The 66,727-nt window shown below is 57.4% G+C and overlaps 5 protein-coding genes, 1 long non-coding RNA gene and 1 other non-coding gene across 12 annotated transcripts; 5 read left to right on the forward strand and 2 right to left on the reverse strand.

Annotated features, from left to right (window-relative positions):
* Positions 1 to 20,382: 20,382 nt before the first annotated feature.
* On the reverse strand, positions 20,383 to 22,711 carry LOC119041891 (uncharacterized). Its single transcript, XR_005081124.2, has 3 exons — positions 22,630 to 22,711; positions 22,097 to 22,225; positions 20,383 to 21,932 (listed from the first exon to the last, which is right to left on the reverse strand). It is a non-coding gene; the product is annotated as an uncharacterized LOC119041891 (long non-coding RNA).
* A 158-nt stretch (positions 22,712 to 22,869) lies between these two features.
* On the forward strand, positions 22,870 to 31,083 carry SLC29A2 (solute carrier family 29 member 2). Of its 2 annotated transcripts, none has more exons than XM_037135344.2 (12): positions 22,870 to 22,954; positions 23,199 to 23,280; positions 24,690 to 24,850; positions 25,077 to 25,216; positions 25,622 to 25,756; positions 26,347 to 26,444; positions 26,673 to 26,757; positions 27,316 to 27,452; positions 27,948 to 28,053; positions 28,143 to 28,228; positions 28,955 to 29,154; positions 29,713 to 31,083. In XM_037135344.2, the coding sequence occupies exons 1-12, from the start codon at positions 22,926 to 22,928 to the stop codon at positions 29,822 to 29,824; spliced, it is 1,371 nt and encodes a 456-aa protein (XP_036991239.2). In that variant the 5' UTR covers positions 22,870 to 22,925; the 3' UTR covers positions 29,825 to 31,083. The 2 variants fall into 2 exon arrangements, with proteins under 2 accessions (XP_036991239.2, XP_036991240.2); XM_037135345.2 differs by having other exon boundaries at positions 29,717 to 31,083.
* Positions 31,084 to 33,775: 2,692 nt separating this feature from the next.
* TRNAS-GCU (transfer RNA serine (anticodon GCU)) lies at positions 33,776 to 33,857 on the reverse strand. The gene has a single exon. It is a non-coding gene; the product is annotated as a tRNA-Ser (tRNA).
* A 462-nt stretch (positions 33,858 to 34,319) lies between these two features.
* Positions 34,320 to 36,572, forward strand: B4GAT1 (beta-1,4-glucuronyltransferase 1). The gene is made up of 2 exons (XM_037135428.2): positions 34,320 to 35,480; positions 35,722 to 36,572. Exons 1-2 carry the CDS (start codon positions 34,425 to 34,427, stop codon positions 35,911 to 35,913), a joined length of 1,248 nt encoding a protein of 415 aa, XP_036991323.1. The 5' UTR covers positions 34,320 to 34,424; the 3' UTR covers positions 35,914 to 36,572.
* Positions 36,573 to 36,860: 288 nt separating this feature from the next.
* Positions 36,861 to 44,035, forward strand: BRMS1 (BRMS1 transcriptional repressor and anoikis regulator). 5 transcript variants are annotated; one of them, XM_037135280.2, is made up of 10 exons: positions 36,861 to 37,000; positions 39,808 to 39,953; positions 40,034 to 40,151; positions 40,334 to 40,461; positions 40,635 to 40,714; positions 40,795 to 40,891; positions 41,392 to 41,484; positions 42,605 to 42,669; positions 43,114 to 43,153; positions 43,535 to 44,035. In XM_037135280.2, the coding sequence occupies exons 2-10, from the start codon at positions 39,815 to 39,817 to the stop codon at positions 43,540 to 43,542; spliced, it is 768 nt and encodes a 255-aa protein (XP_036991175.2). In that variant the 5' UTR covers positions 36,861 to 37,000; positions 39,808 to 39,814; the 3' UTR covers positions 43,543 to 44,035. The 5 variants fall into 5 exon arrangements, with proteins under 5 accessions (XP_036991175.2, XP_036991178.2, XP_036991177.1 ...); XM_037135283.2 differs by having other exon boundaries at positions 42,631 to 42,669; XM_037135282.2 differs by having other exon boundaries at positions 40,061 to 40,151.
* Positions 44,036 to 44,364: 329 nt separating this feature from the next.
* RIN1 (Ras and Rab interactor 1) lies at positions 44,365 to 51,666 on the forward strand. Its single transcript, XM_037135278.2, has 10 exons — positions 44,365 to 45,093; positions 45,207 to 45,387; positions 45,469 to 45,583; positions 45,676 to 45,748; positions 45,836 to 45,927; positions 46,089 to 46,829; positions 47,108 to 47,413; positions 47,710 to 47,841; positions 47,986 to 48,137; positions 49,034 to 51,666. The coding sequence occupies exons 1-10, from the start codon at positions 44,987 to 44,989 to the stop codon at positions 49,520 to 49,522; spliced, it is 2,388 nt and encodes a 795-aa protein (XP_036991173.2). The 5' UTR covers positions 44,365 to 44,986; the 3' UTR covers positions 49,523 to 51,666.
* Positions 51,667 to 60,779: 9,113 nt separating this feature from the next.
* Positions 60,780 to 63,383, forward strand: CD248 (CD248 molecule). The gene has a single exon (XM_037135279.2). The coding sequence runs from the start codon at positions 60,786 to 60,788 to the stop codon at positions 63,105 to 63,107; it is 2,322 nt and encodes a 773-aa protein (XP_036991174.2). The 5' UTR covers positions 60,780 to 60,785; the 3' UTR covers positions 63,108 to 63,383.
* The last annotated feature ends 3,344 nt before the right edge of the window (positions 63,384 to 66,727 follow it).

Below are 66,727 nucleotides of genomic sequence, written 5' to 3' on the forward strand. Positions count from 1 at the left end.
ACCAGCGCCGACGACGCTGTGGTCTGCGGCGATTTCTGGTTTTCCTGTCAACCGACTCCTCCTCCCTGGCGGGGGAAACTGAGGCAGGGTACGGGGACACGACAAGGACTCGAGTGTGCATCTAGGTGTCCCTCCCTCCCCCCCAAAGAGAGCGGCTCCCCCCCCCTTGCCAGCTGGTGTCTCCCCGCGCGGGCCGGGGGCGGGGGCGGGGGCGGGCCCGGGGAATCCCAGCTCCTTATTTGGGTAGGAATCCTCCGGAGCTGGCGACGCGGCGCCGGGCGGAGCCTGCTGCCTCCGCACCGCTCCGCGGGGCTCCCCGCGCGCCCTCGGTGGGGAGGGTGGGGCGCGGCGGCACAGCCAGGGGGCCGGACCCTCCGAGGCCCTCGCACCCACGGGACCCGGCAGGCTGTCCGCCGCCCCGCGCAGACCCTCCTCATCTCTGCGCCGGGGGTCCTCCCAGTCCCGCCGCCGTCCGCCGTCCACACCCGCTCCACGGCCGCACGGGTGTCTCCGTGTGGCGGGCGCCGGGCGGGGGTCAGTCTCAGCCTCGGGCGACCTCTACGCCCCCCTCCCCGAACATCCCTCTTCTCTCCCGAATCTCCTTCCTGCGACAGTTTTGTCGCCCTCGCCCTGCCTCCCTCTCCTGTCTCTTTCCAGCACAGACAGACGATTTCTCCCTCCGGGGGCGAGGGATCCCCCCGCCCCCAGCCCCAGGATTCCCTACAAGGAGAAGGAAGCGGGAAGCGGGCTCGGGGACATTTGACCTGAAATCTCATTTGGGCGGCGGGGGGCTGTGTGAAATCACTTGAGGGGCTGGAAATGAGGTCACTTAAAAAAGGGGGAGAGAGGTTGGCCTGATGGCAGAAAGACGGCAGAACTCTGACACCAAGAAATGAAATTTGGGGCCAAGGAAATCCTCACTCGTCATGGAAAAGGGTGGTGGCGAGAGAGGCAGAGTGACAGGAGGAGAGGCCGAGAAGGGTGTCCGGGCCGGGGCGCCAGGGTGACAGGTGTCGGGGCCACACTGTTCAGTGTCACAGCCGAGATGGAGGGACAGGGGCGCGTGTGTCTGTGGCCCCATCTATCTGGGTGACAGAGGACTAGCTTCACGTTCGTCTCTACCTGACCCCTCCCTCGGGCCTCCGTTGGGACGAGCCCTTGCTCTTTGGACGCCCTTCCTGCGGGGGAATCCAGGGCAGCGTCCCCGTTCTTTTCACCCACTGGTGAAGCTTTCGTCCTGTCCGGGAGACACGCGTAGTGCCCCTCTCCGTGGTCAAGTGTTTATTCGAGGGTCCCGCGGATCTTCAGCAAGCAGGCCGGATCCGCAGCGAGAGTGAAGCGCTGGGCGCTGTCCGTGGTCCTGAAAAGACCTCCAGGGACGTGGTCTAGGCGGTGGTCTGCCTGGGACATCAAAGCAGAGCCGGCCAGGCCTCAGAGTCAGGCTCCGGTTGGATGTTCCCTCTGAGGGTGAATATGGGGGAGGGGGCTTCAGGGATGAAGTGCGGGGGGGGGGGGGAGCACTGGACTCCAGGGAAGAGCCCTTGGATTTTTCCAGGCGCATAGACGGGGTAGAAAGGGAGCCACTCTGGAAGGGAAGAAGGGTCTAGAAAGGGACAAAAGAGCAGGTAGAAAGAGGCTCATCCTTGCTCGCCCACTCCGATTCAAGTTGAGAAGCTCTGTGTGCCCCCACGTCTCCTCTCCCTGGGCCAGCTCCCACTCCCCTTGCCTCCCACCTCCGCCGAGCTATTTTTAACAGTGCAGAACCAAAAATAGCCTGGCAGCAGCTTCAGGCCGTGGGAGAGGAGCTATTTATATCACCAGTGATGGTTCCAAAATAGCAAGCAGGAGGAGGGGGGCGGCTGGCACACTAGAGAGCTCCTGGCCGCTGCTAAAAATACTGGCAGTGTGAGTCATCCTGGCCTGGCTGAGTCACCCCACTCTTCCCCCGCCCCCCACAAGCGGCAGGCAGCAGCAGTAGCAGCAGAACAGGCTGAGTTGGAAGCCTGAAATGGGGGAGGCATCAGAGGCCGCAAACTATAGGAAAGTGGTCAAGGGAATGAATTGAGAGAGGGGCTTTGGGGGGAGTGTGTAGAAGAAATGAGGGGAGCAGGAGCCACCCAGCCAAATCCACTGAGTGAACCTGCAGCCTTCCCAGCTATGTGCTGTTCGGGCCACCGAGGGAGGGAGCCAGGCTGGGAGGGCGTGCCCGCCCCTGTGTCTGCTTGGCCATGCCCCGGGCTGTACGTCTCTGCGCATCTGTCTGCACGGTCTGTCTGTGCAGCCGTGTGTCTGTGTCCCAGTGTATCTATGCCTGTCTTTGCTTTTAAAAATGTCTATGGCTTCTTGTAGTATATGCGGTTCTATGCCTGTGCCTGTGTGTTTCTATATGTTTACAGTTTTCTGTGTGCCTTCCTGCCCATGGGAGTGTTTGTGCCCACATCTGGGTGCACCCTGGGCCTTTCTCAGCGTTCCATGCTGTGTGCAGATTGGCGTGCACCCCCAGCCTCAGTGCACCTTCTGGTGCCCTCCCCTCAGCTGTCACTCCTTGGGCTTTTGCATCGTCTATCCCTAACTAACCTCCCTCCACCCAGGCCCCTTCCCCTCCTCTTTCCAGCCCTTGGCCCCCAACCATTTGCGAAGTGCTTTCTGTTGCATTCAATCTCTAGTAAGAGGATGGAGGAACGGAACCCCATATGACCTCTCCCTTTTCCCTTGAATCATCCTGAATCTTCCCTGGCCTGCAAGAGTAAGTGGTTTTCCATCACTCCATATTTGGGGAGCTGAGGGAAGAGAAGGACTTTCTTTAGTTCTAAAAAAATTCCTGGTGTGGGCACAGGCATGCGCGGCACACACACACACACACACACACACACACACACACACACACAGCTGAGGGAGAGAATGAGAGAAAAATATCAAGGTCCCTTCTTTACCAAGAGGAGCTCGCATCTGTTGCCATAGCAACCCGCCCACTCCTTCCCTGAAAAATCACCAAGAAGAGGTGATGGCATCGAAGAGAGATTGGCTGATTTCTTTATTATTTTTTTCCGAAAAAGGGCTTTTTTTTTTATAGCAAGAACAGGCCATGAGACCCCCTTGCCGCCTTCTTGCCATAGCTTTATTGGGATGTGGAGGGATATCACCCTTGAACATCTATCAGAGGAGAGGAGATGTATCTTTTCCATAGTTTTGAGGAGGCTGACCCCCAGGGAGGGAGCTGGAGGGGGAGCAGGGAGTCTGCTTCTACAGAACAACACAGAGAGTCCTGGTTAGGGCTGCCTTTCTGGAGACTTACGGCAAGGACCTGGACCTAGCTCGGTCAAAGCGTATCCCGTCTCGCCCTGGACAAACGTATCTGTATGAAGAAGGAGGGAGGAAGGGAATGAAAGAGAGATGGAATGACTGTCCCATGAGTATCTCTTACTGGATCTGCAGAGCACATGACAAGACACCAAAGAATGCACCCTCTCCATGGTGGTCAGACAAGACCTGTGGAGAAGATGGCTCAGGAAAGACCCCTTAGTGCACTTGGTGGAGCTGCAGTCACCGCCAGGCCGCAGGTGTGGCCGCTGGACTTGCGCCCCAGGGAGCTGGGGCCATAGGCGGGCAACGTAGGGGAGCACCAAGGCTCCCCTTTCTTCAGTCTGGTCCCAGCCTGAGTCTGAAAGGCCTCCTCTAGAGCCTGGACCCCAACTACTGCGGCCACGTCACTTCCTCAGGTGAACCAGAGCTTCCCACCAAATGACAGGGTGGCAGGGAAGAAGAGATCCCATGTTTCCTCCTATGCTTGGCTTGCTGCAGAAATGGGGCTGAAGGTTGGGAAGCCAGACCAAGAATCTGACTCTAGAAAGAAACACTTCCACCTCCCAGCAGGCTGCTGCCACCATCGGCAGTCGGGGGGTGGGGGGTTCGCTCTACCTGAAGTGATGGGACAGAGTGGTGAACAGACTCTACTTTGACCTGTTACCTTAGTTTCATGACAAATCTGACTGAGAGTATTATGCCCATTTGATAGATGATGCAACTGTGACTCAGAAATAAGTAATGACTTACTCAATGTACCACAGCAAGCCACTGGCAATGCTGGGCCTTAAGCTGCCCCTGCACCAGCCCAGACATTATGGGGTACAGCAGGGGTCAACAAACGCTGGCCTGCATGCCACTGAGTATTTTTGTAAATAAAGTTTTATTGGCGCACAGCCACATCCCTTTGTGCACATACGGTCTATGGCAGTTTTCACCCTACAATGGCGGTGCTGAGCAGGTGCGACCTAGAGAGCCTACATTATTTACTAACAGACCTTTTCCAGGAAGAGCTTTCCATTTCATTTTCCTTTTTAGAGTGGAGGATGAGTTCAAACTAGGACTATTTCCGCAGGTCTACTTCTCTCCCCCAGAAGCTCTCTGGGCCCAGGGCACACCCGGCTGTCGTTTCGTCTGTCTTTACTGTTCCAAACGCCACGGAGCAGTGTCCTGCTCTCCTTCAGGGTGGAGAGATCGGGCAGCCTCCTCACTCGCTTCGGGCCCTTTGCAGCTGCAGCCGCGGCCTCCCCGACGCACGAGGGATGCTCCGCGTCGGTCCCGTGGCAGCATGAGTTGAAGCTGGCAACGAAGAGGCAGGGCGCTCCATTCCACTGCTACCCCAACCCCAGCCTCAGGACTGCGTTTCGGGAAGGGAGGGTGTCCCATCACTAGTGGGAAAGGTATTATTGGGGGAAATGTCCTAGTGGGAGGGAAATGACAGCACCGTGGGGCCCCAGGCCTCCTGGAGCCTCCAGTCTAACCCAGGGGGAGAATCTCTATACCTCCTCTCAGAGAGGTTTAGTAACTTGCTCAGGGTCACCCAGCTAGAATGAGACAAATCCAGAATTAGAATCCAGGTTTTCTGATTTCTACTTCTTTCTATTTTTGACAGATTGTTCCTCTGAATTCACGGGTTTGAAGCCATGTAAAGGTTTTCTGACAGATTCCCAAGTCCCTCCCAGTCTGGGGCCTAGGGCCCACCGTCCGCCGTGAAAGTGTGGCGTCACAGGTGGCTGGCTGGCTCTGTCTTGTCTTCATCTGCATCTCAGCAGGCGGTTTTCTTTCTCCCAAGGCCCTTTCATTATCCTACCACTCCCCCAACTCTACTTGCACAGAGACGTATTCAGAACATTTTTTCTATTTATGGTTATGAAATCAACAAATCTCATGTGAAGAGGGTACATGCTGGCGCCCACGCGTTGAGACGGTCAGAGCTGCATGAGTGGGCTGAGCAGAGAAGGTGGGGGACGTGGAACCGTGGAGGGAGCAAGAGAGGGAGAGAGTAGCTCAGGTGGGAAAAGATGGAGCTTCTCTGGGCAATGGCCTGAAGGCAGGGCCGAGGGAAGACGGCACAGGGGCGAGTCCAACCAGCCAGTGTCCCCCGGGCTGGGGTGGGGGGAGGAAAATCCATCAGCTAAAAACACTCTTCAAACGCAGAGCAGAGGCCCAGCCCTCCTCAGCCCCGAGTGCGGGACAGGCACGCAGGACACGGCCTGGCGCTCAGGGAGCTGGACGTCGGGCTGAGGAGCCTGGCCCTCCGCCGCTCGTCGTCGGCTCGGCCTTCAGCCTAGTTCCAGAGTCCTCCCCCCGCCACTCTCTGGTTGGCGTGTCCCTCCTTGCCCTGCTCACCCTCCAGTGGGGTCCCCGATTCCTTCTCAGTCCCCCTCACAGACCCCTGTGCCCCCTGCTCCTGCATCGTCGCTGCTTGTTTACTTGTCCGTCTCCCCCACTGGCATCTGCACCTGGTCTCCCTCGTCTCGGTGTCCAGCCAGGGCCCCCAGCCCAGAGCGGGTCTCCGTACGTCACTCGCTCATGCACACATGTCCGAGGGCTGAGTTTGGGCCAGGCCCCGTGCCAGGCACGGGCAATGCAACAGTTTGAAACACACGCCTTGTCTTGACCTCAGGGAGCACCCGGGCTTGTGAGAAAGTGGGAAGTGGATGGAGCCACTAAGTGGGACACCGCTGTGAAGAAGGCACGTGGGGTGTCTGGCGACAGCCAAACGAGGAGGTGTGGAGAGGTGGGGAAGTGGCGTGTCGGGGGTTGTCAGGCCGGGTGAGGCCGCGCTGGCTGACCGGGTGGACAGAGGAGCTCAGCCTTGTGAACGAGGCCGCACAGGCACAGGCAGCCGCAAAAGAGCCACAGCAGCCCGGGGCTGCTAACGGATGTGCGGGCTGCAGGCCCAGAGCGCAGCGCAGCTAAAGGCAGCTGAGTCCCCGCCTCGACCAGGAGGCTTGTCTCTGTGCTAAAGGCAGGACTGAGACAAGCAGCTCAGTCGGAAGCAGAGGGATCCGTGGGGGAAAGACTAAGTTCTCTGTGGACGGGCAGGGGGGTGGGCGGGAGTCTGAGGCTCAGAGAGAGAGTGGGGTGGTCCGGGGAGGCTCTGGGGCAAGGTGCCCGCTCCTGGGTCCTTCACACAGGGCAAGTGACTTAACCTCTTGTGCCTCAGTTTACTTATTTGTTAAACAGGGATGAAAGGAGAAAAATAGTGGCTATAACCAAGGGTCAGTGAGAAACTAAATTACAGTTCTTGGAACAATGTCTGGTTCTCAAAGGAGCACAATAAATGTTGAACGTTAGTCATGATTTTAACTTCATGAAAGACATCACTTTGAACGAGGTTCCGACGAGGGCATGGGCTGGTGCAGGCGGCAGCCATGTCCTGCCACTGTCAGCAAGAAAACGGGGCCTGGGACCCACCGGCTCTTGGGGGCCTTGACCCAGCGTGGTCTGAGACCAGAAGATGGGCTGAGCCCCGCTGGGGCCGCAACGGTTCCAAAGAGAAGGACAAAGGTGACAGCTGGGGCCTGAGGGGGTCAAGGGAGTCACACAGTGTCATCCTGAGGGTTGGCCTGGGTCCCAGTGGCTCCTTCTTCGGACGTCCCTGGCTCACGAGCTGCTCAGCAAGTCCGGGGAGGGGAGGCCCCCACACCCTACCAGTGCTCAGCTGCTGAGCTCCCCTGGCCGTTTCCCTGGAAGCCAATCTGATCGCATTCATCCCCAGGTTAAAACCCTCCCCGCTTCCACCACTCCCTGTTACCAACAGTCCCCTCGGCCCCTTTGTCCCCTTCTACTCACAGGTGCCTAGGCCATCAAAGGCTCCAGGTTCAAGGGTCTCCTTGGGACCACCCGAATCCACCTCGCAACAGAAGAGTGTACAGGTGCAGCACTTATCTGCACCTCATAGACCTTCCTCATGCACTAACTCATTCTCACCTCACAGCAGCCCTGTGATGGCCGGGCCGGGCCACTGTGATCCCCGCTGGCTCCGGGCCCCGTGGAGAGGGGTCTGCAGGGAATGGCCCACAGGATCCCAGGAGGAATGGCAAGGATTAAAGGCTGGGGTGATCATGGGAAAGCGGTAGGCCTGGGACTGGGCCAGAGACAGAAGGGAAGCCCTAGAAGCAATCCAGGGACTCCCCGCAAGAGCGGGGGGATGAGGCTCCCCACCAATGGGACTGCCCGAACTCAGGGAGTGGGTTGGACCATGGCAGGAAGAGGGGAGCAGCAATTATGGCCTATTGATGGAGTAGCTTCTGGAAGCAGAAAAAGATGAGCCCTGTGCAGATGAGGAGGGGATACCAGGAAGCTTGAGGGGAAAAAAAGACCATCCAGCTGAAGGGAAGCTCCCAATTCGCCCGGCACAAGGAGGGCGTGGGCTGGAAGGGCCTTCTGCCAGGGACCTGCAGATCCAGGAAGAACTGGAGGCAGCCTTGGTCTAGGCGCCCGCAGACTGTGCTTGATGCGGGGAACCAGTTAGGGCAGGAAGGTCAGGAGATGTGTGTTCTGGTCCCTGTTCTGCCACCAGCCTATTGGGGTGTTATGCAAGCCCCTTCCCCTCTCTAGGCCTCAGTTTCCCTACTTGCAAAAGGGCAGCAGGTCGGACCACTCAGCCTGGGAGAGCCTTCCCATCTCTGGCACTCTGAGCATCTCTGGGCCAAGGTCCCACCTGGTTGGCACCTCCCAGGCTTTGGAAGCTGGATGCTGCTGCCCTGAGACCAAGTTTCATGTGGGGACGAGCCCATGCGCTCAGTGCTAGGGTTGAGTGGGCCTGAGGGCTCCCAGGGCACCAAGCCCTGGATGAGCAGGGCCACTTTGGGCCCTGGGGACATGGCCTATGTGGACTGAGGAGGGAGGGGCAACAGGAACTAGTGCTGACCCTGGGTTTTCCTTTTTCAAACCCAACCTATCAGGGGCTGTCCTCACGTCTGTGCCAAGGCGTCAGGGACTCACCGCTGGCGAGATCCGAGGGTCTTCACGAGGTGTAGAACAGGCCCTCCTCAGAAAGGTCCACAGGGTTCCCTTCTGTGCATTGACGGCTTGGGCCTGGCAATGAGCGTCCCTTCAAAAAGCTGCTCAAGGCTCAAGGCTAACTTTTCCAGAGCATGAATCCCTCTCCTTTGCCAGACTTGGTCCCAGCAGCACAGCTGGATCAGATCCACCTCTGGGTCCCCAGCCCTGGTCCAGAGTAGGGGCCCAGAGATGCTGGGAACCTACACAGCTCCTTGGGCGTGGTCCAGCACCTCACAGCTGTCTTCCACCAGCCGGGGTCAAATGTCCCCATGGGTACGGTGCAAAGGGAGCAGCATTATCAGGGTTGGGCAAGAAAGTCCGAAGAGCTGGTCCACCTGGCCCTGGGGGTCCTGCCAGAGCCTGCAGGCCACACTTCATCCAGAGGCCAGCAGGCCCTTGTAAGCGGTCTGGGAAAGGTTTGGCTCAGGAAAGTTCCAGAGAGCTGGTTGCTGGGCTGCAGAAAGCCTTCGATGGAAGCAGACATTCACAAGCAGCAACCTGGTTGGTTGGTCACAGTCCAGGGCGATCCAGAAGCAGGTCCAGAATGAGGTGGATCCAGAAAGCCCACCAGGTCTGGGCTCTGCTGGGGAAGAAACAGCAGCTGGCACCCCAGGGAGAAGGGGAGGCCTCTGGCCTCTCCTCTGGGTGCAGGGCAGGGGCCAGAGCATGACATTCTGCGCCAGCTACTTTCCACATCAAGGAACAGGGGACTCACCTCCATCCAGAAGGTCAGCGACCCCGGGGCTCTGGCCCATGCTCTCCAGGAACATGCCCTGTGACCCTGGTCAAGTCACCACTTTTCTCTGGGCCTCAGTTTCCCTTTCAATTTAATGAAGGGGTTGGGGAAACTGCCAAGGGGCCTTCTAGCTAAGATCCTAGCCTGGCCCCAGGCTGAGCCCAAGGAGAAAAGGTGAAAGCAAGAGGCTGGAGGCACGTGGGTCTCCAGAGACCCAGGGTGGCCTCCTGGGAGGTGGAGTCCTCACCTGGTGTTTTCACCCTGTGGCCTTGTCCAGAGAGGGTCCCCAAACGCTCTAGGCCTGGCATCTGGTTTTCTTCCAAGGTTCCTATGGAAGAAGAGTCTCCCCTGATGGGGAGTGGGGTGGGGTGAGAGGCAAGGGCAGGACCTCCAGTCTCCATGGTTGAAATTTCCCCAAAGTGAGTGGAGGGCGCTAAGGTTGGGGTGGGGTTTGTGGTACAGGGGGCTTCCCGGGCCCAGGCAGCGCGGCGGGGTCGAGGCTCGGGGGCGGGGGCAGCTCCCAGGCTCTGGCGGAGTCGCCACTCCGCCAGTTGCCTTTAAAAGGCGCCAGCGCGCGCGCATCAGCAGAAGGGCTGCGGCTCTCTTCCAAAATAGGCAAGAACTGGGAGGCCACGGGAGACCAACTGCGAGCATCGCAGACGTCACCCGGGGCCTCCCTCCCCACAGCCTGCATCAGGTCTCCATAGCAACAGCGTGCCACAGCCGCAGATGAATGAGCCAGAGCTAGGGAGAGAAGGAGCGCGCATCTATGCACGCTCCCTCGTTCAGGCGTCCCAGTACCAGGCTGCCTTGGGGAGGGGAATGCAGACCCAGCGCCAGGAGGAAGGGGGCGCCCTCATATTCAAGAAGACTCCAAGACCATTTTGTGTCCCGGGAACTCAAGATCTACTGGGCTCAGGGCCCCTCAGTCTCCAGGGTCCCCCTTGGTTCCCATCTCCCCTCTCACCTCATTACCTCCCTCGGCTCCCCAAACTGCGGAAAAGCAGACATGAATGCTTAAGGCGCCACCGCGTGGTCAGTGGTGGCACTGCGTCAAGCGCTCTGTGGCTGGGGTTCCACTGTCTATGTCGCCCTCTGGTGTTTACGAGAGGAAAGAGCATAACCTAGCTCAACGGTCTTGACCTTAGGACTCTAATTAACAAAGGCATCATTATAACATTAGTAGTTACCGTTTAGTGAGTGCTCCCGCGGTGTCAGACACCGCTAAGCGCTTTCTCGTATCACTTTATTTCACTCTCACAGCAGGCCAGCAATGCAGGTGGTGAGGATGAGGATGAGGATGACTACTTTGCTGCCATTTCGCAGGTGAGAAAAACCAGCTGAGAGAATTGCAGCTCGCCGAGGACCCCGCAGCTGTTACGGGGCAAGAACGCCACCTGAACTCGTGATTGCACGGACAGCGCTTGGCCCCTCACTTCCAAATCCTGGTCCCCTTTGGTCCACCTCACAGTCTCTTGACATAAGCAGGACAGCATTTATTAAAATTTTTCTCAACCCTGGCCACTGTGACTCAGTTGGTTTCAGCTAGAGCAGATACTGAGGTTGCTGGTTCGATCCCAGGTTGGGGCACGTACAAGGAAGCAACCAAGTCGATGTCTGTCCCTCTGTCTCTGTCTGTCTGTCTGTCTCTCCCTCCCTCCCTCCCTCCCTCCCTCCCTCACTCCCTCTCTCTCTCTCTCTCCCTCCCTCCCTCTAAAAGCAAGAGAGAAAATATCCTTGAGAGAGGATTTAAAAAACTATCACCATTTTATGTCCATTTTACATATAAGGCAACTAAGACTCAGAGATGTTAAATGTTTTGCCCGAAGTTCCGGCAGCCACAGATAGAATGCAGTTCTCTAGGCTCCCGATCTAGGGATTTGTTAGGATGAATTGGCAGGATAATGGGGAGTCCAGCATGCCCCCCTGAGACCTTACTCTTTAGTAACAGGGGCTGAGGAGCTAGCTCGTCCAAGGCTCCTCCTCCATTAGCAAACGCAGCAGCCCAAGGTCAGGAGACGGCAGGGATTCTCCCCGTCTCCCTGGGTTTGGAGAGCTCCTAGCAGCTGCACGTGCCAATTCCTCCCCATGCACATATGGGTATAAATACGTGCCGTGCACCCCACTGGTGGTGTTTTCTAACATTGTCTTCCCTCTTGTGCGGGCCCCTTGCACGTGTCTGCTGTTGGGATGAGAAAAACACCTTCTGGCCTCAGCTTGCTGTTCTTAAAGTGACCTGCCCTGTTTTTGGTGAATCACTGTCTCTAGGTCTATGGCTTCCGGTTTTCCGGCAGAGATGCTGACTCCGTGCCAGTGTCTAGGGGCTGCTGGCGGTTGGCATTTACTAGCTTGTATTTTGGGGTGAATGGGTAAACCTTGTCCTCTAGTTATGTGTTGGGAACCGCCTTGCCTGGTTTCAGGAGCTGAAACCCACCATGGCTAAGGCTGAGTGAGCAACCTTCAGACCATAAGCCACTAAGGACACAAAGCTCATCTCCCTGGCAAGACCACCGCTTCTGCTCCTTTTTCCATAACTGGCCCCCAATGCTTGGTCAGTTAGCAATGGCGGGTAAGATTCCCCAAGCAGGGAACCACCTAAGACAGGCATGATCACGTGGAGGCCCCAGGGAAGGACTTGGGGGGCTGTGGAGAAAGAGGGTGATGGACCCTTGCCCCTCGGCTTTGATGAAGCCTGACTCCCTTGAGTCTGCAAGAAGTCTCGGAAAATTCCTTGTCTATCTGCCTGACTTAAGCCTGAAACAATGACAGAGGGCGGTGCAGCCCTGTGCTGGGAATGGCGGTCTCCCCACTACCACCACCACCACCACCACATCAGGCCTCAGAAAGGATATGTAAAATCCTGTGAAGCCTGCTTTGCTAAGAATGCTCTTAGTTAAATGATAAAGGCCCAGGCAGAAAATAAGTTTGTTTTCCCAAAGTTTTGTAGCCTTTTAGCTGATAGACCCTGACCTAGAAGAAGCCCTAATAGTTCTTTGTATGCTATTTACTGTTTACTGCCTGACAATGATTAATAAGTTGTACCTGAACTCCTGTGCAAAAAAAAACCCCAAAAAAACGCAACAATAAAAGCTTGTCGAGGACTTCCGCCAAGATGGAGGCATAGGTGGATGTGCCGTGCCTTCTCCCACAACCAAGATGAGAGAAAACTAAATAGTAGCAACAGAAAACACAGCCAGAACACGGAAAATTGAACTTTTCGGAAGTCCGTTAACAACAAATTCTTCAGCCTGACCAGTAAGGGGAGAAACCAGTGGCTGGCGGAGCAGGGTTGCACAGGAGGACTCAGCCAGACACACTCAGGCCCGCGGAATCCAGGCGCAGGGTCAGACCTAGTGAGCGACCCAGCGAGCAACCAGGCGAGCGACCGAGGGGGAGACAGCCGGGCCCGGGGCTGCGTGTTGACTGAGGTCGCGCATTTGTGCGAGGGTGGACAGGCGAGGGAGTGGGCGGTTGGACCGGGCCGGCAGGTCCCCACGGCAAGCGGCAGTGGAGGGCGCCGCCATTTCCCTGCTCTGACCCCACCTCCACATACAGCGTCATAACCCAGCGACTCTGAGTGGCCCGGCCCAGGTGAACCACCTACGGCACTGCTCCTCCGCACCCAGCTGTGAGAAACAGCAGAGGGGGTCGCCATTTCCCCGCTCTGGCCACGCCCCCACAGGCAGCGTCACAACCCAGCGACCTGGGAATCCAAGGCGCCGCTTCTCACACTTAAAGGGCCAGAACAGACCAAGAATGGCGCAGGAGGCTCTCAGAGCCCCAGAGCCAATAAATCTAAGCGATGAAGAAATAGCAAAACTCACAGACGCACAGTTTAAAACATTGGTGATCAGGATCCTCACAGAACTGGTTGATTATACTGACAAATTAGACAAACATATGAAGGCGAAACTAATTGAAATGAATGGAATTGCACAGGACACCAATAGCAATGAAAAGGAAACTGGGACTCAAATCAATGGAGTGGACCAGAAGAAAGCAAATAATGGCCAAACAGAAAAGAGTCAAGAAGCAAGAATTCAAACAAATGAGGAGAGTCTTAGGAACGTCCAGGACATCTTTAAACGCTCCAACATCCGAATTATAGGGGTACCAGAAGGGGGAAAGGCACAGCCACCAGTGGAAAACTTATTTGAACAAATAATAAAGGAGAATTTCCCCAATCTGGCAAAGGAAATAGACTTCCAGGAAATCCAGGAAGCTCAGAGAGTACCAAAGAAGTTGGACCCAAGAAGGAACACACCAAGGCACATCGTAATTACATTAGCCAAGATTAAAATGAAGGAGAGAATCCTAGAAGCAGCAAGAGCTAAGGGGACAGTCACCTACAAAGGAGTCCCCATCAGACTGTCAGCAGATTTCTCAAAAAGAGACCTTACAGGCAAGAAGGGGCTGGAAATAGGTATTCCAAGTCATGAAATCTAAAGACCTACAACCAAGATTGCTCTATCCAGCAAAACTTTCATTTAAAATGGAAGGACAGATAAGGTGCTTCTCAGATAAGATCAAATTCAAGGAGTTCATCATCACCAAGCCCTTATTATATGAAATGTTAAAGGGACTTATCTAAGAAAAAGAGGTTAAAGAAACATGAATAGTGAAAGGACAACAAACTCACAGTTATTAACAACCACACCTAAAACGAAAGCAAACCAAAAGGACAGCTAGATCAGGAGTGGAAACATAGAAATGAAGATCTCAAGGAGGGTTAGCAACAGGGGAGTGGGAGGAGGAGAAGGGGGGAGAAGGTACAGAAAATAAGTAGCATAGACAGTAGATAGAAAATAGATGGGGGGGCAAGAATAGCATGGGAAATATAGAATCTAAAGGACTTGAGACACATGGTCATAAACTAAAGGGGGGGTGATGGTGGGGATGGGGGGTAGGGTGGTGGGGAATAAACGGGGGAATAGAACAACTGTAACAGCATAATCAATAATAAAAAAAAAAAGCTTATCTAGGTAAGGGTTGGCGCTCTCCCCTTGAGAGAGTTGCCAGGCCGTTCTGAGGCCAAGCCATGGAAGAGGGCACTGTGTCACTTTCTCCCCTTTCTATTTGGCCGAGCATGTGAGTGCAGCTCACAGTCTGTGGGGGTGACTTCTTTCGAGAGGTCCCCCTGGTGCCACGGACACACGTGAATGAATAATGACGAAGACAAGATGAGATCTGTTTGGAGAGGAGGAGTGGGCTGTGGCCAGTTCCTCAGGGGAGACAAAGGCCAGCAGTGGCCAGTTTCTCCGAGGAGAAAAAGTCCCCGAGCACCTTCCTCCATAGCCTTTTATTGGGTTGTAATACACAGGAATACAGGGCAGCAAGGATCAAACAGTAGATAACATTACAAAGAAATCTGAGGGCTTACTATGAGTCAGTGTCTGTCAGGAAGAGAGTTGCAGAAACTTTGGAAGACATACTCATTTCCTCTCTGACCCTTATATGAACGAAAGGACTCTTAGCAAAGCAGATTTCACAGGTTTATCAGCAAGTCTTTGTGATGCCAGATTTTTTCCCAGGACATGCTCTAGGCAAGGCAAGGAGTTGCACCTCTCCCCATCAGGAATTCAGGCTTAAGAGGATTAGAGCCAGGAAGCACTTCTCCCAGAGAACATGGGGACTCAGGCTTTGACAAAGCCGGGGGCAAGAGTCCATTGCTCTTTGTTGCAGCCCCCCCCCCAAGTCCTTCCATGAAGGCCTCCCAAGTGATCGAGTCTGGCTTAGGTTGCCCCCCGCTGTGAGGGGTCTTTACCCATCATTGACTTCCGACCAAGCTCTAGGGGCAGGGAGAGGAAACTGAGGCAGCATTTGCTACCAGAGACAAGCTTTGTCTCCTGAGGCTGGCATTCCAAAGGTCGTCTCTCGCCCTTAGCCACAAGGGGTAGAGATTCAATTCCTAAAATCAGGCAGAGCAGTCTACAACAACAGTCAGAGTGGAAAGAGGCTGCAAAGTTATGGGCAAATGGCATGGGTACAAGGGGGCCCTGATTCAGGTATGAATGCAGTTAACGCACCACAGGCCCCACGAGCTGCCCTGTGACAGCCAGTTATGGTGGCAATGAACTGCGCTTGCTCCAACACTATCTCTACTAGGATCATTATTCCATGTCACATTTGTAGCATTAATATTTAGCAATATATTTCTAACAGGGAACCTTTTGTTGTTACACAGGTTTCACAGGCACCACATATAAATAGATACATTTGAATCCATGGAAATTCATTGATTAGTGGGTAGAGTGCCTCTCCAGGTGGCTAACCATCATCCGTGTGTCGCACATTCAGCTGCAAGTGACAGAAAACCAACTCAAGGTGGCTTAAAAATAATTACAGGTAAATAGGTCACAAACGGGAAAACCCAGAGGAAGGGCAGTGGATTCAGAGTTTGGAGGATGTCACCAAAGACCTGGGATCATTCCCTCTCTCTGTTCTGATGGGCTCACTGTGCCTTTGAGTGGGACCCGGCGACTCCAGTGGCCCTGAGCATTGCATCTGGACAGAACAGTGTGTCCAACTAAGAAAGAGACAGCAGGTCTTCCCATCCCAAGATCTCTTCCTTATAAGAGGGGGGCTTCCCCCCACTACTCTGTGGTGCTGGATATTTCTCACTGGCACCCCCAGACCCACTGTCCACGTTCTCCAGTCTGTCTTGTGTCCAGGGGGGCGAGCTCTGCAATGGTGTCAATGGGCTGCTTTGCCTCTTTGTTGCCAAGTGACACGGCCAACAGACATCAGAGAACAGGAGATGGGGGAAGAATGAAGTCGAGCCATTTAAGCCTCCCAGTGCCATCTCTACTGGGTCACCACGGGTGGGTGCTCTTTGTTTGTTTATTTGTTTAAAGGATTTCTTTTGTTCCTTTTTTAAAAAGATTTCTTTCTTTATTTTTAGAGAGGGGGGAAGGGAAGGAGAAAGAGAGGAGAGAAACATCAGTTGCCTCTCACATACCCTGAACCAGGGACCTGACCTGCAACCCCGGCATGTGCCCTGACTGGGAATTGAACTGGTGACCCTTTGGTTCACAGACCAGTGCTCAATCCATGGAGCCACACCAGCCAGGGCTGCGCATTTGTCTGTTCTCAAACGCAGTAAATGATGGAGTGGGAGAGGGGCAAGTGCATCAAGGGAGTTAACACCAATGATGAACACTAGGGGATATGACCCAATGGTGTGAAATTCAAAGCTGGGAGGCACAAGGGAAGGGGAAGGAAGCCATGAGGTCAAGAAGAACATCAAGTCCCATTCCTAGTATATGAGTAGTAGGAGAAAAAAGTAGCCAGGCTTTTTGAGGCTTCAGAGAAGCAGTGACCTCAAGAGAGGCCCAGGTTTGGGCTGAAGAAAGAAGGAAAGGGAAGCTTGAGAGAAGAGGCTGAGGGTCTGGGAGACTGTGCTGGCGATGAACTACGAAGTCCAGAGGCCAGAGGCCCAGAGGGAGAGGCCGGTGGACAGGGAAATGGGGCCAGGAGAGGGGACACATACAGCTTCAGCAGGATGTGAGCACAGGATGTGAGGGGTGATGTGGAAGTCTAGGTTTCTAAGGGTCACTGCTTAGAAGCTGGGAAAAAGAGGTCCTGCAAGAAAGCAGAAAAAGTGCAGTTCGTTCATTAAATGGCACTGTTAGACTGTGTCTGATGCGAATGGCAAAAATGTGTCATCACAGGTGAGTCCCTTTATATCTGGGTGAAACTGCCAGTGCGTGAGGCCCTCCTGTTGTTAACACAGCGGCTCCTAAAAGTTGTGTTTTCTGACTTTTTAAAAGCTAGTGCAAGGAAATATAGTTGATATCCTATATTGATTCGTAGCCCCTCTCCTTGAGCAGCTACCTCATTAAATTTAATAATTTGGCTGTACACTCAAGTGTACAAGGTCCGTCCAGAAAGTATATAGCCATACACTATGAAAAAATAGAAACATTTATTTTATTTTATTTTTTTTTAAAGATTTTATTTATTTATCTTTAGAGGGGAAGGGAAGGAGAGAGGGAGAGAAACATCAGTGTATGGTTGCCTTTCATGCGTCCCCTGCTGGGAATTGGCCTGCAGGGAAATGGTCTGCAACCCAGGCATGTGCCCTGACTGGGAATCGAACCTCAACTGTCTGGTTCGCAGGCCCGTGCTCAATCCATTGAGCTACACCAGCCAGGGCTAGAAACATTTATTGAAGAAGATACAAGAAACATTGTACATAGGACAATGACGCCTCAGTCCCCTTCAAAGTAGATCCCTTGGGACCTCACACAGCTCTCCCAGTCACCATCGGCTGCCCCGTTGTATTTTCCTGAATCTCATCAGTGATCTGAAATCTTTTCCCTCTCAAAGGTGAATTTAGTTTTGGGAAAAGTCAGAAGTCACAGGGTGCCAAATCTGGGCTGTAGGGGGCCTGAGTCACCGCCTGGTGATCTGAGGTTTCGCCAAAGGACTCTACACCAGATGTGACGCGTGAGTGGGCATGTTGTTGGGATGAAGCTGCCAATCACCAGTTGCCCACAGCAGTGGCCTCCTGAATCATCCAAATAGTTTCTGTGGAGGAATGCTCAAGCTTAACACAAAATCTGGTGCAGAGTCATTGCTCTACTCACTCAGTCATTTTGAGTGCGATGGCCACACAGCACACATGCTCACTCAACAGTGTCTACTGCCCACACCGACCAGTACAGTGAAGTCATCACCTTTCACACATGTGCATTCCAGTCCACTCCCCTTGGCTGCCAGGTTACATCAATGTCGTGCAAACAGTTCTCATTAGATTAACAATGGCTGGACTTTTTCTGGACAGACCTTGTATTTTCCACATAGACAATCATGTGGGGGAGCTTTGTCCAGCAGAGCCCCCAGCTGTCATAGATGAGAATAAGTCTATCAAGACATGATCTGCTTAGGGAAGAAAGGTGGCCAATCTCTCAAAGGAGAAGGGCCTTGAGCCTGTTCCCGAATGGGCTTTTATTGGGTTCAGTTTGCTCAGGAATACAGGTAAAGTACATTAATCATTGTCCGGCAGTAAAGATCAAGCAATAGATAACATACAAAGAACTCTGAGAGCTTATTCTGAGTCAGGGTCAGATAGCTAAAGGGCCATAAAACTTTGGGAAACAAACTCGTTTTATGCTGGGACACTTATCAGAAAATTGAGGACATTCTTAGCAAAGCAGGTTTCACAGGATTTTATGCATTCTTTCTTAGCCCTGATAACCCTGGGGAACTGCCTGTTCCTGCCCAGGGCCACACCGCCCTCTGTCATTGTTTCAGGCTTGAGTCAGGCAGGGGAAGTAAGGCAGCCAAGAGATTAAAAGACTTCTTACAGACAGAATGAGGACTCAGGCTACATCAAAGTCAAGGAGTGAGGGTCCATTACTCCCTTTTTCTGTAGCTCCCCCACCAAGTCTTTCCCTGATGGCCCCATCGTGACCATGCCTGTCTTGTTTTCGGTCATCCCTCCCTTGAGGAATCTTAACTCGTCATTGGCTAACCAGTCATCTGCCCGAGGCCGAGCAGGGTGAAGAGAAAAGGGGCAGAGGTGGCGCCCCTACAAGGAAGATAAGCTTTGTCTTCTAAGTGGCTTATGGTCCCAAGGTCTTTTACTCAGCCATGGTTAGCCATGTGGAGTTACAGCTTCTGAAACCACGCAGGACAGTTCCCAGCACCTATGAATGGTGGTTTTGTTTCTCCCTTTTCAATTGTATACTCTTTTATCTCTTTTTCGTGTCTGGCTTCACTTGCCCAGGGTGGTGTTTAACTGAAGGAATGATAATAGTGCTCTTGTTCTTGACTTTAAGGTGAGAACTTGCAACATTTTGCCATTAATTTAGTTTGCTATAGTTTTGGTAGATACCAAGTTAAGAAAGCTCACCTTCAACTCTAGTTTGCTAAGAGTCTTTTTTAAAAAATCACAAGTGGATGTTGAATTTTATCAAGTGCATTTTCTGTATTTGTTGACATGATCTTGAGAATTTTCTCCTTCGATTCATTAATGTGGTAAATTACCTTCAGAAAATGTCTATTCTTAAACCACCAGTCCTGGGTGTCTATTGCCACACCACAAGTGACTCCAAAACTAGTGGCATAAAACAATTATGATTTCCTTATACCTCATGATTTTGTGGGCTGGGAATTTGAGGGCACTCAGGAGACTGACTCTTCTGTTCTGTCACTCAGTGGTCACTCAGTGGCGTTCATCTAATGAGCGGTCTGGTCTGGACAGTCCACGATGGCCCCCCACATGCCTGGCAGGTTGTGGGGCGCAGTTGGGAGACTGAGATCCACGGGACGCCCTCCTTCTCCACGCGCGCCCTCCACTCGGAGAGCTGGACTTCTTTCCACGGCAGCTCAGGCCATGCTCAGAGCAGGCATCCCAAGAGACAAGCCGTGGAAGCCGACAGCCTTTTAAGGAAAGGAAACCGACACCCCATCGTTTCTGATCTACGTGATGCTCGCAACAGTCAGAACCCACGCGGATTCGGAGGGAAGGCACACGCGTCCTCACTGCTGAACAGTAGGAGTGTCAAAGAGCCCTCACACCGCCCTTGCACTCTGGGGACAAACTCAACTTGATCCAAATTTATATTTTTACATACTCCTCTCTCCCAGTTTATTAATATTTTGCTTTAAAATTTTTCACTTATGTTCACAAGTGAGGTTGGCATCTAATTTTTTTCTTTCTTGTACTGTCCTTGGTGTGCGCCGTATTGAGGTTACACCAGAATTATAAAATGAGTCGGAGAACAATCTCTAATATTGTGTGTTTTAGAAGAGCTTAAGATTGGAGTAATCTGCTTCTGCAATTGTATTTGCTAAATCTGTTCTTTGTGGAAATATGTCAACTCACAGATTCAATTTGTTTAGTGGTTATAAGATTGCAAGTTTTCCACTTCTTCTTGAAGTCGGTTTTCTAAATTATGTTTTATAAATTTGTCTATTACTGTAAATTTTTTGACTTATCAGCATAAAGTTGCTCTTGGAAGTTCTATTACTTCTTAGAGTTTTTGCTACAAAATAAATCTTGCACAAGTATAACGGTGCAAGCAATTTAAAGAATCATGATAAACTGGATTCTCGTTTATTCCTGTTTATTCCCATACTCACAACCCAATCTGAGAAGTTAAATATCACAATTTCCTGTCACATCACTTCCCAGTCCATTCACAGCCAATACACTGTGTTTTTCTAATTCACCCTCCTGCTTTTCTTTATAGCTTTATCATATGCGTGTGTTCTTAAGCAATGTATTGCTTAGTTTTGCCTGCTTTGAATTTTACATAATTACAAACACACTGTACGTATTTTTCTACAACTTGCTTTTTTTATTCAATATATTTGAGGGGGTGTATCATTCAGGAGACAGAAAGCACACAGAAAAAAGTTAATATAGAGAATTATTCACAAGCGCACAGGGCTTAACTACCAAGAGAGTTAATGGGGAACTTAAAGGGGCAGAGACTCATGGATGCGTGAAGTAGCTACTACCTCTGGGGCTGAGGAGTCTACAAGGAGGGAATAACTGGGAGGAGCCCTGCCCCCAACCAAGGCTGAAATCCCGCCCTCACTGGGGCAGGGGTTGGGGGGGGGCAGTGCAGTCGGCTGAGTGGCAGGGAAGGTCACAGAGGTGCCACCAGCCAGGAGGGAAGTGGGGTACCAGCTGCTGGGTGCCAGCACTCACCCCTGGGGAGACATCTGCTGGCTGCGTTGTGACAGAAGAACGAAAGCACCAGAACCAGGAAGACGCCCTACTTTGCTGATGTTTCCCACTGTTGCTAGACACCTGGACAGTGTCCAGTTTTCTGCCATCGTGAACCTGGCTGCTCTGGACACTCATGTCTGTGTCATCTAACTCAAGCGTGCCAAGGTTTCTGAGACAGCATTACCAACGGGCGTGTCGACAGGCGTGCACTCGAGTGTACAAGGGTGCGGTTCTTTCCAGCCCTGGGGGTGGCTGGGTGGGGCCTACTGTGTCCGGGGCCCCACTTCCTCCTCTTACTCAATGTGCTAAACTTTTGTGGTTTTTCTGCATCTCACTGTGTAAGGAGTTGGTAGATGCTGCTTCAGGGCTACTTAGGAGTGATGCTTTGGACTGTAGGGCATCAAAGTCCTGTATTCAGTGATAACTCCCAATGTTCCCCCTGCTCCTGCCCAAGCTGAGTGACAGCTGCCTCGTAACCTCGCCTGTACTTGGTACCCCGGAGACTGTCAGCCTGGCGGGCAAGGCTGTCCTAGGGGCCCCCTGCCTGTCTCCCCGAATACCAACCAGGGTGTATGTTGTGTTGTGTTTACAGACCAGTCGTGTCCTTCCCTCTGGGCTGCTTGTTCATGCATGTCTTTGGTTCGGTTTTTTATTTTCCTTATTAATAAGTAGGAAAGACCCCCTTTCTATATTGCGAATACAACTTATGTTTTGTCAGTCAGCGTTCCAGTGCAGAAGCTATTCTTGCTATGTCGAACCCTGAGGGATTTTGTGTTTATAGAATAATTGGAAGGACCGAAGACAGGGGCTCTCAACTGGGCTTTCAGAAATGACCTTTGAAACGCCCCTGCAGAATTCCCGCCACCCAGGACCTGACAGAGGGTGGAGGACCCTGGGCCCCAACCGCTGGCTCTCTGGTGGGACACCACCTTGGCGGTGCCTTGGGAAGCTGCCGTTGAGCGTGCTGGTCCTGGGAATCATTGTCTGGCGCATGCGGATAGGAAGTCAGCACCAGAACTGTTGGCCAAAGAGACCGCTGTGCCTGGCACGCAGCCTCTTGAGTGTTGTCCACACACATGACCATGACTCGGCCCCGCAGTCAGGCCTCACACAGCGCACGTGGCCGGTCAGACCGAAATCACACAGAACCCAAGCTACAAGCGAGCCCAGGGAACTGAGCGGTTCTCTCTCCAGCCTCTGAAGGGCATGGAAGCAAGAGGTGGGGTGAGGTGGGGGGCAGCCAGCTCGCCACGGCTGCCACCCCCACTCAGCCACTCAACGTCTACGTGTCCTCTTCTCATCCCCAGACACCCCAGCAACACATCAACAACCACACCCCCAGCCGAGTGTGGCTCTCTCACCTGCAAAGGTGAAAGCGCACGCTCCCTCTTGCAAAGGGAACAGTAATGACTCTGTTCCATTTGACGTCACATTCATTTCTGGCCGTTGTTCGTCGTCCTTTGGTTCGGTCCCAATTCCATCTTGATGTCCTGTAATTTACAGACTAAAATATGAGCCACCACCAGCACACCCTCTGCCAGGCTTTCTCAACCTTGACACTATTGGCAGGTAATTCTCTGTCAGGGGACTTCCCTGTGAACAGGACAAGGGACACAGCTCGGCCTCGCCCCCCACGAGAAGACCGCTCAGACGCCTGCCCGGGGCCCACGCCTGCACTGTGCGTAGCATTGGGAAGCGTAGCAGGGTCAGTCTGCTTGTCCGTCTTCCACACCGTCAGTCCCGGCATCTGGCCCTCTCCTCGGCCTCCCAAAGCACCCAACTTGGCACAGGACCGCTTGCGACAGACGGTCTTCCCCGGCTTCTCCCACGCTCCCCACTCAGGTGACACTGTCGTCTGTGGCTCCCCCACGTTAGGGGGCGCTAGCTGCCTCACCCCGCCTGCAGAGGGCCGGGCCCGCCGCCCCTGGTTAGTGTGGGAAGCCTCAGGGGTCTTGCGCCAGCTTCTGGAATCCCCGCCCAAAGGGCCTGGGAGGGGCGGTGCGCGTCTCGGTCCCCGCCCCGGGGGCGGAGCCGAGGTCCGCACAGACCTAGACCCAGACCCCGGGAAATTGGTCTGTGACTCCTTCCTCCACTCACGCCTGTTCCCTTCCCTTTCCGAGAGACCGATCCCTCACCCTCCGTCCGCGCTGGTGCAGGTGTGGCGCCCCAGGCTCATCCCCCTGGACTGCCATGGAACGAGGAGACACCCCGCAGGACAGGCAAGTTGGGGACCGAGTGGGTTGAGTGCAGAAATCTTGATGGCGGTAGGCGGCGCAGACCAGGTTCCTTCGGTCTCTCGAAGGCGCGAAGCTGGCCGGATGGAACTACAGTTCCCATCAGCCGCCCGCCTGCGCTGTCTTCGCCAGGGAGATGGGGGCTGTAGTCCGCTCCCCAGCGGGGGCGGGAGGGGCGGCCGAGGAGCTGCGTGCGTCCTCGGGGTGACCTTCTGTCTGATGCCCACAGCTACCACCTGGTTGGGATCAGCTTCTTTATCCTTGGGCTGGGCACTCTCCTTCCCTGGAACTTCTTCATCACGGCCATCCCGGTGAGACTTGCGGCTGGAGTGACAGCGCCACGGCCACAACCCCTGCCTGTCCCTCCGGCCACCTTGGACCCACCTTGGACCCGAGGCGTACCAGGCCTTTCCCTACCATGCGGCCTTTGCCTCCTCATTATGCCCGTGTGTCTGCCGAAGCGTGAAGCCTCTGAGAGGGAAGGTGCCCCTTTCAGGTCTAGGAAAGGCAAGCTTTCAGAGACGCGGGCGTCCTAGAGAGGCAAGACCACCAACTCAGGAAGCTGCGTGTCATTATTCTTGGGCTAGTCACCCCAAAACTGGCTGACCCAAGCCTTTGGTTTTCTTTGAAGTAGTACACATTACCCCCACCCATTCAACAGATCGTTGATGTGCACCTACTGTGTGCACATCACACAGGCCCCGCTCTGTGGGGGTGCGGGGCGTGCGGGAGGAGTCACTCCAGGAAGGCCCCCTGCTCACGGAGCTTGTGTCCTCCCTGGGGAAGGCAGAAGCGGAGGGCTTGGCTCCCTCGGCGACGGAGTTATTCCACACCAATTCCAGAGGCTCTTCAGTGCCTGGCTCTCTGCTGGGCCCTGGAGATGCAAAACTGAATCAGCCCTTGGTCCTGACAGCAGGATGGGCAGGTACCAAAGAGCAATTAATAAGGTACCATGACCTGGGGCACCCCAGGCTTGCAGCAGAGCCCTGTGGGTCCCCAGGAGGGGGAACATACCTTCTGCTTCAGAGAAGAGGTGATTTGTAACTTGGGAGAAGGCGAGTAAAGCATGTCAGGGGAGGCGAGAAGAGGGGAGAGCATTCCGGATGGAGAAGGCAGCCTGGCAAAGGCACAGACGCAGCAGGGTGCCAGCCTGCTCAGAAAAAGGGGTGCCTGGAGCTCAGTGGGACAAAGCCGGAGATGGGGCACAAAAGGGAGGTCGGGATCTGGTTCCAGAGGGCCCCAAATGCTGCTCCACAACTTGGAGGCTTTGCCCTGTGGGACATAGGGAGCCAGGGGTCGGGGGAGGTTGAGCAGGTCTGTGCTCCAGAGGATGCAGTTGGTCAGCACTAGGCCAGAGCCTGGCTTGCTGTGGTGCTCGGTAAATACTCAGGAAGCCAGAAGCAGAGTGGAGTGGGGGTGGGGGCTGGTGCCGGGGCAGGGAACAGGGGGGTGGTCTGGGGGGTGGAGCAAGGCCCCCGCTGCAGGTCCTTAGGGCCTGGGCTCTGTCCCAGACATCAGCCCTCAGCCGTTCAAACCAGTGCACGTGCACTGAGCTCCAACTGTGTGCCAGGTGCTGGGGACAGTAAAAGGACACAGACAGTCCCCACAGACGTTAACTGAGCCATCCTGGGGTGGGGGGTTTGCACAAGGAGGAAGCTGGGGGGGTCCCGAGAGTATGTTGTATGGTGACTCTGTCCCGTCTCTCCCGGCACCCTGGCAGTACTTCCAGGGGCGGCTGGCAGGGGCCAACAGCACCACCGGGACCTTGGGGACCAACCACAGTGGTCCCACAGACGCCTTCAACTTCAACAACTGGATGACGCTGCTGTCCCAGCTGCCCCTGCTGCTCTTCACACTTCTCAACTCCTTCCTGTACCAGTGGTGAGAGGCCCGTCCTGGGCTCCCACCCAGGTCATCCTCTGTTGTCCTTGTCCCCACCCCTGCTGAGACAGCTCCATCTGGGTCCGGGGAAGATCTCCCGTCCTTGCTCCACAACTCCTGCATCCCCCCCACTCTCACTGTCCAGCCCTGGCTCAATCTCTTGCTCGCCTTCCCTCTGCTCAGCTGGGCTCAGCCCACGCTCACTGTGCGCCCCTCTCGTGAGCAGCATCCCTGAGACGGTGCGGATTCTGGGCAGCCTGCTGGTCATCCTGCTGCTCTTTGCCCTGACGGCGGCGTTGGTCAAAGTGGACATGAGCCCTGGACCCTTCTTCTCTATCACCATGGCCTCTGTCTGGTTCATCAACTGTGAGTGCCACTGCCTGCCCCCCCACCTCCCAGCCCAGCCCACCCAGGGCTTCGGCCCAACCTCTCTTTTGTAACTGAAGGGACTGATGTATCCAAAAAGGGAAGACTGCAGCAGCAGCATCCATGTCCCTGAAGAGAAACTGAGGTCCCAAGGGAAAGGCGAAGTCCCCTGTGCCAGGTCCCACAGTGGCCTAAGAGGTGGCCCCCTGGCCCCGAAGCCTGCAGGTCTATGGATGCACCTCGGAAGAGGAGCGACCTGGGAAGGCGGGTTGTTACACCAGAATGCCAGGAGTCTTATGCCTGCCAGCCTTATCCAGAGTCCCTGTGCATCCTGTCGACACCTCCTCCAGGGAGCCCTGAGGCTTGCCTAGTTGAGTGGCAGTCCCCATTCTTGTCCCTCCACAGCGTTCTGTGCAGTTCTGCAAGGCAGCATCTTCGGGCTGCTGGGCACGATGCCTTCCACCTACAGCACCCTGTTCCTCAGCGGCCAGGGCCTGGCTGGGATCTTCGCTGCTCTTGCCATGGTCACGTCCATGGCCAGTGAGTAGACTTGGGTGGCCCCTGGGGTGAGTGCCCCAGGAGTGAGATGCCTTGGGTTATGGGTGGAGCCTGACGTGACGGGGTGCTGGGGATTGGGTTTGGGGTCGGAGGCAGGGCTCCCGGGTTCTGCAGTAAGAGAGCGACTGGGTGACGACTGGGGTATCGGGGGGCCAGGTGAGGGTTTCTGAGGCCAACTGGTATACAGTGGCAGAAGGTTGAGGCTGAGGGAAGGAGGGACAGGTTTGAGATCCAGATAGACTTGTGTTCAAATCCCACTTCCTCGGCTCCCTAGCGGGGTGCGCTGGGCGAGGCACCTAACCAGTGTTAGTTTCCCCGCCTCCCCACCGAGATGGTTATAGCTCCATCTTCAGAGTGTAAGGAGCATGCGGTAACAACGAGCACATAGTAGGTGCCCAAGAAAATGGCCCATAGGGAGGGTTGAGAGATTCCCAGGTTTGTCAGCGAGAGGAGTGGAAGGTGCCAGAGGTGAACCTGAGAAGGTCATAATGGGAAGTGGGACCAGAGTCATCATCCCTGTGGGAGCCAGTGGGACCAGCCACTGTGCCCCTGCAGCTGGAGTTTCTGCACAGGTGGTGTGGATGCCCAGACCTCCGCCCTGGGGTACTTCGTCACGCCCTGTGTGGGCATCCTCGTATCCATCGTGTGTTACCTGAGCCTGCCCCACCTGGTGAGCCTGGCCCTGAGCTCAGGGCTACACTTCAGAGCATCTTGGATACAGCCCAGACCTGAGTCTGAGGCCCCAGGAGAGGCTAGGGGAGGTGGAGGGGACCTGGGCCCAGTCCTGATCCCCAAAGGAGTCAGCCACTGGGGGCACCCCAGCTTCTCAGCCAAGAGGGTGTGGAGGGATGCAGACACCTGCACCAAGCCAGGCGGGGCCAATGCTTTCCTCCTGCAGGAGTTCGCCCGCTACTACCTGGCCAGGAAATCATCAACGGCTCCAGGTCAGGAGCTGGAGACCAAAGCTGAGCTCCTCCGGTCTGGTGAGCCCTGGGCCCTGCTGGGGGGTGGAGACCCGGGGAAGAGCCTGGAGCCACCGCCCCAGGGAAGTATTTCCTCTCTGTCCCCAACTGGAGCCCTCACCCCTAATAGCCTTGTGTGAGCAGAGGCAGAAGGAAGATCATGAACAGAGGCAGCAGGACTAAAGCTGTCCCCATTGCCCTCTGGGCCTCAGCTCCCTCCCCTACAAAACAGGGAGGTGGTAGAACCTCAGGTGTACAAGGTTTGGATCTAAATGCACTTGAGTTTGAATCCTGGCTTCATGACATCTGAGCTGTGTGGCCTTAGGCAAGTCACTTACCCCATCCGAGCCTCTGTTTTTTTTTTTTTGTAGAGCAATGGCAGTGACATAATCCACTTCAGGTGCTCAATGTGCCTGACACATGTATGTGCTTAATAAACAGTAGCGAAGCATACTTCCGTTGCTGGTTCTCTTTGCCTGAGCCTGGGGCTGAAGGAGGATCACTTATTTTAATTGCTGGGAATCTCCCTGCAATGGGCAAGGGTCACCGGCATGACCTTGCCCTCCCCTCTTGCCCCAGATGAGAAGAACGGGATTCCCAACAGCCCTCAGAAGGCAGCCCTGATTCTGGATCTTGACCCTGAGAAGGAGCCACAGCTGGAGCTGGAGGAGCCCCAGAAGCCAGGAAAACCTTCGGTTCTCATCGTCCTCCGAAAGGTTTGGCTTGGATAGAACCCACGGCCGCCATCCCCGGGGAAGAGAGGGCCGCTGTCTCCAGCCCTCTCCAAAGACTCAGAATGGAATGGGGTCTTAGTCCCACCATGTCCACCCCAAGGTGACGGGGACATTCACAGTAGGTCGGGGACACAGCTGAGCCAGGGCCCAGGTGCCCTACTCCCGGGCCAGGGCTTTCTTTCTTTTTAAAAAAATTGTATTTATTTATTTTTAGAGAGAGGAGAAGGAAGGGAGAAAGAGAGGGAGAGAAACATAGATTGGTTGCTTCTCGCATACACCCAAATGGGGACCTGGCCTGCAACCCAAGCATGTGCCCTGACTGGGAATCGAACTGGTGCCCTTTTGGCTTGTAGGCTGGCGCTCAGTCCACTGAGCCACACCAGCCAGGCCAGGCCAGGGCTGTCACAGGAGGGGTGGTGCTGAATGTGGGGCCCCAGATCTGCCCCACCTGCTCACACCCCTGCCTCCGGCTCCCAGATCTGGCTGATGGCGCTGTGCCTTGTGTTGGTCTTCACAGTCACCCTGTCTGTCTTCCCCGCCATCACAGCCATGGTGACCAGCTCCACCAGTCCTGGGAAGTGGAGTGAGTGTTGGGAAGGGGACCAGGCAAGGGAGTGAAGGGAGAGAAGGAGGAGCGGAGTCAGGACCAAAGGAGCCCTCTCTCTCTCCCAGGTCAGTTCTTCAACCCCATCTGCTGCTTCCTTCTCTTTAACACCATGGACTGGCTGGGACGGAGCCTGACCTCTTACTTCCTGTGGGTGAGCACACCTGGACCGGGCGATCTGATGGCTCTGGGAAGCAGGTGGGGATCAGAGGGTGTGAAAGGACACGGAAAGGTGATTTTCCGACGGTCTGACCGGTCTGGGCCTGGCAATGGGACAGCCCACCAGGTGGCAGTGAGCCCCCGGCCCCAGAAGCTCTGTCCGGTTGACCTGTGTCCTCAGCATTCAGCCTGGGGCCCAGCCCTCGGTGCTCAGAGGGTCACGTGGAGACTGCACCACGTGAGGGGGGGAACAAGACCCCAAGTGTTCAGATTGCTTCGAGCCAAGATGTTGCTTCTTAAGTAAAATCTTTCAAGAAGACACAACAAAGTAGATCAAAGCAGAGGTGCTCTGACCCCAGCAGCAGGGGGCCTGAATCCCCAACTTCTAACCCTGTCAGCAGCCGCATCCTCCCCAAAGGGGTCTGTGGAACCCCTGGGGGTGTTTGGAGGAGCTGAGTTTGAAAACCAAAGATGCTGTCTAGGGCCTCTTCCAGTTCTGCTGGGGAGACACCACCCCTGGAGATGGGGAGAGCAGAGACTGGCCCCAGGCTGGTTCTTGATGGCTAGGGGGCCTGGGCCCAGTCCCTTGCTCCGCAGAGGCCCCGGAGCAGGGTCCTCGCTGGCTCACATGGGGTAGGGAAGGGAGTGACGGGTCTGTCTTGGGTACTGCTGGAGCAGAGACCTGCTCCCAGGGACCACCTGACTCCAGTTTCTGCCACAGCCGGACCAGGACAGCCGGCTGCTGCCCCTGCTGGTCTGCCTGCGCGTCCTGTTCATCCCACTCTTCATGCTGTGCCATGTGCCGGAGAGGTCCCTGCTGCCTATCCTCTTCCCACAGGACGCCTACTTCATCACCTTCATGCTGCTCTTCGCTGTTTCCAATGGTTACCTGGTGTCCCTCACCATGTGCCTGGCGCCCAGGTCCGCGGTTGTGGGGAGGTGGGGAACAGCCTGTGAGGAAGGCTCTTCCTGCTCTGCCCAGCCGGGCCCCAGCTGTCTCCAGGCCACCCTACAGGGTCAGGACCTAGGGAGGTGCCTGTCTAGTAAAGCCACCCAGGCACTGGTTCCAGGGCCTCCTCTCTGGGCCTCAGCTTCCCCATCTGTGAAATAAGTGGGTTGGCCTGTCATTCATTAGGGCCCGGCTACTACCAAAATGACCAGTTGAAGGGGAGCTGAAGTTTTGCTCAAAAGCAGAGTTCGTAGGCTATTAAGGGACACTGGAGTTGAGAATCCAGAGAGGTGATGGGGGGCAGTGTGGGAGCATTTTATTAAGAGGGAAGGCAGCCCCAGAGATGTCCTTGTCCAGAGGCCTCACTTCACCAACCAGGAAGCCGAAGTCCTGAGAGAGGGGCCCAATCACCGTGAGCCGGAGCTTGGGTCCATCCGGACCAGAACTCCCGTGTGTTGTAAGGAGGGCAGGGGGCACAGACCAGGTTCGGCTCAGTGTTTTCTAAGTGCCCCTACCCCTGTGTGTTCCAGGCAGGTGCTGCCACATGAGAGGGAGGTGGCTGGTGCCCTCATGACATTCTTCCTGGCCCTGGGGCTGTCCTGTGGAGCCTCCCTCTCCTTCCTCTTCAAGGCGCTGCTCTGAAGGCCCTCGCCAGGGCTCTGCCAACAGCTCTCTCCTCTCCGCCCCGCCAGAGCCGAGACCCAGCACAAAGGGATGGCGAGCTGAGCTCAAGGTCTGGGGATGCTAGGAAGAGGCGGGTGCTGTCTGCTCCCTGGGCTGCTGGCGGCCCCTGGGGGCACAGCAAGGAAGAATTCACCACCAGTCATTCCCGCCCTCGCCCAGGACGGAGGCGACACACAGAGACAGACTATCTACGGCACATAAGAGCTTATCGAAGAAGGGCAGCCAGGGAAAAGAGGGCCAAGGGTCATGGCCCTTCCTCACCATCAGGAGCGCATTTACGTGTTCATCACAAGAAATAAACCCGCTCATCGAGGGGCATCAGAGGCCACAAGCAGCCACTTGCTGAGAAAGTGGGTGGTGGGCCAGCCCAGGGCAGGAGCTCAGCAGCTCTGCGGTCAAGTTTCGGACCCCAGGACAGGATGGGGGGTGGTGGTGAGGGGAGCAGGGAGAAGGAAAAGGCGTCAGGGAGCTGAGGGCGCTCAAAGCACCGTCTGGGCATCAAACAGTGTTTTCATTGCCAGCACTTAACTGTGTCGGCCTCCCCCAGAGCTCGGCGGGGCGTGCGTGCGTGCGTGCGTGCGTGCTGCGTGCGTGCACCGTGCCCTGCAGTTGGCACAGCTCTGCCACGCCCACTTTCCCACAAAGTTGCCTTGAGGCCTCAGAAGGAGCCAGGCAGGGACTGTACCCTCCCCCTTCGTACAGGTGAGGAAACTGAGTCCTTGGAGAAGTGACTGGTCTGTGGCAGAGCCGGGACCCAGCCCCCCACCTCCCTCCTCGCAGGTGCTGTTCTTCCCGCCCATTTCTGCTTCTCCTCAGGGGGCTCCAGGCAGAGCTCCAGGCACTTACTCCACCTTTTAAATTTTTTTCCCAGAGAGTACGGTGGGAGGGAGAAAGAGAGGGATCAAAACCTGATGATAAGCCCTGATTGGTGTGGCTCAGTGGGTTGGGCATGGTCCGCAGAACGAAAGGTTGCTAGTTTGATTCCATGGGGTACACACCTGGGTTGCAGGCCAGGTCCCTGGTTAGGGGTGTGCAACTGATCGATGTTTGGGGACTGGACCCCACATCGCAGGCATATACACTGACAGGGAGTTGAACTGGCGATTTTTCATCTTGTGGGGCAATGCCCAGTGAAGGGCTTACTCCACCTTTTTGCTGATTTTCTCTCTGACCCTGCTCCTGGGTCTAATAACAATCCTCTTCATTTGTATAATGAATTCACCGAGTCTTTCTTTCCAAAGTGCTTTCAGCTCTTTTGGCTTTGGGGAGTGGGGCAGGGTAGGGATGATTGGACCCATTTGGCAGATGGGATGGCTGAGACCCCAGGAAGGGCAGAGATTCGTGGGCATCCCTGCGATTGCCAAGGGGTATGCACTGACCTGCAAGGAGCCCTGTACTCCTGGGCAGAGCAGCGGGCTGCCCGACAATGATCGCCCTTCCCCTCCACTGGTCTCCATGCCCCGCCCCAGGTGCCCCCTTCTCAGAAATAGAGCTGTACAGAGGCAGCCGTCCGATTCTCTGGAGGGATGGAAGGGGGGCCTGCTTCACCACGCACCTGCACTGCCCTGCCCAGCCCAGAGAAACACAAGGTTTTGTTTGCCCTGATAGGCACTGGCTTTGCTGCCCCCTTGCCCTCCGGCCTTCCTCGAACAGTCACTGGCAGCTCTTATACCCCGGGAGCTGAGCCAGTACAGCCCTCCTCACCCCCCGCTCAGAAGCCAGAGGCTGTTTTGCTATCCGAGGAAAGTGAAGCAATACATGACTTTGGTAGCTGAAATAACGCCACCACACGGGCGATCTCAAGCAAGGATTCATTTTTTTTTATCCACTACTCAATTGTGCTGGACCCAGGCTGGCCTTATGACCCTGAAACAAAGGAGACATTGGCCAGGTCCCAAGGCCACAAGGAGTGGAGTGTAACTTGTGACGGCCCTGCAGAAGTGTGTGATGTAAGATTCCAGAAGAGGGCCGTTGATGCCACTGTGAGGTCCCGGCTGGCATCTCAGAGGAGGCATTCCCCCAGCTGGGCTTTGAGGGATGAATATGAGTTTTCTGGGCTGGAGTCGGGGGAGGGCATCCCAGGCAGAGGTGCCAGAGAGTGTGCAAGGCATGGACGTGGCATGTTCAGGGAACTGTGGGGACTTCTGGCAGAGGGTATGGTGAGGAAGCCCCTGGAGTGAGGGAGGGAGAAAGGAGAGGATGAGGCTGGAGTGGTGGGTTCTGGACAAAAGATACAGGACCTGAGTGATGAATACTAAATGGGATTGGGGGAGAGGAGGAAGGACACAGGAGAGAAGAGGCCGCCTGCCTCTACAGTGGCCATTTATTTACCTTAGCAGTTAAGTGCATGCGCACTGACCCGGAGTCCTGGATGCAAAGCCAGGCCCTTTCAGAGTGCAAGGTAGTTCAGCAGACGAAAATTCATCGGTGTAATGCGCCACGCAGCACATTAATGGATGAAGGGGGGAAACCATGGGATCTCAGTTGATGCAGAAAAGCATCTGACTTGATAGGAATTAAAAAAAGCATCTGACTAAAACCCAACTCTTTTTCTAGATAAAAAACACCCACAAACAAGTAATAGATGGGAACTTCCTCAGCCTGGTAGAGGGCACTTATGAAAACTCCGTAACTAATGTCATATCAGTGGTGAAAGGCTGAAAGCCTCCGCACCAAGACCGGGAACAAAAGTTTCCCCCTTTCCCCACGCCATCCGCTCACCTTTGCACTGGAAGTTCCAGTCAGAGCAATTTGGCAAGGAAGAGAAATGTATGGCATCCAGGTTGGAAAGGAAGACGTAAAACTACCCAGATGCACAGATGATATAATGTAAATGTATACAGAAAACCCTAAAGAATACACGCACACAACTATTAGGACTAAGAAACGAACTCAGCGAAGTTGCAGGATTCAAGATCAGCACAAAGTACATCTGTTTTTCTGCACATGCAGTTCTGTCACCAATTCCGATGAGTCCCCACACCAGGCCATGCCCTGACACCAGCTGAGTGTCCCACAATGTAACGCAATCCTGACTCTGTCTCCCTGGAGAGTGCATCTGATTCCACAAAGACCCAGCCCCACGAGACTGCCCCCACTCCACCTGCCAAGGGCAAATCCAGGTTGTAACCTGTACCTCTGACCGAGGGCTATAAATCAGATTTCAGCACCCCTCCCCTGCCCCAGGGCTCCCTTAATTTACTAGCCCAGCTCACAGCACTCAGAGAAACATTCTCTGACTGGATTACAGTGTTATTACAAAAGGCTCAAAGATCAGGGCAAGGTGTGTGGGAAGCAGCCTAACCCTGGCTCTCCAGGGTCCCACCCGAGTCTGTCCCAGAGCACCTTCCCTTCCCAAGATTCACAGCGCTCTAGTAGTTATTACATATGTGATTTATCAGTCAAGGTCCCTGTCTTCCCTGTAGCCTCTTCTCTTCTAAAGAATAAGGCTGGTGTTAAAATATTCGAGGTCTGCTTGTGGGGGGGGGGGAGTGTCTGGGGAAGGAGATGTTGGATACAAGGTTCCCCCCCCCCCCGGAAGAACTGCCGAAGGAGGAGAATCATTGGGCTGAAGAGAATAACAATTTAAATGATCAAACACACCAACACCCTTGAGTTCCACTACTTTAGACAGGAAGTGGGGTGCTTCTCCAATTAATATATTGGCCCCTAGTTTAGCACAGGGTAGAATTCCGGTTCTGGTCTTCTAGGTGCCACTGGACCTTGGGCCCTCTGGAGAGAAAGAAAAGAACATCTGTAAGCGCTGCTCAGAAGGGTCACATCCACGGAGTCCGAAGAGCGGAGGTACGCGGTGAACAGAGCCTGGGTTGGGCCAAACTGCCTTCAACCTGGTGCTCCAGACCGGCGTGATGTAGAAAATGAAGAATCACCTCCTTCGTAAAACGCGAACGACGAGGATGGGATTCGAACCCACGCGTGCAAAGCACAATGGATTAGCAGTCCATCGCCTTAACCACTCGGCCACCTCGTCCCACGTAAAAACTCCTATTTCCAAATTCCCTTATCTCTTATTTCCTCCGCACCATTTGAGTCCCTTCTACCGTTTTCAATGCATCCTTTGTAAGATTTACAGGAAGGCGAAATGATAGAAAGGTTTGTGTGTGTGTGTTCCTTTCCTCCTGCCACCGATGGAATCCACACCATTCTTCGCCAAGCTGCAGCAGAGCTCTGCTACGGTTTCCCCTCCCTGAGTCGGGAGCGAGTGCGCCGACATTTCGGGGTGCGCTTGGTCCAGGGGAGTCGCGCACAGACCGGGAGGGAGTGGGTGAGCGTCGCTAGGAGCCTCGCGGTGCGGCCGCAGGCAGACCCAGCGTTTGCAAATCGCGCCGCGCCGGCAGCGAGTGCAGTAGTTCCTCCACTCGTGCAGGGGGCGAGCTGGCGCGGAGGCCAGTGCGAGCGGGAGGGGCTGTGCACCGGGCTCGGCTGGCCTCGGCTCGCTTCGGCTGCACTCGTCAGGCTGCGGTAAATCCGGGCTTGCGGCGGCTGGCAGAGGCTGTGGTCTGGTGGTCCCTGCTGCGCGCCCCAATCCCCAAGAGCCATGCAGATGTCCTACGCCATCCGGTGCGCCTTCTACCAGCTGCTGCTGGCCGCGCTAATGCTCGTGGCGATGCTGCAGCTACTCTACTTGTCGCTGCTGTCCGGGCTGCATGGACAGGAGGAGCAAGAACAGTATTTTGAGTTCTTTCCCCCGTCCCCGCGGTCCGTGGACCAGGTCAAGGCGCAGCTCCGCGCCGCTCTGGCCTCCGGAGGCGTCCTGGACTCCAGCGGCGATTACCGCGTCTATAGGGGCCTACTGAAGACCACCATGGACCCTAATGATGTGATCCTGGCCACGCACGCCAGCGTGGACAACCTGCTGCATTTGTCGGGCCTGTTGGAGCGCTGGGAGGGACCGCTATCCGTGTCGGTGTTCGCGGCCACCAAGGAGGAGGCGCAGCTGGCCACGGTGCTGACCTATGCGCTGAGCAGTCACTGCCCCGATATGCGCGCCAGAGTCGCCATGCACCTTGTGTGCCCCTCGCGCTATGAGGCCGCCGTGCCCGACCCCCGGGAGCCCGGGGAGTTCGCCCTTCTGCGGTCCTGCCAGGAGGTCTTTGACAAGTTAGCCAGGGTGGCCCAGCCCGGGATCAATTATGCGCTGGGCACCAATGTCTCCTACCCCAATAACCTGCTGAGGAATCTGGCTCGTGAGGGGGCCAACTATGCCCTGGTGATTGATGTGGACATGGTGCCCAGCGAGGGACTGTGGAGAGGCCTGCGGGAAATGCTGGATCAGAGCAAGCAGTGGGCAGGGACAGCGCTGGTGGTGCCTGCCTTTGAGATCCGCCGGGCCCGCCGCATGCCCACAAACAAGAACGAGCTGCTGCAGCTCTACCAGGTGGGCGAGGTGCGGCCGTTCTATTACGGGCTGTGCACGCCCTGCCAGGCGCCCACCAACTACTCCCGCTGGGTCAATCTGCCTGAAGAGACCTTGCTGAGGCCTGCCTACGTGGTGCCCTGGCAGGACCCCTGGGAGCCATTCTATGTGGCTGGAGGCAAGGTTCCCACCTTCGACGAACGCTTTCGGCAGTACGGCTTCAATCGCATCAGCCAGGTGCCCATGAGGGAGAGGGCAGGGGAAATGGATAGGAAGGGTGGTGGAGTCAGGGAGTTGTGAGGGGTCCTGGAGGGAAGGAGGCAACGAGGCAGGAGGGATCATCGTTCAGTAGTGGCTGGACGGTGTGGAAGATCCAGGATGCCTCCAGAGGAGTGGTGATGGCGGAATCGGCTCTAGGGGTGTCGCTCTTGGCCCTAGGGGTGTCATCAAACTTTGCTGACCTGTCTCTCCCCTGCAGGCCTGTGAGCTGCACGTGGCAGGATTTGATTTCGAGGTGCTGAACGAAGGTTTCCTGGTTCATAAGGGCTTCAAAGAAGCCTTGAAGTTTCATCCCCAAAAGGAGGCCGAAAATCAGCACAATAAGATTCTTTACCGCCAGTTCAAACAGGAGTTGAAGACCAAGTACCCCGACTCCCCCCGTCATTGCTGAGTCCTTCCCTGCCCTGGTCTGAGAAGTCTCAGCCTCCTCTCTCCTTAGGCCGCCCCTCAGGTCTGTCGGGGGTAAGAAATGACACTCCATTCTACAGTGGTAGCTGTGGTGTTGGAACACTGGACTTGAATATGGGGTGCTGGGATCAAGTCCTAGCTTTACCACTATCTAGCTGTGTGGCCTTGAGCAAATCCTGATCCCTCTCTGAGCCTCAGTTACCCTGTCTGTAAAAAGGGAGGTGAGACTACCTACCTCACGAAAAACTGTTGGGAGGCTCAGATGAGACGCTATGTATGAAAACATTAAGTAAGCTTCGTACAAATGTGAAGTATTATTAATATTATTACAGTATTACTGTTGTTATTATTGTTATTATTATTAACAATCTTGGGTGAGTAAGCAGTAGGAGAGCAAAAAGTATGAATGGGGCAGAGCTGAGAAGTCTGAGTATGTAACAAAATAGGCTTTTGGAAGGGAATCAGATACAGGCTCTGAATTTAGTTCTTAGCTTTTGACTAAAGCCTAAACTTCCTGGTTCTCCCAGGCCTTGGGAGTTCTGAAGAAGGGAAGGGTCCGCAGGTTCTGTACCCTCGAAGACGCTAGGCTGGTGATTTGTCTCCGAATGGCAATGTATAAATAAATGAGTGTTCACACCTACAGCTCGCTCCATTACTCTCCTGAACCCGGCAGGCGGAGGGGTCGCGGGTTCTACCCATTTCACGCCTTGGGGCGTCGCGGGGAGGTGACCGTGGACCGAGGGGCGCCGACTGTAAAGGAAACCACAGAGGTTTTTTTTCAGCAGGCTGATAGCCAGCGTGAACGTCGGTCGGTTGCTATGGAAACCAGCGCGCGGTATCCCAGCATGCCTCGCCCCAGCTGTCCAATTTGTGAGCTTCCCAACCGGCACCTCTTGATGACGAATACGGAAGCGCTGGCAGTGCCCCGCCCCGTCCCGCCCCCACCAGCCTCCGGGTGAAGAGGGACGGTCCCCGCACTTCCCGGAGCCGGGCACCGGCGGGCAGCACCCGCTTCTGCAGCCATCTGTCAGGCAGTCTCGGACGTGAGGCCAAAGGCTCCACTCCCTGCGGTGCGTAACTCCACCCACGGGGCCGGTTCGGTCTCTCCAGCGGGTCGGTCAGAGCCCGCCCACTCTTCTGGGCCGAAGCAAGACCTAACCGGCCGGACGCGTGCAGGGCCGCGGGCACCAAGCTGGCCTCAGAAGAACCAGTGATTGTCGTGCCTGTGCCGGCGCCTACGGGGATGGAGCGGGGCTGGAGGCTCTGGGCGCGCCGCGGAAGGGTTGAATTGTCCCCTTTGAGGGTGGGGACCACGGAGTTCTGCCTTCGAGATGTTCACTTTCTGAAAAGATAACTTGCCTGTGCAGAGCGCCTTACGATTCGCTTTTCTCTCCCTCACTCCAGCAGTCTCACAGCCCTCAGGGTAGCAGTGGTTATTCTCTCTTTGCACCCGGAGTAGGGAGAGGAGGTTGGCATTTAATGAGCTTATTCAGTAGAATAGGAGGCCTCGCCCTTTCTGGTCCTCATTACTTTGAATCTTACCAAGGAAATATATTTAGCAGTGCAAAGGAATTGCAAAATTTGGGGACTATTGTAACCGAGGCTTGAGAATGGGAACGATGAGACTGGTTTGGAGAACCGAAGGTTTCAGGTCAGGTTCAGATGGTTTGTGAAATCGTGGAGGAACGCGGCTAAACTCTCCTCTAGTCCCGTTATTTTACACACTTCGAATTGCTGTCAAGGAAGGTTAGCAGAACACTTCGGGTCTGCTACCACTGCAGGCACTTGGGACCACCAAGAAGTAAAAGCCAAACCCTGTCTCACAAAGCTTTGTTTTGTTTAATTTGTGTTCGCGAACCCTCCGGTCATCAAGTTGGTACTGTGCTAGGTGAATAAGGCGCATGTGCAGCCCTGCCCTGGGGAGGCACAGCATCTGGTTGGGGAGATAGACATGAGATGGGCAAGAAGAGAGGAAATGTTAGCAAATAAGGCTTCCTGGAGGGGATGGGGTCTGTTCCCATCTAAAGGACTACAAAACAGTGCCCAGAGAAACTGGTGGAGTATCAGTGAAATAGAACCCTCAGCAGGCAGAGAGATTATCTGTTGAGAGGCCTGTTTCGTCTTCCTCTTAGGTGACTTCTTGGAGCATCTGGCACCGTCACCGCTCCTTCCTTCTGCAGTTCTCTCCATGACTGAGGTTTTCCTCCACCTCTTGGTAATTTCCTTCTCCTTTGCAGGAGCCTCACCCTCTGCCCCTTTGGTGACCCTGACAGTTCCATCATGGGTGTCTTCTCACTCCACACACTTGGCCTTGCTGGTTGCACCCTATCCTGCTGCCTTGTCAATCCCTGTCTGCCATTGACCAGATCTCTGCAGCCCAGATTTCTCTCCAAGACTTGGACCCGTGTGCCCCCAATCCCACCCCTTCTCTCATTTTGGGGTCTTTGCACACGCCACTCTACTTGGAATGTCCCCTTCCGGGACTGGCTGAGCCCGTCTGTCTGGCCCTTGTGTTGCAGGAGCCCAGTTAGACACCTCAGGCTTCCACTCTCAACTCTTCTCCCACCACACTGATGGGCCGCTTCTTCGCTCTTTGCTCCCAGGAACTTGTAAACAACTTGAGGTCAGGGACTGCCTGCCTGTCACAGCTGTGCCCCGCGCCTATGGCAGTGTTGGATGGCACCTAGCCTGTATGGGAGTTCCCGTAAATACTGAGTGAATAAAAGAAGGGATGCTTCACAGTGTTCAGTGTTGCCGAGAAGGCGACCATGATAAGCACTGAAGGATGCTGACCTCAGGCACAAGGAGGTCGTCAGCTAATGCTACCCGATCGGCTTCAGCCTAGAGTGGTGATGTGACCAGGAGGTGAAGGAGTGGGAGGGGTCAGTGTGCACTGGCCTTGAAAGGCACAGCTGTGAGGTGGGGAACGGGGAGCAGCTGAGTGCATAGGGCGAGGTGTTGCGTTTCTGCTTTGGTGGGAAATACCTGAGAATGTCTTGAGTGCCATGGAGAGGAACCGTCAGAAGGGAGCATTGAAAATGCAGAAGAGGGCCCTGGCTGGCGTAGCTCAGTGGATTGAGCGCAAGCCTGCGAACCAAAGGATCGAGGTTCGATTCCCAGTCAGAGCACATGCCTGGGTTGCAGGCCAGTTCCCAGCAGGGGACGCACGAGACGCAACCATACATTGATATTTCCCTCTCTCCTTCCCTTCCCCTCTAAAGATAAATAAAATCTTTTTTAAAAAAAGAAAGAAAATGCAGAAGAGGGAGGGGAGCCCTGCTGATGTGAAGTCCCAGAGGCAGCAGAAGGGCGTGGGACTGGACCCAGAGCACAGCGAGAAGACAGGAGGCTGCGGACTGTTTTCAGCAGGGGCGGGCTGGGGCCGTGGGGAGCGTCGCAGGCAGAAGGAAAATAAGGTGGGGGTGGGGGAAGGAAGGAAGTGTCTGGTGTTATTGGAGAATTGGCCATGAGATGGTGGGGTAAAGGAGCTGGACGCGCAGCCTGGTCAGTGCAGGGCCTTGAAAGCCCCCGTCAGGAGTTTGGGCCCAGTCCCGTAGGCAGGGAGGAGTCCACCCTGGGCTTTTCCCATTTTATGGGTGATTGATCGCCTTTGCCAGGATTCCCGGGATCAGGATCACCAACGGTATCCTAGGCTGTGAGTGTTTCTTAGGCTGTGAGCGTTTCCATGGCTTCTGGGAGATGCGCAGACAGGACCACTTGCACTTTCTCCACCTGGTGTGTTCTCAGGGTGTGGTGAGTCCAGTCACCTCCCTAGCTGCCCCCAGCTGCAGTCGGGCCTCACTGGACTCCCCGAGTGGCCACTTTCCCACTTACAGCTGTGGGCAGTGGCAAGTGATGGCTCCGTGCCTTCTTCCAGAGCCCAGATGCCAGTCCAGCCTCCAAGCAAAGACCCGGAAGAGATGGAAGCAGAGGGCGATTCAGCTGCCGAGATGAATGGGGAGGAGGAAGAGAGTGAGGAAGAACGAAGTGGCAGCCAGACCGAGTCAGAAGAGGAGAGCTCAGGTGAGAGAGAGAGAAAGACACACACACACACACACACACACACACACACACACACACACAAGCGCCCTCTCCCTCCTCAGCTGGCCCTGACTATCTTCTCGTCCCAGAGATGGATGACGAGGACTATGAGCGGCGCCGCAGTGAGTGCGTCAACGAGATGCTGGACTTGGAGAAGCAATTCTCTGAGCTAAAGGAGAAGTGAGCCTGGGGCACCTGGGGCAGCTGGGGCTGGGTCTTCAGGCCCTGGGAAGTGAGGAGGCCAGGGGCCTGGGGCTGGGCAGAGGTGGCTGAGGCCGAGTGAGTGAGTGCTGAATGCAGGGCCTGCCATGGACCTGGTGCTCTGTGTGTGTTTGACGGAGGGAACACATTTCACTTCCCAGGTTGTTCAGGGAACGGCTGAGTCAGCTGCGGGTACGGCTGGAGGAAGTGGGGGCTGAGAGAGCGCCAGAGTACACAGAGCCCCTGGGGGGGCTGCAGCGGAGCCTCAAGATTCGCATTCAGGTGGCAGGTCTGTGGGCTGTCCTGTGCACTGGGGTGGCCCGCCGATCCCTCTCCCTGTTTCCTACCAACCCAGCGTCCCTTCCACACTCATCCCTGCCCTGCCCATGCTCCAGCCCTGCTTTGGGGACACTGGGGTCCCTGGCCAAGCTGGTCCTCCCATCCCCCTCCCTCCCTCTGCAGGGATCTACAAGGGCTTCTGTCTGGACGTGATCAGGAACAAGTATGAATGTGAGCTGCAGGGAGCCAAGCAGCACCTGGAGGTGACCGATGGGTGCCTGGGGAGGAGGACCCAAGTGGCCCACCCGGCCCTCCTGGCTGAGCAACCCCCTGCCCCTTACAGAGTGAGAAGCTGCTGCTCTATGATGCCCTGCAGGGGGAGCTACAGGAGCGGATCCAGAGGCTGGAGGAGGACCGCCAGAGCCTGGACATCAGCTCAGGTGAGGCTTGGGGGGGGGGGGCAAGCACCCTCCCCAGGCCTGGCTGTCAGTGCCCACCCCTGCCCCGAGGTAGTGGGACGGTGGATGTAGGGGCTGAATGAAACTAGGCAGGAGAAGGGCCTGGCACACAGGGAGGGGGTTCTGGAAGAGTGGGTCCCCTGCTCTCTTTCCAGAGTGCGAGGTGACATTCCTGCACTCCCACACATCCTGTAGCCACAGTCTGCTCCGTGTCCTTAGCGCCTGCAACCACACGGGGCTCTGGGGAGGCAGGAATTGTCACTGGTGCACTAAACAGAGAAGGAACTGAGGCCCACAGAGTGCAGGCACCTCTTTCCCAGGCCGCACATCTGAGCATTTGGGACCTGAACTCAGCTTCTATCCCCCAAGCCCAGGGTTCTCTCTGCTGTCCTGAGAGGTGGTTGATGGGGAAGGGCCAGCAACAAGGGTGGGGTGTCCTGGGAGAGCTAGCACCTCGATCCTGACTCTGGGTCTGGGGACAGAGTGGTGGGATGACAAACTACACGCCAGAGGCAGCTCGAAGACCTGGGACTCCCTGCCACCCAGCAAGAGGAAGAAGGCACCCCTTGTTTCTGGTATCCTTCCATGATGGGGCCTGAGCTGGGCAGGATGGCGGCCCCAGACCTGGGGGTGGGGGGAGGGACATGGAACAGAGTCAGACTAGACACATTCATGGCTGGTTGGCCTCGTGTGGCTGTGTCCAGGCAAGTCCAGCTATCGGGAATTCTTTGCAGGGTTGTGCGTCTCGCCTAGGTTCTGTAGACCATGGAGAGTAGAAACGTCTGCCCGGTAACACCCCCCCCCCCCACCATGATTTCCTGAAGTCCCTTCTGAGGCCCTCTGGCTCCCCCTCAATGATCGGGGTGTGTGCCCAGCCTTTCGGCCCCCCGTTGGTCACTTTCACCCTCTGTGAGGAGTGCCGCCTCCGTCCATGTCTGCGCAGTGCTCAGCCAGACGCCGTCTGCTGCGTCTCCTGGTCTTCCCCCAGCGGCTATGGCTTCTCTCTCCTCTGCACCCCTGTGGCGTAAACGGGGATGCCCACATCCCGTGTGGGGAGCAGCTGCCTCTGCCCCACCTTCCAGGGTCTGCTGTGCCTTTTTCCCTCTGGCACAGCCCTACACAGCGCTGCACTGAGTCCCTCCCTACTCCCCTCCCCTGCATTAGTTCGCCTCAGTAGCCATTCTCAGGGCACTGGCCGCCTGCTGATAGGACTCAGGTGCCAGGAGGGAGGCCTCTGACTGGCTGGAGCAGTGAATGGGAGGCGAGGGTGTGGGGACCTCAGGTGCAGAGCACAGGAGGGCAGAGCGGGTGGTCCCCACTGGGGCGCGTGTGACCACAGGAGGGTTTTCAGAATGGAAGAGACAGGTCTGTGTGTACATGGGGAAAGGGGCCAGAGGAGGGGACAGTTAGGGGGACAAGGAATAGAAGAAGCAAGGTCCCTTAGTGGGTCGGATGGGCCTTGGTCTACTGACCTTGAGATTGGAGAGGGGGTGAGCTGGAGCCAAGGCAGGGGAAATCGGGGCGAGGCTGGGTGCCCACTGAACCTTCTGGGGACTCCACAGCCCACACGCCCGGTGGAGAGCCTGGGGGCAGGAGGCGGAGCCCAAACTCTAACGCCTGTCCTCAGTGCTCTCTCCGGAGGGTTAGAGCCCCTCCCCTCCCCTGGGCTTTCTGCTTCCTTGACCCCCGGTGCAGGCCCTTACATTGTGTACATGCTGCAGGAGATCGACATCCTGGAGGACTGGACGGCCATCAAAAAGGTGGGTCCACGCTGCCTGCTCACGCCCCGTCTCAGGGTCCCCACCCCAGACGCTGCTCTGGTCTCCGCAGGCTCTCCGCCCCAGGGCTTCCCGGGGGCCTGGCCCCCCAGGTTCCCTGGCATTGCTGCCCGCTCACATGCCTCCTTTTGTCCAAGGCTGCCCTGCAGGAGGGAACTCCTGGTCTGTGCTGGCCTTTCTTGTTCCTGGACAGGTTTTAATGGGGTAGGAGAGAGGGAAGGTGTGAAGCCGCTGGGCTGGCCAGGCCTCTAGCAGGAGGTCATGTGAGAGCTCTGTCTAGAAAGTGTCCTGTGCTCTCCCCCACCTTAACCCCCACCCCAAGGCCGCACAGGCCCAGCAGCGCCGGCCCCAGAGAAGCTGGCGTGGAGGGGACTTGCCAGGCTGGAGGCAGGTCGTCAGGGGGGACTTTTATTCTCTCCCACCCAGGCTAGGGCAGCTGTGTCTCCCCAGAAGAGAAAACCAGACGGTAAGAACCATGGGACCTCCCACCCCCACCACCCCTGCCCCTGGCCCCGCCTCCAGAAGGGAACCCAGAGAGAGGCAGTGGCCCTGCCAGATCAGGGGCCTGAGGGTTTGAGGGCACTGGGGGAATCTGGGGGCAGGAGCCAGTGTAGGGGTGGGGAGGCTCTTAAGCTGAAGGGGCAAGGGGACTGGGTTCCCCACCAGGATGGGTCGGGGTCGGGGAGGGCCGGAATACCAAGCCCCAGCAACTGTGGCTCCCTGGTGGGGCCAGGTAGCAACAGGCCAGACTGAGGCCACTCCCGTCAGTTCCCCGGGTGAAGTGGCTGCGCCCTTGCTTCGGCTTCCTCTCACCTACAGTGATTGTCCCTTTCTCCCACGCCCCCAGGACTGTGACCCTGCTGTGTGCAGCCGGCACCGGACCCAGGATTGGCGCTGTGCTGCGGCAGAAGGCAGACTGTACAGAAAGGCCTTCCGGCACTGCTGCTGGGCCTCCCCTCCAGCCACCACCGGTCTGGACTCCTCCTGTGTCCTGCTCGGGGCTTGGACAGCCAAGCCCAGAGCTCTGCTAGCCTGACGGACTGTCTCCTCCAGCCCCAACCAGCCCCTGCCGTCCCCTGCAAAGGTCAGCCCCGTAGGTCACCTTTCTAACAAAGAAGACGTGTCTCATCTTAAGCCAGATCACATCCTCTGCTGACCTTGGACCTGGCTCCCAGTCACTGAGCCAGCAAGTTGGGCCCACTTCACAGGCACTCTGAGCCAGACAGTGTGTGTGGGGCTGCCCTGGCTCTTGCCGTGGTGAGAAGACAGGCTCCCCAGGTCCTGCCAAGGCTGTCCTTGGGGCCTGCCTCCCACATCGAGGGGGCTGGAATTAAAACATTTCCTGGGACTCTGGCGTGACCCCCGTGTGACTGATTTACCTTGCAAAGCAGGCAGGGATCCCATGGCAAGTGCCTGAGACAGGCAGACACTTCTGGGGTCCCTGGTGTCTCACCACCCAGCAGGAGCCTACCCACTCGACTTGGGGTGTAGACTGGGGAGAGGGGGGCTCTCCACGGCCCCTCTCCTGCTGCCCACCTGGTAACATGTGGCACAGGCGGAGCACGTGTCCGACGGGGAGGGGGGCGGGGTGCCCCATGCTTGGAGGCTGGGTCACGTCTGCACCTGCGCCGCCATTGGCAGGGGACAAGGCAGGGCCCGTGTGCGTGGGAGGCAGCCAGCAGCAGTGCAGTGTGCTGACTCCCCACAGCCAGACTCCCCCCTGTTTAGTGCCGAGCATTAGAACCACCCCCAGAATCTCAGTTAAGCAAAGGGGTTAGTTTCCATGGAGACAGGGCATCCTTTCTCCATGGCAACCCGAAATCCCAAAACCCATCAGGCTCAGGGATGAGTCATCTGTGATCAGTAGGGGGCACTCTCCCAAGGCTGACCCCAAGGCCGGGACAGAAGAGCCATCCACCACAGACTAAAAGGTGCCCCAAAGGCGAGGCTTGGGCCCCTGGGGAGGAGGCAAGTGATGCTTAACCCCTTCCCTCCCTCCTGCGGTTTGAGGCGGCTGCTGCGGGAAGCCCTGTGTGGAGGTGGTAGTCCCGCAGCTGGGGCCGCAGCTGGGGTCCTCGGAGTGGTACCTGCATGGACAGGATCCTGCCCCCCAAGGCTGGGCCCAGAACAGAGAGGAAGTAAGTACTGCCAGGGCTGAGTGGACACACAAGAGTTAACTGGCGGGTGTGACAGGGCGCACCGCCCTCAGGAAGTGTTACTCACCGTCGGGAATGTGCTCTCGCCTTGGGGGCTGGCTTGTCTTCCTGAGTCCCAGGAGTAACCGAAGGAGCGCCCTGCCATGGAGAGCACTGGGGATCCCGGAGCAGGCCTTGGGGATCCCGGAGCAGGCCTTGGAGCCCCCAGCCCTTCGAGCTCCTCCTCGGCTGGGCACCTGGAGAGAGAAAAGTTAGTGAAGTTGGAAGGGCAGCCCTGTGGGCCTGGGAGGGACCGCACAGCAGGGTCTATCCAAGGGGCAGAAGTGGGGAAAGGGCCGGCTCAGGTCTGGTACCTGCCTCCAGGCCATCCCAGGACCCACTGTATGACGTTCCTGACGCCGGTGGAGGGCAGACGGGTGGGCCCCAGCGGCCTGGGCGCACTGTGAGCCTTCGGGAGCGCCTGCTGCTCACGCGGCCAGTGTGGCTGCAGCTGCGGGCCAACGCAGCGGCCGCGCTGCACGTGCTGAGGACCGAGCCCCCAGGGGTGAGTCTTGTCCCCTACTTTCAGGGATGGGAGGGAGGAGGGCTGGACATGGAGGTCTGGAGCCTCTTCATCCATTCTCAGACGTTCCTGGTGCGGAAATCCAACACTCGCCAGTGCCAAGCCCTGTGCGTGCGGCTGCCAGAGGCCAGCGGCCCTTCCTTCGTCTCCAGCCACTACATCCAGGAGAGCCCTGGGGGTGAGAGGGACTGGCCTGTAGGGAAGGGGCTGGACGCAGAGGCTGGGCGCAGGGGGAGTCCCCAGAGCACAGCCTTGCTTCCCATCTCTCAGGCGTCTCCTTGGAGGGATCTGAGCTCGTCTTCCCAGACCTAGTCCAGCTCATCTGTGCCTACTGCCACACCCGGTGAGCCTGGTGTCCTCGGGACACCCTGTCCCCCAAAGCGTCAAGCATCCCACACTCCTGACTTTCTGCCCCCCTCTCTGGCCTCAGGGACATCCTTCTCCTCCAGCTTCAGCTCCCGAGGGCCATCCACCAGGCAGCCACCCACAAGGAGCTGGAAGCCATCTCCCATCTGGGCATCGGTAAGGGCTCCCCTGCTGCCTGCTGCCTGCTGCGTGGACGGACAGACTGAGGCCAAGGGGGAAAGGGAAGGTACTTGGGCACGTGACCTGAGTCTGTGCCTGGCCCTCCGTCAGGCACACTCCCTGACCCTCCCGAGGCCCCAGTTGGTTTCTCTTCTCAGAGTTCTGGAGCTCCTCCCTCAACACCAAGGCTCGACCAGGCCCACCCGAAGGCCCGTTGCTGCCCCGGCTGAAGCCACGGTCCCCGCAAGAGCTGGACCAGGGCACTGGAGCCGCCCTGTGCTTCTTCAACCCCCTGTTCCCAGGAGACCTGGGACCTACCAAGCGGGAGAAATTCAAGAGGAGTTTCAAAGTACGCGTATCCACAGAGGCTTCTAGCCCCCTGTCTCCGCCTGCTGTGCCGCCTCCCCCTGTCCCGGTGCTGCCGGGGGCAGCCCCCAACCAGGCAGAAAGGTTGCCCCCTCGCCAGCTGCTGCGGAGAGAGAGCTCAGTGGGGTACCGTGTGCCAGGGGGTGCCGGCCCTAGCCTCCCTCCCCTGCCCTCCCTCCAGGAGGTAGACTGTGGCTCTCCCAGCAGCTCCGAGGAAGAGGAGGGGACGCAGGGGCCTCGAGGGAGCCCGGCAACCTCACCCCGCCTGAGCCGCAGGCGGCCTTTGCTTCGGTCCATGAGCGCTGCCTTCTGCTCCCTGCTGGCACCCGAGCGGCAGGTGGGCCGGGCAGCCTCAGCATTGATGCAAGACCGCCACACAGCTGTGGGCCAGCTGGTACAGGACCTACTGACCCAGGTGCGGGCTGGCCCCGAGCCCCAGGAGCTGCAGGGCATCCGTGAGGCAATGAGCAGGGCTCGGGCCATGCTGAGCGCTGAGCTGGGCCCGGAGAAGCTGCTGCCGCCCAACAGACTGGGTGAGACTCAAGCCCTGGCCTTCGCTGGTCCAGCCCCGTCTCTCCATAATCTCAACTCTGTCCCACACCCCACCCCTCTCCACGGCACCAGCCTGCCTCTCCTCTCCCCACCCTTCAGGTGAATTTCACCTTCCCCCACTTCTCCCCTCCCTCTCCTGTCTCACAAGATTCCTCCTCCTCTTCATCCCGTCCCTCCTGGACTATGCCCCTTCTGCTTGGGACCCCGACCCCCACCCCACCCTGGTTCCCCTGACCCCCTGCCTGCTTCTGCTCTGTAGAGCGTGTCCTGGAGAAGTCACTGCATCGCTTGGTGCTCAAGCCTCTCCGGCCTACCTTGGTGGCCCGACTGCAGCGCCGACTCTCTGCCGATGGCTCCCTGGGCCGCCTCGCTGACGGCCTTCGCCTGGCCCGGGCCCAGGGCCCTGGAGCCTTCGGGTCCCACCTGAGCCTGCCCTCCCCGGTGGAGATGGAGCAGGTGCGCCAGAAGCTGCTGCAGCTGCTCCGCACCTACTCACCCAGTGCCCAGGTCAAGAGGCTCCTGCAGGCCTGCAAGCTGCTCTACACGGCCCTGAGGACCCACTGGGGTGCGTCCCCTCCCACCACCTCCCACTGGTCGCTTGCTCTCAGAAGCACCTCCCAGGCAGATTCCAGGACAGGCCAAGTAGCAGAAAAGATGGGTGCAGCCCTTTCATCTCACGAGTGGTCTAACTGAGGCCCAGACTGTAGTGCATCCTCTCCCCAGCCTCTGCTCAGGGTTGCCATAGAGACCCCATTGCTCAAGGCCAGGCACGTGGAGGGAGAGTCACATGCTGGGACAAGGATTGGACTCTGGCCCTGGGGCCCCAGAGGAGCCTGACACTTCCTTCTCCACCACCCACAGGAGAGGGCGCGGGGGCCGACGAGTTCCTCCCACTGCTGAGCCTGGTCCTGGCCCACTGCGACCTTCCTGAGCTGCTGCTGGAGGCCGAGTACATGTCAGAGCTGCTGGAGCCTACCCTGCTCACCGGAGAGGGTGAGGGACCCCTCACACTCGCCACCCCCTGTCTGAGTGGGGTTGGAGCGCCTTAGCATTTGCATGGCCCGAGTGAGCAGGAAGGGGCAGAGAGAACACGTCACCAAATGCCACGCTGAGCTGCGTTATTCCCCTGTGTCCCAGGTGGCTACTACCTGACCAGCCTCTCTGCCAGCCTGGCCCTGCTGAGCGGCCTGGGCCAGGCCCGCCCTCTCCCGCTGAGCCCCTCACAGGAGCTGCAGCGCTCCCTCAGCCTGTGGGAGCAGCGCCACCTGCCCGCCACCCACAGCTTCCAGGTAACGGGGCCTCTACTCTGTCCACCCCGCACTGTGAGGCCGACGTAGGCTGGCCCTGCGTCACCCTGCCGTAGGAACAGCACGATGCAGTAGGAACAGTGCCGAGCAGATGTCAAAGCCAGCCTTTCTAGAGAGAATACAGTGCATGTGCTGGTGCTGGGCTCAGCCCTCCAAGGGCCCAGCCCTGAATCTGCACAGAAACAGGGCCATCCTGTCCCCATTCCACAGATGAGGAAACCGAGATGTGGCATGGGGAGGGACAGGGACACAGGTGGCAGGCTCAAGTCCCATATCCTGGCTTCCAGCCCCTAACCGGGGGCCTGCCCTGCCCTAGACTCAGGCCTTCAGCCCAGGCTCCCATCCCCCTCCCAGCCGGGCTCGGTCCTGGTGTCCCCAGACCGCGGACACCATTCCTGCCCTTCACCCTCCTCTCCACCCTTCCTGGCCTGGGTTCACATCCTGGCTCTCCTACTTTTTGATTTGGGGAGCTTGGGCTGGTTTAGTACCTAACTTGTGCCTCAATGTTCTCATCTATAAAATGGGACAATAGCACCTACCTCCTGGGACTGGTGTGAGGATTAAATGAGTTCTTGCCACGCAAGCACTCAGGCACAAGTTAGTTAGTTAGTTACGTCTAAGCGTGAACGCTGGGTTGTGGGGGCCTGCTGGGGCCACCCTTCCAGCCTGCAGCATGACCCGCCGAACAACCACGTCTCCCCCTTCCTCGGGGCCCCCTTGGAGCTCACCTTGTCCAAAAAGCTTTTTCCAGTTGGTTCCACCACTGGATCTACACCGCCCACCCTGCCTCTGCAGACCCTCAACTGGGGTCTCGAGCTTTGCAGCCAGATACATGCCAGGCAGGGCTGAGTTCTCGTTTCCTTCGTCCTCCTGCACAGCACCTCCTCCGAGTAGCCTATCAGGACCCCAGCAGTGGCTGCACCTCCAAGACCATCGCCGTGCCCCCAGGGGCCTCGATTGCCACCCTGAACCAGCTCTGTGCCACCAAGTTCCGAGTGGCCCAGCCGGACACTTTCGGCCTCTTCCTGTATAAGGAGCAGGGCTACCACCACCTGGCCCCCGGAGCCCTGGCCCACGGACTTCACACCACCGGCTATCTCGTCTACCGCCGCCGGGCAGAGCAGCCTGAGACACCGGGGGCCTCGCTGGAGGGGGCAACAGAGGAGGGCAGCGGGAAGCCAGAGGCAGGGGGCAGGGAGGAGGAGAAAGGGGGCCGAGGAGATGGGGACATCGAGGTCAAAGCCAGCGCCAGGGACAGCACGGGAGAGTCTGAGACGACCACCGAGCAGGATGAGAGCCAGGCCAGGGGAGGCCCTGCTTCACCAGGCTGGCCAGAGGTTGAAGGAAGCCGGGCAGCAGAGGAGTAACTGGGAGTGGACAGAATGGTCATTTGGGGCAGAAAACTCTAAGCCTGCTGGGAAGGCCTTTCCGAGCCATCAGCCCCACTGAGGAAGGCCACAGCCCCCTTAGCCTTCTCACCTGGGCGGCACTTGTGTCTGCCATCAGCTTTGTCTGATGTTTGCCTCTGTGACCCCACGTGCTGGCGGAGTGCCTGAACTGGCCACATCTGGGCATCCGAGTAAAGCTGGGCAGGTGTGGGGGACCCTGGACCAAGGGCCCAAGGCCCTTTGCCTCTTATCCTCTTAGCCCAGCTGTAGCCCTGCCAGCCAACCCGCAGTGGTGAGCATGCCCAACCTCCAGCAGCTGGGGAGGCGCCGCTGCCCAGGCAGCCCCTCCAAGCTGGGGGCTGCACAGCCCTGAAGGGCTCCACCTACTTCCGGGCGTCAGGAAGACTCAAGGAGGCAGCGAGGGCTCGGGGCCCCAGCCCCGTTCCAGACCCCTAGCTCCTCCAGCCGCAGTGTGCTTACCTGTAAAGTGAGGGTGCCCTGCCGTCCTGTTTTCCCGTCTCCTAGAAAACTTGCAGGAGTCCAAATGGATGCAAAGCAGACTTCAGACTACGGGAAAGGGGAGGGAAGGAGCTGAGGTGTGGACATGGCCTCCCTGTCCCTCCAGGGGTTGCTGTCTGCACTTTCCAAAGGGTGACATCCTCCAGTCGCCCTGAAGCTGGACAAGCACCCAAGCTCCAGTCTTTCCCCAAGATGGAAAGGCCTCCTAGGCCCTCTGGCATCGCAGGGGATGGGACGGGGAGACGGGCTTCCAAAACAGAGGGCGCGGGGGCTCTCGGACCTCATGAGAGCTTTACAGGGGGTCATGCAGGAGAGTGACTGCTAAGATGTCACACAGCAGGCCTTTAGGGGCTCCCCCACCCGAACCAGGGCATCAGGTTCCAACTACACCCTCCAGGCCTCTACTCCAAGCCACCAATAAGTGAACCCTCAAGGCTCAGCTGAGCAAGCAGCAGCTGCGAGCAAACCAAATGTTGGCAGCAACCACAAGGGGGTGTGTGTGGTCCAGGAAGCTGCGAAGTGGTGACATGCAGGGGCGGGGGAGGTGGCTCCAGGACCTCGACAGCATAGGTGGTCATGGGCTGCACTCCTGCACCCAGCCACCAGGCAACGGCACAAAGCCAGCCCCACAGGGACCACTCTGGAAAAGGAACTGTGCCCTGCTGGTCACAGAGGTGTTCCTTCAGGTGCTGTGCACCAGAGGACATCGGCCCACAAGTCCAACACGATGACTGGAAGGTGGAAATCCTGGGCATTGGGATTTCAGACAAACCAGAAGCAGCCCAGGGGCAGGGCTCCCAAATTTCTCACTAGGCCACCAGCAGCGCTTCCCTTCCCCCTTACGTGCGTGCTCACGCAACCCTGCTTCCCCTTGGGCCTTTGTGTGCCCTTCCTCCCTATCCCACGCCCATCCCTAGGGCCCTGCACAGTGCCTGACACTCCACAGGCACTCAGTCCACACTATTCACTGATTGGAGTTTGATAATGAGTGAAAGGCGGCCCCGAGATGTGTGGCAGGTCACCAGTTCAATTCCTGGTCAGGGCGTATGCCTGTGTGGCAGGCCAGATCCCCAGTAGGGGGCGTGCAAGAGGCAACCAATCTATCTTTCTCTCAAAATAAAGTCTTAAAAAAAAGTGAAGGGCAGCAACCATGGCTCGGGGCCACAAGGTGACTGCAAATGTGAGCCACTGCCGCAGGCGCCTCGCCCAGCACACCCTGTCTGTGTGGGACATGATCCGAGAGGTGTGGCTTTGTTCCCTGTCACGCCATGGAGATGCTCAGGTCTCTAAGGACAGGCGGGCCCTAAATTTGATCAAGAAAAGGGTGGGGACACACATCCGTGCCAAGGGGAAGAGAGAGGAGCTGAGCAGCCAAGAAGGACAGAGCTCCCATCTCGTGTAATAAAACCTGGTCAGGAAAAAAGAAAGTGAAGGGGCCCTGGCTGGTGCAGCTCAGTGGATTGAATGTCAGCCTGTGAACCAAAGGGTCACCAGTTTGATTCCCAGTCAGGGCACATGCCTGGGTTGCAGGCCAGGCCCCTATCAGGGGGAGTGTGAGAGGCAACCACACATTGATGTTTCTGTCCCTCTTTTCTCCTTCCTTTCCCCTCTCTCTAAAAAATAAATAAAATTAAAAAACATAAACGAGTGAAGGGCAATGAGCTAGGAAGCTAGGAGGTTAAGGGAGGGCTGGGTTCTGGGAACAAGACACAGCACATTTCAAATTCAGTTCCAGAAGAAGGACCTGGAATGGTTGCAGGGGGTGCTCAGCAAAACCAGGGATGACTGAGGCTTCTGGGCCTCCCCCCACCCCTTCCCCTGCAGAGTCCTATTTCCAGGCTCTGGGAATCCAGCAGGCCCCCAGCCCTGGCTCAGGCCCTGCCTGAGTCTTCTCGAGAGATTCTGATTGGTCAGGGGTCCAGGCCAGGCAAATCAGCATAACCAAGGGCCTTGCGTGATACAGGGGCAGGGGAGACAATGAAAGACTGGTCTAAGACTGGTCTCTTTATCCTCACTTTACTGGTGAGGAAAGTAAGGCTTGCTTCGGGCAAGTGGTTTATTGCAGGGTTCGGACGCCAGGGTCTGTGGAGCTTCTGGCTCTACAATCCTCCAAAACAGAAGGGCTATTTACTTATCCACTGAGCAATCTATGCAGCATCCGTGTGGGCCAAGCGCTAAGCACCCCCAGCCCCAGCCAGAGGGAAACCGATGTGGTCCCAGCCGTAACTGAGAGCCGGCTGCGCTCGGATTTTGTGCTGCGCCCTCCCCCACCCCAGCCTACCACCCACTGTTGCAGCACCACGCTGGGGCCTTAACGTCGGGATCTTTTGAGGAGCTCGAGTCATTTCCTCACTTGGCAGTGCTGCCCTTATCACCTCTCTGGAGTCACCGTAGTTCTATGGGTGAGTTTGTTTATTGTCTGTCTTCCCCACTAGAAGGTCAGAGCCATGTTGGTCTTGTTCCCGCTGTCGGCGGCCTAGAACAATGCCTGGCACTTAGTAAGTACATGCCCAGGGATTGATGGCGAGAAGGCAGCCTAAACCGTTCCTCAATTCCTCAGGCACGGGCTGTGCGTTCTCCACAGCTACCGCCAGGGGGGGCGAGCGAGCATGCCCTGCTCCCAGTCAGAGGTCAGGTCCCCTTCTCACCTGAGGCCGCCCAGGGACCCAGGGCAGTCAGAGGACCCACACCCAGCCCGGGGCCAGGAAGGAAGCAGCCCTGCTGCAGTTGGGGCCTGGGCACCGTCCTGCAATCGAGGACCCTAAGAACAGAGGTTGGGAAAGGGCTGAGGAAAGGGCCACCTACTGCCCAGGCTTTACGGGCCTGGTGGGCTCAGGAGTCGGGCTGGTGGGCAGGACTAAGGGCGTACTCCGGGGGGGGGGGGCAGGAAGGCCGTTGAGACCCACAGCCACACCCTGACCCACCCTCACCACAGAGCGCTGAACACCCTGCCACGGCTTTGTGCTCCCTGTTCACACCCACAACCAAACACACACAAGCGCCTTGACTCGCCTTGGCAGGGCATGTAGGTGACACCTGGGCACTCTCAACTTGAACAGGAGCACCCTGACACTGCTATCATTCGTGCCCTGCAGGGTGGGACACAGGGACACACATGGGCCCTCCCCTGACCCATAAACAGCTCTAGAATGGCAAACTCAGAGATATTCCCCCAGATATTCCCTCTGCCGTTCATAATGTGACTCCCTGACACACACGGGGACAGGCCAACATGGAGACATGTGGTGACCTGCTGCAAAGGAACCTCATGACAGGCACCTGCCTGCCCAGGCAGGACTGCTGCTGCCACAGCCCCGTCTGAGGCTCAGGCACGGCACGCAAGCACGGGAAAGACAGACACATGGGCACATTCAGAGACACGGACCCAGCAGCACACACAGACATGCACACATGCCCTTTATGCTTCTAATCGTGAGGAACACAGCCAAGCCCTTCTCACTCCCAGCCCTGACCTGTCCCTGGCCCTGCTCAGCACCCCGCCCCATGGTGGGTGCCGGTGAGGTCTATGAGCTGCTAGAAAGACCCCCACGGGCCAGGCAGCAGGCAGAAGCCGACAGCACTGGGTGGGGAGGCCTGAGCTCATCAGATTCCAGCCCTGGTGATTCACCGGTTCACCGGAAGTGCCTGGGGAGGATCTGGAGTAGGGGGTGGGGGACAGGCCCAGGGGCTGGGGCTTTGGGGGCCTGGGTGGCCTTCAGACCCAGAGGGTTGGATCCAGAGCAAGCCTCTAGTCTGGGAGAGGGGCTTCCTGAGGGGGTGGCCCAGCCCGAAGGGGTGTCTGTTGGGCCTTGCTCCTGGGAGAGGCTTAGGACATGGAGGGAGGCCTGGGATGAGACAATGGGCCCCTCCCACCCAGGCCTAGGCCCCTGACCCCAGTCCCAGCAGCTGGGTGTCTTTAGCAGGGGTTAGGCCAAGGGTGGGGGCAGGGGTGGGGTGACCTTCACAGCCATCTTGGCCCCTTGGGCTCTCAGTCTGAGTGGACCTCAGAGGCCCTGAGCGGCTGGACCCGCCTGGCCCAGTCAGCCGCCGGGGTTACAGCCTCTCACTGCCCTGCCAGGAGAGGCTTCTGCCAGAGAGCTGAGAAGGCAGGGCGGCAGACACCAGGGGGGCTCTCCTGCAGAGGTGGAGCCCTCTGCTCCTGCACCCGCCGAGCCCCCTGCCTCCCAGGCTGAGCTGGGGCTCAGAGGACCCAGCTACCCCTCCAGGACGACAGGAAGAAAGGATGGGGATTCGGGCACAGCCAGAGCACAGGAAGTCCCTTTCTTGGAACTCTGAACCAAAATAGCCCATTCTGTCCCTGCTCTGAATTTCAGTGTCCCACGTGGGAGGGATGTATCACCAAGGAGACCTTCCCCAGGGAGGGGCCACAGCTGACCTGAGTCTGGCTTTTGCCTGACACCCTCCCACAGCCTCCCACCCCTGACAGCCCCCACCAGCCCTGCCTCGGGCTCTGCTCCACTTTGAAGTCCTAACATAAATATCATGTCTGCTTGGGTTCTCTTCCCTGTCGGTCACAGCCCCCAGACCTGGCTCCCACCCCAGCCAGCCCCGGGTGTGCGTGCAGGGGGAGAGGAGGGGGGTCTGGACCACCCAGGGAAGGTGGTGAGGCAGAGACCCTGGGATAGGATTGGGGAGATAGAGTGGGCAAGACACCAGAGGCGGCGGGGAGACACGGAAGTGGGCCGAGAACCGCGAGACAGACTTCAGAAACCAACTAGGTGGCAATTCTGGGAAGAGGCGTGGAGAGAGACCCAGAGACGGACAGGAGATGGAGGCGCCTGACACAGAAGGGGAAGGGACAGGGACAGGAAGAGGCTCTGCATTCCGAGTCCCTGGGGACAGTGAGGGGGCAGGAAGAAGAGGGTGCTGGGCTGGAAGAGAAGGGGAAAGTTCCAGAGGTGCGGCTAAGACTGAGTAGCAGTGGGAAGGACGTGGAAGAGAGGGGAGCACCCTGGCGAAAGGCTTCCCAGCACAGGGGACCTCGGGGCCGAGACCAGGAAAGTCCTCAGCAAACTGGGATGAGTTGGTCACCGTAGGTCACAGGCCTCTGCCAGACACCACAGGGACAGAGTCCTCTCCCACAGGTGCCCCCCACACACACAGGGATGCTGTGGCCGGAGAAAGGCCAGCGAGGTCTTCCCTGGAGCGCACAGTAAGGCCGGGTCAGGGCCAGTCTCATAGCCAAAGGACCAGAGGGAGGACAGAACAGTGAGGGCCAGGAGAGCATCTGTCCTGGCCTAGGGTCCCTGGGAGATTCAGGGATGGTCCCCACTCTGCCTTCATCTGCCATGTGACCTGGTGCAAGCCTAGTCCCTGTCTGGGCTGAAGGGGAGGGCTGGGCCCTTCCAGCTCTGATAGGGACTTCAGGACTCCCTACCTTATGGGCAGATGTGGCCAGATGTTCAAGTTAGGCATCTGCCAGGAGAGGGACTGGGGTCCAGCTGGGCCCGGGTTGGGCTGTCTGGGAGCAGCCATAGGCTTCTCCCCTCACAGCTGCAGGCACAGGTGCAGGCCTGTGGGGACACACGCACACACACACCACCCAGCTGTGCACACCAGCAATGCTGGGCCTGTGCAAGCACACACACATGTGCAAGGTCATGCACGAACACCAGGTACACCCACAAGTACACACACATAGTCTCTGTCCATGGCAAAGACACCCCAGCCCCCTCCGGCCGTCAGAACCCTTTGTCTCAGAGGTCAAGCCCAGACACAGTTCCTTCCTGGGCCTCAACTTCCCGAAGCCTGTCTCTCCCACCCTGTTGAGTCCTTGAACCCCCACCTTCCCAGGGGGCTCTCCCCTCCAGAAACACACGAGGCCAAAATTTCTCCCCTCCCAGACTCTCATCCCTCCCCACTCCGAAGCTGGGACCACTCCCATCTCCTCTCCTGCTGCTCCCACCCAATGGGGGCCTCCCACCCATCCCACCAGCAGGCCTTTCCTCCTGACAGCCCTGGGCTGGAGTGGTTTGGGAAGAATTTAGAAATGGAGGGAGGTGGGGGGATGGGGATAAAAGAAAAAGGAGGAAAGGTGGTGACTTGTACACAAAGCGATGTGCTGGCTCAGCAGTGGGGCGTGCCAAAGCGCTCTCGGATGCCTGCCCAGGGGGCGCCCCGATCACACTCGACCCCCACATCCTGGGTGTTCCACTGCGCCCTCTTCAGGCCAGCCCCTCTGCAGGGTGCCTTCACCACCACCCCCACGGGCCCACACACTGCATCCAAAACCACCGTCCGGCTTGGCCCAGTAGCTGGAAGACAAGGCTCCTTCTGGGGAAGGGGGCTTCTGTTTTCATGAGCCCCGGAGGTGAGCTCTCCCTGTAAAGGCCAAGATCAGAGCAGGGAATCCCAGCCTGTTGACCCCTATGTAAGCTAAGCCTGGCATCCCGAGCTGTTCCCACCCCAGCCAGGGAGACACATTGGCCACAGGACCCAACAGAGAAATCAGACTGTGTGGTAAGCATCACATATGGTCCCTGTCCTGGTGGCCGAGCTGTCCCACCCACCTGGGCCTCACTCCCACAGATCCAAAGAGTCACATTCTGAGATTGCTGTTTACTGAGATGGCAGCTAGTTATGAATTAGCACTTCTGCCTGAATCCCTGCATCCAACCCTGCGTCTAAACATCTTCCATCCATACACCCATCCCCTTAGAATCCATCCGTCCAGCCACTTACTCATTCCTACATCCATCCATCAATCCATCTCTCTACCACCCATTCATCCATTGCTCATTCCTACTCTTGCCTACCTACCCTTCCATCCATCTATCCATTCACTGTTCTCTTACTTAACCCCCCCATCCATCCATCCATCCATCCATCCATCCATCCATCCATCCATATATACACTAACCCATCCTCTGGGCATTTATTGCATCTATCAGCATCTTCTCTGTGCAATGGGGAAACCAAAATGAGTCAGGCTGAACAGGGCCAACAGGAAGAGTAAAACCGCGGCCAGCCCCTGTCTACCTTCTCCCCACCAGATCCCCGACGCTGTGCCCCACCCTCCATCCTGACTAAGGCAAAATGTTCCTGGGCTGCCTCAACCTCATCTTTCCCAACCCAGATGGGGCAGGTGAGTGCCAGGCACCGACCCACACTGGGCACCCAGATATGTCTCCAAGTCTCATTCTCTATCTACCAAACCCTTAGTCTCGTTGGGTTAGGTGTACCCCACTCCTCCTCACCCCTGCTTCCCTCCACTTGCAAGTAGGCCTAGCCAGACCATCTGGAATTTGGCCTTTGACCCTCCTACTCCTGCTTCCCTTGCCTGCCCCCCAACCCCTCACCCGACCAACAGAGGCTGGAATCCTGACCTCTGATCTGACCCACCCACTAGCCAGACAGCGTGCAGCCTCCCCTCAGACGCCCCAGCTCTGGCCATTGCCCGAATCATGACTGGGCCCGCCACACCCTTGGACCAGGCTCTGGCCAGCCCCTAAGGAGCCTCCAGAGGCTGCCTCCCCCGGCCTGGCCCGCCCTGCTGCCCAGCTCTCCAGCCAGCTCCCTCCCTTCTCGCAGGCTATTGCAACAACCTCCTCACTGGTCCTTGGCCTCCGGTCCCCTCTCCACCCAGCACACCAGCCACAGGGACCCCCCTCTCCTCCCCCTTGTCCCCCCCAGCAGAGGCCAGCCTTTCAGCCGCCTCTCACTCCTTGCTGGCCCGCTAAGTGTCCCTCACTCCAGCGCAGTGGAGACCTAGGGTTCTCCAGACATACCTTGAGCTCTTCGACCTCAGTCCCTTTGTCTAGTCTGTGCCTCCTTCCTGTCACGCCTTCCTCTCATCCTCATTCCTCGATGTCACAGCCAACTTGCAGACTGTGCTCAAATGACTCCTCGGGGCACTGCAGCAACAAGAGAACTAAAGTAAGAATTGGGAGGCCTGAGTCCCGGCCCTGCTGTCGGCTCACTCTGAGATTCCTTGGGCCTCAGTTTCCCCATCCGCAGCAGGCTTGCTGATTTCCAGTTCTAGGATGGTCTGACTTCTGGGGAGGGCTGGGCGAGTGTGGGGAGCAAGTGGCTTTGGCTCAGGCAGAATCCCAGCTTTGCCCATGTGTTGCCCTGAGCCAGGTTCCTCGCTTAGCTGAGTTTCATTCATTCAACAGAGAACAAGACAGTGACCCTGCCCTCAGGAACCTCAGTCGCCTAGAGCGGGAGTTCTCTATGGGGGCAATGTCACCCCCAGGAGACGTGATAGTTGACAACGTCTAGAGACATTTCTGATTGTCCCCCTGGAGGGACGCTATAGGCATCTAGGTAGAAGACAGAGATGATGCTAAACATTCTACAAAGCACATAGAAGAAATAATTGCTCAACCCTGAAGAGCAATAGTGCCGAGTCTGAGAAGCCCAGGCTACTGAGAGATACAGGCCAACAAAAATATTTACCACTTTAGATAGTGGTAAATGCAAAAGAGAAAACCGGAACAAGACTAGGGGCCAGGGAGCCCAGCGTTGGGGGCGGGGAGGTGGGGCAGTTAGGGACTCTGATGCTTTTGCTGAGACTCGAGGGGGTGAAGAGGCAGAGCGTCCAGATCCTGCAGGGAGAGGGTTCCAGGTTGGGGAACAGCCCAGGCAAAGGCGCGCCGGTAGAAATGAACCTGGTGAGTTTCGGGAACAGCCAGGAAGGAGGCCAGAGCAGCTGGAGAAGAGGGGCCGATGGGGAAGGATCAGTCTGAGAAGTTTGGGGGCTGATCACTTAGGCCCAGAGGATGTGGTGAGGGCTTTGGCCTTTCCTCTGGGTGAGGTGGAGACCTTGAGGGTCCTGAAAAGGGAGTTGCTGGATCTGACTGAACCTGACTCAGGTTTCACAAGGACCCCTCCAACAGGATGGAGGGGGCAAAAGAGAGACCAGAGAAGAGGTGGTTACAACAGTCTAGATGAGAAAGATGACAGTGGCAGGGGCCAGAGGCAGGTGGGTGGCAAAGAAGGCGGTGAGGACCAGTCCAGTCCTGGATTTGTTTTGAAGGTGAAGCAGACAGGATCTGCTGAGATGGGACATGGGGTGTGGGAGAAGCAGGAGTCAAGAATGATCTCAAGGCTCTGGGCCTGCGCCAGCGGAAGGCTGGCCTGCCCACCCTGACTTTCTTTCCTCGGGAAGGGGGATAAATGTTCTATGTGCTTCGAGGTTGTACATCTTGACAGAACCACCTTCCAGGCATGTAACAAACACTTCGAAGGCCCTGGTTCTCAAGGGGCCTGGCTGGGTCTGCAGGGCCAGCCCTGGCACGGTAAGGTGGTTAGTTAGCACAGCGGTCCTGGACTCCGCCCCCACCCAGATTTACTCAGAAGACTAAGGAACACTCGCCTCATGCTTTGCAGCTGACAAAGCACATTAGCAAACACCCAGTGCTCTGATGCACTAGCCCTGCTGAGCAGGAAGGCCTGACACATTATCCCCATTTTGTAGATAAAAATGGAGACCCGAAGGGGGTCAGTGACTTCCCTACGGGCACACAGCCGATCCATGGCAGAGGGGAACGCTGGACCAGGGCAGAACCTCTCCTTCTTGTCCCCACTCCCAGCTCAAACTGCTGCCAAGAGTGCAGTGGGGGGTGGGCATAGGTTAATCTGGCAACCAGCTCCCTGGGGACCATGCTGGCCAGTGGGCTCAGTGCACATGCCCCCAGAGGCCTGCAAGTGGGGCAGGAAGAGGACCCTGGCCAGGCCGGCACAGCAGGCCCTGAGGGCAGGGAGGGCTCCACACACGTGATGCCTGTGTCTCACACACGTGTGTCATTCTGTACTCCATGCCCATACATGGCCTCTCACCAGTTTCCTGCACACCCTGAGTGCAGCCCATCCCCTGCCTGGCCCCCGCCTTGCTGCACTCTGCCCTCCTGCAGCAGGAGCCTGGAGAAGCATTTCCTGTTTGGGGGAGCCTCCTCCCCCTCTAAGCCCCAGTTCCCAGGGCCCCAGGCTGAGCAGAGGTGAGGAGAGAGCAGCCCCCTGCCCCTCCTCTTTCCCCATACCCCCAGTCTGGCTGGAGCCAGGAGGCTTGGAGCCGGGGGAGGCTGTAAGGGCGCCCACGCCTGTTGCGGTCCAGGTGGCCCATTCAGGGCCTGCACACCAGTGGCAGGGCTTCGTGTGCGGGGCCTGCAGGGCGCTGCACCACTCTGCCTGTGCACCTAGGAGGCAGCACGCCAGAGAGCTGCAAATCCGGGCCAGAGGGTCTGCTGAGAGAGCTCTCGAGTGGAGAGAGGACTGTACACACATGTGTGATGTGAAGGGCATGAGTCAGAGCAGGTTTCCACATGTATGGAAAGCTGTTGGGCAGTGAGACTGTTCCCACGTGTGATGGGATTGGTGTGTCCAGATTAGGGTCACTGTCAGCCTCTGCGAAGTGACCTCACCCCACTGCTAAGAGCCTGAGATAGCACTGGAGTGTTCTGAGGGTTGTACAGCCTCCTCTGGGAGGCAGCTCTCCAGGCCAGTGACTCCCAGTCCCTTGTGCACCTCCTCCCTCCTCTAACCGCACCCCCACCGCCCCCTACCCTTGCCGCCCGCCCAACTGCTTCCTGCTCTGGCAGCCCCGGGGGAGCAGCAGCAGGGAGCTGGCAGCAGCCCCAGCCCACTCCTTACAAGGCCTGAGTCCGGCCGGGCCCTCCCCCGAACCCGCCCACCGGAGGCTGCAGTCCCTCCCCCTGTCAAGAGCGGCTGCAGACCCAGCCCTGGCCAGTCGGGGGGCGTCGCGATGCTGCTGCGCCTGCTGCTGGCCTGGGCGGCCACGGTGCCCACACTGGGCCAGGCCCCCTGGGCCCCCGAGCCCCGAGCCGCCTGCAGCCAGGACAGCTGCTACGCACTCTTCCCACGGCGCTGCACCTTCCTGGAAGCCTGGCGGGCCTGCCGAGAGTTGGGGGGCGACCTGGCCACGCCTCGAACCCCTGAGGAAGCCCAGCGCGTGGACATTCTAGTGGGTGCAGGCCCAGCTGGCCAGCTGCTGTGGATCGGGCTGCAGCGGCAGGCCCGGCAATGCCAACCACAGCGCCCACTGCGTGGCTTCACGTGGACCACCGGGGACCAGGACACAGCTTTCACCAACTGGGCCCAGCCTGCTACAGGTGGGCCCTGCCCTGCCCAGCGCTGTGCAGCCCTTGAGGCAAATGGCGAGCATCGCTGGCTCGAGGGTTCGTGCACGCTGGCTGTCGACGGCTACCTGTGTCAGTTTGGCTTTGAGGGCTCTTGCCCAGCCTTGCCAGAGGAGGCTGGCCAGGAGGGCCCAGCTGTCTATACCACGCCCTTTCACCTGGTCTCCACCGAGTTTGAGTGGCTGCCCTTCGGCTCTGTGGCCGCCGTGCCATGCCAGGCTGGCAGAGAAGCCTCTCTGCTGTGTGTGAAGCAGCCTGAGGGTGGTGTGCGCTGGTCCCGGGCTGGGCCCTTGTGCCCCGGGACTGGCTGTGACCCAGATAATGGGGGCTGCGAACACGAGTGTGTGGAGGAGGTGGATGGTCGTGTGTCCTGCCATTGCACCGAAGGCTTCCAGCTGGCAGCAGATGGGCACAGCTGCGAAGACCCCTGTGCGCATGCCCTGTGTGAGCAGCAGTGTGAGCCTGGTGGGCCACAGGGCTACATCTGCCACTGTCACCTGGGTTTCCGGCCGGCTGACGACGAGCCCCACCGCTGTGTGGACACGGACGAGTGCCAGGACATCCCCGTGTGCGAGCAAATGTGCGTCAACTACGTCGGCGGTTTTGAGTGCTACTGCAGTGAGGGCCACGAGCTGCAGCCCGACGGCATCAGCTGCAGGCCCGTGAGAGACGTCGGTGCTCGGGCTGCCCAGGACCTCGAGGACGAGCTGCTGGATGATGGACAGGATAAAAAGGACAAAGGTGAGCTCTGGGAGCGCTTCGGTGGTGGCTGGACGGAGCCGCCTGGGATCCCATGGATGGACCCCACATATCCGCCTGACTTTGGCCTGGCCTATAGACCTAGCTTCCCAGAGGACAGAGAGCCACAGATGCCCTACCTGGACCCTACCTGGCCGCCCCCGCTCAGTGCCCCCAGGGCCCCCTATCACTCCTCAGTGCTCTCTGTCACCCGGCCGGCGGTGGTCTCTGCCACACGTCACACACTGCCTTCTGCCCACCAACCCCCCATCATTTCTGCCATACACCCACCATTGGACCCTGCCCCTCAGCCCACCGGGATCCCTGCCATGTACCCACCTTTTCCCCCTGTCCACAAGTTCCCCATGATCTCAGCCAGCTACCCAGATCTGCCTTCTGTCCACCAACCTCCCATGATCTCTGCCACTCACCCGGTGCGGCCCCCTGGCCACCCGCCCCCAGTTATCTCAGCCAAGTACCCCGAACTGTCCACTGCCCGCCAGTCCTCCATGTTTCCAGACACCCAAGTGGCTGATACTCAGAACACTGCTCATGGGCCCCGAACCCCAGCTAACCATGCCCTTCTGGTCACCACCTCCAGTATTCATCACCCCCCGGGGACCCCAGCTGTCCCAGTCCTCAAATTCCAGACCACTCACCTTCCCCAAACCTCACCTTTCCATCCATCGCTGACCACTACATCCAGGTCCCCTCTGCCCATCGCCCATCAAGTCCCTGTGCCTGCTGCCACCCCGCCCCCAGTCCTCCACACTTCCCTGCCCCCTCAGAGCCCCACTAACCAGACCGCTCCCACCAGCCCTACACGCACTTATTCTAAAGCCCCAGAGGTGCCAAGAGAAGATGCCTCTGATTCCAAGCTGACCCCACGGCTGCCCTCAGCAGCCCCCACAGCAGCCCCCACAGCCCTGGGGGAGGCCAGTTCTGCAGGCCGAAGCCGGAGGGATGACCGGTGGCTGCTGGTGGCACTTCTAGTGCCTACATGTGTCTTCTTGGTGGTCCTACTCGCACTGGGCATTGTGTACTGCACCCGCTGTGGCCGCCACACACCCAACAAGCGCATTACAGACTGCTATCGCTGGGTCACCCATGCCGGGAACAAGGGCCCAGCAGAACCCACGCCCCACCGGGGCAGCCTCACAGGGGTGCAGACCTGCAGAACCAGCGTGTGATGGGGCACAGCATGCCACTCCGTTGGGGCGAGGGGAAGGGGCATGCGTTGGACACACGGCCCAGGCTGCACCAGTGACCCATGCAGGCTGCCCAAATGGACAGAGGGCTTCCTGCTCCCTCAGGCCCAGCCAGGCTCCTCTCAGTCAACCACTATACTTGACACACGGAAACTCTGCTCGCTGGCCTGGCACTTATGACAGAGGAGATGCTGAGGCCCCCAGGACCTGAGGGGGCGGGTGCTGGGCTCTTCTCCAATAAATGGAGTACCAACCTCATCCAAAGCTTCTGACCCCCATTGGTGCCTGAGGGGAGGGTCTGGGAGGATTCCAAGAAAAGGAGGGGAACTTTCCTCAGCTTGTCTGAACCCTCAAGGAAATAAGGTAAGATCCCTTAAAGGAAGGTATGCTTCCCTTAACCATATCTATTCCCCTCAGGGAAATAGGAGCTCAGAGAGAGCAGGGCTTTGGCCAAAGATACAGAAAGCCCCGGAGCGGGAGGTTTTAGATGGAGAGAATTTGATATTTGTTCTTCTTTAGATCAAAACTCCAAGAAGGTAGTGCTGAACCTGGGGGAGGGTTCTAGGATGAGGGCTTCTACTAAACTTGAGTCAAACTGGGGTTTAGGGGTCAAAGGTAAGCCCTGGGCCTGATGATCCTGGGAGTAAAGAGGGTGTCATGGGTGAGCTTCTCCCAAGTTCTTCTGGTACTTCCCTTCCCATCCTCTCAGGGTGCCCAGAGTTGCCTGCTGGGGCTCAGGGTCACTCAGGAGTGCTGCCGCCCCTCTGGAGGCACCCCTCCTCCCTGCTCTAGGGAGGAGGTGGGAGGGAGAGCCTAGCAGGCTAGGCTGGGGAGAGCACTAATCAACCCAAGAGAAACCCACATCCAACTTCCTAGGCAACACGTTCCCATATGGGGCCACGCTTTGCCCTTCTCTGCGTGGGTGGTATGGAGTCAGAAAGAACTCAGGAGACCCCAACTTGAGTGAAGTTTCAGGCTGCTCAAGGTTAAAGTGTCCCATAAATTGGAGGAGGGAACGGTCAGACAAAAGAGCCTGGGAAAATCCAGCAAACTCCAGCATCTTGGGCTCACTGCCTTGGGGACAGTGAGAGACGGAACCTGGACCCGGGAGGGACGGCTTCCCACTGCCTCTGTAATTTTTCAGTTGCAGCCTCTAAGCAGTCTCTAATTAAGACTGAGCAGAACCACCACGACCACCCGGGCAGGAGAAGATGGGTGTCCCAGAGTCCTTTTCCCTACCAGGTGCCCTATGCCACCGTCTGGCCCCTAGGACTGAGCCTGGGCTAGGCTGAGCCCCAACAGACTAGGAGACTAAATGCCGGGGCTGGGGACCAACCTGAGGGCGGGGCGGAGGGGGGGGGCGGGAAAGATACACACTACCCCCGCCCCCCTCACGTTTCTTTAACTCAATCCAGACGCCCCACCAGATTCTACCCAAGTTTTTAACCTCGGAGACGCCACCAAAAAGGTATGCTACATGAGAGTGGTTTGCGGGGTGGCCCAAAGGCCTGGGTCTGGGAAGAAGGTGGGGCACAGCCTGGGGAGTGACAAAGCCTGCCGAGACGGGAAGGGCTGGAGCTCTGCCTTGGGACCCTGTGCCGGGGATCCAAAGCTCCTTGAGGACAGGAAGGAGTTAAATGCACTGCTGCCGGAGGGAGGAGATGGGAGTGGGGAAGGGGGCCCAGAGCCGGCTCTTTGTCATCCTGTAATGAGCAACAGATGAGGAGCTGCGTGCGGGCCTAAACACAAGGCCTCCTAGGGCAGAGACTCCGCCCGCACGGAGCCGGGACTCCGCCCAGGCCCTGAGCCTTGTGTCAGGCTCCGCCCACTGGCTCTCAGGCCCCGCCTCATCTAGGCTGGACCCCAGCCTACACCCTGACCCACATTATAAACCTGGTCCCTGGGAGCTATGAACCACGCCTACTCACTGCTGTCGAGGGATCCCTCCGGAGCTCTCCAGAGGCCCCGCCCATCAAAGCCACAAGCCTCGCCCCCTGCCAGCTCAAAGGTTTCAGAACTATTGACCCGCCTTTCTCTTAGCTCCTCTCTAGCCGCCCCAGTACCAATGGCCCTCACCCACCCAGTTGTAAGCCCCGCCTCCTCAGCGCGGTTTGCTCACACACTATTAGAGTCATTAGTTCTCTTTTCCAGGAGGTATGAACTCTGCCTAGAGTTTAATATATTCTCTTCACGCAGCCCTGCATGGCAGAACTAAAGCTCCGCCCCTTCCCAGAGCCCGGGACTAAGTCCGAGAGCTCAGGGATCCCGCGTAGATACTAACTCTATCTCAAAGATGCAAGCCCCGCCCTCCAGGAGTTCACTCGTTCCCAAGTAGTGCCTCTGTAGGCACCGCCCCCAACCACAAGTCCCGCCCCTTCACCAAGGCTACACAAGTCTTCACTGCAGAGCTCTAGGTCCATCTCCTGGAAAGAACTCCGCCCACGTGCGGCTAACACTTTCCCTTCACACTGAGGTCACGGCCCACCTACACAGAGTCCCCAGGGCCGTCCAATAAGAATGCCCCAAAACACGCCCTGACTAGTGTGACTCAGTGGATTCAGCGCCAGCCCTGGAACTGGACTCCCGGTCCAGGCACATCCATGAGTTGCGGCCGTCTCCGGATTGGGAGTGTGTGAGGGGCAATGGATGAGATGCTTCCCTCCCTCTCTCACTCCCTTACCCTCTCTCTAAAAACAAATATATAATAAAATATATATATATACCGAAACAAGACCCTGACGGTCGCTTAAGTCCCGCCCATGAGAGCTCCTCTCGAAAGGGGACTCATGCACAAGTACCGCCCACACAGAGATCGTTACCCCACCTCTCCTCCCAGGCTCCTCCTCCTGCCTCAGTGCGGCCCGCGTACCTTTAGTCCCCACCTTCTCGGGACCCAAGCTCCTCCCGCTCCGAGCGCGGCGCTGTCGAAGTCTCAGCACCTTCTGGGGACACTCAGACTAGTGGGTCCGACCACTAGTGGATCCGACGCCGCGTCCCGGAACAAGATGCCCAGAACCCAGCGCAGGCGCCCCCTCTCCTTCCCCACCCACTGCCTCTGTGCATCTATACTGCGGATTCTCTGGAGGGAGCTGTGAGAGGCAACGTCAATGAACCGGCCTTTGGTGCCATCTGCCTTCCGCACCGTGGCTTGCAGCCGGCGGGAGACCTCGCTCCGGCCCCTCTGCCAGAGCACACAAAGCTCAATAAATAGTTGCTTAATTTATTAAATGTTTGTGTTACTCAAATACCTACCAGCACAGCAGATCTGCTTGCAGGTGTCCTCCGTTGTATTGGGGAAACCTCGAATGGGGTCTTGTACTGGCCCTTAAGTCACCCTCTGAGCTGACATGGCCCCTGCCAGTCTTTACAGAGGTTGGTGGGACTCCCTCTATTCCTTCTCCACGGAGTCTGCTTTCCAGGGGCAAAAGGAGTCTCTCACCTTGACTCCTCCCCTGCTCCAACTTCAAAGTGTGGACACCTTTCCTAGGGGTATGCATTTGGTGGGAGGGAGTGGGTTTCAGGCCAGAGGCTCTCACGGGGGAGCTGTGGGTCACAGTTTGGGGAGCAAGGCTGATCTCAGGGCAGATATCTATATTAGCACT

The sequence above is a fragment of the Artibeus jamaicensis genome, unplaced genomic scaffold (genome assembly GCF_021234435.1).
Source record: "Artibeus jamaicensis isolate MK-2021 breed Jamaican fruit bat unplaced genomic scaffold, CSHL_Jam_final scaffold_614, whole genome shotgun sequence".
NCBI classification, from domain to species: Eukaryota; Metazoa; Chordata; class Mammalia; order Chiroptera; family Phyllostomidae; genus Artibeus; species Artibeus jamaicensis.

Excerpts from the sequence above, each read along its gene's own strand:
- BRMS1 (XM_037135280.2), top strand. The coding sequence starts at position 39,815 with ATGCCAGTCCAGCCTCCAAGCAAAGACCCGGAAGAGATGGAAGCAGAG. Across the intron at positions 40,462-40,634 it reads GATTCGCATTCAGGTGGCAG|GGATCTACAAGGGCTTCTGT; the intron begins GTCTGTGGGCTG and ends CTCCCTCTGCAG. Across the intron at positions 40,892-41,391 it reads GAGCCTGGACATCAGCTCAG|AGTGGTGGGATGACAAACTA; the intron begins GTGAGGCTTGGG and ends GTCTGGGGACAG.
- SLC29A2 (XM_037135344.2), top strand. The coding sequence starts at position 22,926 with ATGGAACGAGGAGACACCCCGCAGGACAG. Across the intron at positions 24,851-25,076 it reads AACTCCTTCCTGTACCAGTG|CATCCCTGAGACGGTGCGGA; the intron begins GTGAGAGGCCCG and ends TCTCGTGAGCAG. Across the intron at positions 28,054-28,142 it reads CACCAGTCCTGGGAAGTGGA|GTCAGTTCTTCAACCCCATC; the intron begins GTGAGTGTTGGG and ends TCTCTCTCCCAG.
- B4GAT1 (XM_037135428.2), top strand. The coding sequence starts at position 34,425 with ATGCAGATGTCCTACGCCATCCGGTGCGCCTTCTACCAGCTGCTGCTG. Across the intron at positions 35,481-35,721 it reads GCTTCAATCGCATCAGCCAG|GCCTGTGAGCTGCACGTGGC; the intron begins GTGCCCATGAGG and ends TCTCCCCTGCAG.
- CD248 (XM_037135279.2), top strand. The coding sequence starts at position 60,786 with ATGCTGCTGCGCCTGCTGCTGGCCTGGGCGGCCACGGTGCCCACACTG.
- RIN1 (XM_037135278.2), top strand. The coding sequence starts at position 44,987 with ATGGAGAGCACTGGGGATCCCGGAGCAGGCCTTGGGGATCCCGGAGCA. Across the intron at positions 45,749-45,835 it reads TGTGCCTACTGCCACACCCG|GGACATCCTTCTCCTCCAGC; the intron begins GTGAGCCTGGTG and ends CTCTGGCCTCAG. Across the intron at positions 47,842-47,985 it reads TACCCTGCTCACCGGAGAGG|GTGGCTACTACCTGACCAGC; the intron begins GTGAGGGACCCC and ends CCTGTGTCCCAG.